The 72,089-nt window shown below is 43.7% G+C and overlaps 1 protein-coding gene across 1 annotated transcript; it reads left to right on the top strand.

Annotated features, from left to right (window-relative positions):
- Positions 1 to 13,571: 13,571 nt before the first annotated feature.
- Positions 13,572 to 55,224, top strand: LOC118593186 (protein transport protein Sec16B-like). The gene is made up of 25 exons (XM_036202496.1): positions 13,572 to 13,879; positions 15,786 to 15,898; positions 16,465 to 16,585; positions 17,325 to 17,424; positions 18,601 to 18,745; positions 19,389 to 19,540; positions 19,871 to 19,932; positions 21,782 to 21,917; positions 22,385 to 22,615; positions 27,186 to 27,283; positions 30,208 to 30,289; positions 35,230 to 35,347; positions 36,902 to 37,013; positions 38,623 to 38,728; positions 44,060 to 44,200; positions 45,366 to 45,479; positions 46,302 to 46,365; positions 47,498 to 47,851; positions 48,694 to 48,761; positions 51,293 to 51,445; positions 51,607 to 51,705; positions 52,222 to 52,330; positions 52,459 to 52,538; positions 53,449 to 53,553; positions 54,117 to 55,224. The coding sequence occupies exons 1-25, from the start codon at positions 13,572 to 13,574 to the stop codon at positions 54,186 to 54,188; spliced, it is 3,243 nt and encodes a 1,080-aa protein (XP_036058389.1). The 3' UTR covers positions 54,189 to 55,224.
- Positions 55,225 to 72,089: the final 16,865 nt, after the last annotated feature.

The raw sequence follows: 72,089 nt of genomic DNA, 5'->3' as shown, positions 1-72,089 counted from the left end.
ATCACAATAAGAAGGCATGGGCAGGCACTTCTGGGGAAGACAGGATATAGTAGCAGTGGGTCATTATGAAGAGAAAAAGGGCAGAGTATTAGAATCAGCAACTCCAGTTAGATTACCAAGGAATAATAAAGTATAACGAAGTGAAAAGTTCACTGTGAATGAAAGATGAAAGCTAATAAAACAACATGCCCTGAACAGTTGAAAAGCAACTCTTGTATTTATTTATTTATTTATTTATTTATTTATTTATTTATTTATTTATTTATTTTGTGTATGTATGTGTGTGTATGTGTGTGTGTGTGTGTGTGTGTGTGTGTGTGTGTGTGTGTGTGTCTGTAAAGTAGTAAGAATTTTGTATTCAGGAAAACCATGAAGATCATTATTTATCCTAAGACATCACTGAGTAAGACTTGAACTTTAAAAGTGCACTCATTTTTTAAAAAATGAGATTTGAGTGTCATACTGCCAGCTCACAGTCATTCCACTGGTGCTGAATGATAAACTAATTTAAAAAATCTTTTATTGAATCTGCTCTTTGACAGTTTCATAGATGTGTGTATACACACACAATTCTAATTCCTGCTACCTCCACTTTTTCTTCTGTCAGTCTCTCTCCCTTCTCCAATGTTCCCTCCCCTCTATAGGTCCCCTCCTACATACTTGTCTTTTTGTTTTGTTTTGTTATCCCGTGAGGTTAGCCAGGGCCCTATGTATGACTACATGTTTGGAATTATTGACTGGAGTCTGATGGGAACATTATTACTAGGTACACAGCTGAAGATAATGACTGCCCTTCCTTCAGAATCCATCAGTGGGCAATTGTTTAGCAGGGAGGCACAGAACCTTAAGGGCCCCTCCCAGATCCAGATCCATGACTGACTGTTGACAGGTCCAGTCTTACGCAGGTCCTTTCCAGGTAGCGGATACGGTGAGATCCAGGTTGCATTGGCTAGGTCATGCCCAGAAGAAAACATTTCTCTGCCCTTCGCCCTATCTTTTGGCTCCTTTGGTTTTTCCGTCCCTCTTCACTGTTCTCTGAGCCTTAGAGGGGGGTGGGGTAAACGTCCTCTTTAGAGCTGAGCACTCAACCAACATGTATTCTCAGCACCTTGAGTGGTGGTGAGTTTCTGTAGTTACCACTCATTGATTGCGAAGAGCAACTTCTCTGATTAAGGCTGAAAATAGCACTTGTCTGTGAGCATGAACATAAATATTTAGAAAGCAGTGAGGCACCATGTCAATTCCGCTGAACAACAGTGGCGAAGTCCCTCTCCCTGGTGTCCAAGACCTCCCCAGCCATGGATTTTTAAACCAGGTTTACAGTACCAGGCATGAATTCCCTCTTCAGAGTGGGCCTCAAAAACAAGTTAAGTGGATGGTTACCCCCACAACAGTTGTGCTCCCCACTGTGCCCGTAGACTCATCTTGCCTGGCCTACTGCTATTGTAGTTCACAGAGTTCTCAGCTGGGTAAGGCCACTGTTTCCTTTTCTTTCCCCAACCCTTGAAGCCTGTATAGTAACTTCCTGTGCGATGGAAACTAGCCAGCATGTGAGGAAGCTTCCAGACTAGTTCTAGCTCAGATTTTTACACAATGCAACCGAGATGTATGGTGTCTTCAGCAGCAGAGTCTTCTCCATTAGTTCTGGTGGGCAACCAAGAGGAATGGCAAGGGCTTGTGTTGTTTTGGGGGATCTCATAAGGAGGTACATCTGGCATTTGGGTTGAATAACTATAGTTATTAGGTGCAGTGTCTAGCTTGCAGGCTAGCCACTTTCCAAGTATGTTTTAAAAGTATATATTAAAATTGGTTTACAAATTATAAACCAGGTGGCTTTTCCATATACTCTTCAATTTGGTTAATCCTCCCTTCCTTCTTCCTCTCCCTTCCTCTTCTTCTGCTCCATCTCTGCTTTAGCAACCCCTCCACTATCCACTCTCTCTGTTTTCCTGTTCCCTATGTTCTGCTGCTCACCATTTCTTGAGGTAAAACCCTTGACTCAATGACTCTTTTCTAGTTTCTTGGCCTCTTTAAGTACTCCAAGTTAAGCACACAGATCCTAAAGATAGGATCCACATATAAGGGAGAACGTGTAGAGTTTTCTGGGTCCTGGGTTACCTTACACAGTATAATTATTTTCCAGTACCATCCATTAACTTGCAATTTCATTTTTTATTTACAGCTAATAAAATTCCACCATGTAAATGTATCACATTTTCATTATTTGTTCATCTGTTGACAGGTATCTAGACTGACTCCATTTCGGGGCTGTTCTGATAAGCAACAACCACGTTTGAATGAGTATTTCTGTAGTAGGATGTAGAGAAGTTTGGGTATATGCCTCTGGTGGTATAGCTGGGTCATGTTGTTCTGTTTCTACCTTTTTGAGGACCCTCCAGACTGATTTGCATAGTTGCTGTGCCAGTGTGAATGACGTTCCTGTTTCTCCACATTCTTTCCAGCGTTTGTTGTCATTTGAGTTCAGGATGACAGCCATTGTGACTGGGATGAGATGGAATCTCCTCATTCTTTGCTTTTCCCCAGTGGCTAATGATGTTGGACACTTACTAAAGTCTTTTTAGCCATCTGTACTTCTTTTTAAAAAATTCTCTGTTTACGACTATGGTCCTTTTTTCAATGATGTTGTTTGTTTTCCTGTTGTTTAGTTTTTTAAGTTCTTCTCTTATTCTGGGCATCAGTCTGCCATTGGATGTATAGCTGGCAAGGATGTTCTCCTATGTTGTGAGGCCGCCTCTTCACTTACTGTTTCTTTTGCTGTACAGAAGTTTTAAGCCTTTAGAAGTTACATTTTTTAGTTTGTGTATGCATGTATACACCACAGTGGTTATATGGAGGTCATGGGACAACTTGTGGGGGTCAGTTCTTTTCTTTCATGTGGGGCTGGGATTGAACTCAGATTATGCTTTACAGTATGTACCCTAACCCACTCAGCCATGTCTTACTGGCTCTGTGCAGAAGCTTTTTAACTTCATGAAATCTCATATGTCAACGGTTGGCTGCTGTGCTTGCTCTTTTAATAGCAACCTTTGTTGAACACTAACAATATATAGGTACTTTTCTAAGTGTGTCTAGCAAGGGATATCTAACTTTTAAACATTGCTACAAAGTGTGACCTCCAAATGTTTTGGCCGACATTAATCACCACTCTTGGGCTCATGTGGCCTGTGGCCAACAGCTTGGCCACATCTGTTAGCTCATGTATTTGTTTATTCTTAAATATTAATTAAACATTGGGTATATTCTACAAATAGTACTTAATCTCACTTATTCTACCAATTGTCTTACAAAGGCATCTATTATCATGCACTTCTTTAACCATGGAGGATACTTGGCCAGAGATGTTAAGTAACTTGTTTATTACACAGCTAATCAATGGAGGTGTTGGAATGCAAATCTAATTTCTAGTGCAAAGGGCTCTCCATTACTGCATCCAATCAATCGGTCAATCATCACCTGCATGTGTAGCTTAGATTGTCATACAGTATGGAAGGAGCCTGGATGAAAGGCAAACCCACCCCCATATTTAACAGGCACTTTCTTTGGTGCTTTTTCCATGTGTTAGTTCATTTCATCCACATCACAGCCCTTTAAAGAAACACTTTTAAGATTTCATTTTAAAGATGAAGAATCTGGAACAGTATAACAATTGAGTGTGTGTGTGTGTTTTTTTTTTTTTTCAATGTATGTGGATGGGAAATAACTGAGTAAAAAATTAAAGCTCAGTTTCAATTTCCATTTAAAAATAAGATTGACTTTATGTGCATGCAAGCATATGCATTTGTCTCTGTGTGTGCATGCATGCATGCACCCATGGGTGCAGGTGCCCGGAGAGTCTGGAAGAGGATATTGGATATCCTGGAGTTGGAGGTGATTGTGACCTGCTCAACGTGGGTGCTGGCAAGTAAATCCCAGTCTTCTGCAAGCAGCAAGTGGCCTGAGCCACTGGGCCATCTCTCTAGTCCCATCAGTCCCCAGTTCTTTGGAACTTTGGTATTCCCCAGAAAGATTAAGATGGAGATTTGATGAATGAGGTTGGGGCTGTGTAACCTGAGAGGAAAAGGCTGCTGAGCTGCATGGTGGGTATTCCCAGTGTTCAAACAATTGAGCTGGGATTCTGAGACACATCTGTGTGTCATCCATCCCATCAGGAAGGGCATCTGAGCTTTAAATATTAGGATGTACTTCTATGAGTACCTCAAGGACCTACTTTCCCCGGGAAAGAAACACCATGTGTCCCAGGAAAACCAAGGCAGTACTCGACTTCTAGGACTCTATAAACAGTGAGTTGGTGCAGTGCAGTACAGTGGTTGAGAGCTCAAGGTCTTATATAATATAGGATTTTACCCATCAATACAGAGCTCAGAGTGCTTTAGGTCTGTAAATGAAAGAACTGCACATCAGCAGGGGCCTTGGCTTGAGCCTGGCTGGCATAGTCATGCCTTCACCTGCAGGGATGGATTTCTTCCAGAGGCTCTTTCCAGCTCATTGGCTCTGTGTGTCTGAATGTCTGATCTTGTTCAGAATATGTCTCTCAAACTTCTCCACTAAGTGGCAAGGAATGACTTCTGGGGGTGTAGGATGTGTGTCTGTTTATCTGTCTCATAGCCAATGTGGAATTTTTTTTGACATTCATGCTTGTCTTAAAAATGAATGCAAATTTAAACTTCCCTCCAGAATGTTTTTATTGATGCTAAATTAAAATTCTATTTAAAATAGCTTACAAAAGCAAGTTCATGCTTCATCCTATGGCATCCTTCCCTGTTTTTGTAGCAATCAACTTCCTGTGCAGGAAGCATTGGGCCACACTTCCTTAAAGTTGCTAATGCTGACATTCTCACCTTAATCCATTCACTTTTCCCCCCTGTGTAGTCAAGTGACACCGTTTCTCTATTTCCTCTAAGTCCTGGATCAATGCAGGCACTGCATTAAGTGTCAAGGAGGATTTGTTGATTTCACAGTAGTAATAGATATTCAGGTCTCTTACTGGTAATGTGCATAGAATACTTTGAAGTGCATTTTCTAGCACATCTAGGGAAGTGGTAATTATTAACACCTTTTGAATGTTTACTATATATAAATTATTTGCAGGTTTTATTCTTATTATAATTCTGCAAGCTAGGGTTCTGTGATCATCTCTGCAGATGAAGAAAAGAAGCTATAGTTATAACTCACAGGTTTACATGGCCAGCAGATGGTAGAACAGGGACTCATGTTAGACATTCTTATTCCAGAGCTGAGTTGTACTCCTCTTTTGAGGACCTCACAGCCCTTGATCCTCAGCAGGGAGAACTCTCTGAGAGTATTACAGACCTTTGTCTCACTTGGCACTTGACACAGGCTTTGAAGTCACAGTAACATCCCTCTACCCAGTACACTGGTACTGACTCAGAGGGTTCCAATAAAATGGGAGGGTGAATGGATGAGAAGTAGGACCCCTCTGCCAGCCCAGGGCTGCCAAGGAAGCTTGGAGTCCTTGGATGATAACGGGCTGTTTCCCCAACTCTCGGTGGCAGAACTGGATGCAGGAAGAACAGGTTTGTGGGAGGCCAGATAAGTGACAAAAAAGGAAATCCATTGTCAAGGTTCATCTATAGGCTTCTTTGGTCTAATGGAAGTATAGATTGTGCCAACCTTTGTTTCTAAGGCTTCAGTAAATCCCAGGACTGGCAATGGTGACTTACAGTGTCTGTGCCCAGCTAATTGACTCTGGCGCAGGCACCATTTTTTCTTGGCACTCTACCTTTCCATAATTGGAATTCTTGACCAGAGCATCCTTCTGTGTCTTTTCTGTCACCAGTTTTACCTAAAGAAAGGATTAAAACTTTGGCCAGTAAGTGGCTAAGGCTACAAGATACTTATTTGTAAGATTGGCTTCAGGGGTGGCCTTGCTGGACTTCAGGAGGCTTCTCCCCATGAATCCTGGACCCTTTGATTCATTCTTGGAGTAAGAGACTGTGAGATGCTTGCTCACTATAAAGAAAGAGCCACAATGCCCCCAGACACTGCTGAAAACGAATGTGTCCAGACACTTATAGAAACTATCCGGTCTTCTGCACCTGGACTCAGTTTTAAAAATTTGTATTGAAATTTAATGATTTTCTTCGCTCTTGTGTTGGAATGTGCCTTTCAATTACAGCTTGTGATCTCAGTTGAATAAGACATACACATAATGTGTGTCTGTCTCTGCTTATTTGTGTCCATAGGATACAATTTATTCGCTCGTTGGCCAAATCCCTTCACTCACAGCCTCAGCCTTCTCCTTTACTTCCTTGGAATCTCTTTTTAAAAGTGTAATTCAGTATTTGTTGTGAAAGCAATTGGATAGAAATCACAATGAAGTTGTTACTGCTCTACATTTGAGACCTTAATAAATAAAACTCAACTGAGCTGTTACCACATACCAGGCACAGGGCATGGGACTAAGCCCTCATGGAGGGTAAAGCCAGACTCTCTGATCAGTATCTGGACATTTCTAGTCCACTTTCTACTTGAGGGCATGACTCCATTTGTAGCTCCCTCCTGTTTTCCACATTGGTCATTTTATACCTTATGGTGTCTCTCAAGTCCCCTTCCAAATGCTCACCCTAGAGGCAGCCAGTAGACCTGGCCAGTCTACCCCAGGGAGTTTTCCTTCTTGGGCTTGGTGTATATAGAGGTCTCCGAGGTCCCTCACATCTAGCATGTCTTAAACTGACTCCATCATCTTTCCTAACCAATGGCATCCTCTCCCAAGATTACTGTATATTAAAAAACATGCATGCTCTCAGCTCTGGAAAGCGTCCTTGACTTCTCTCCCAAACTTTTCTGGTTAGCAGAGCACCAACTAATGTTGACTCTATTCTATAAAACATGTGGTACTTGCCTTCCATTCACATATGTTCTTTCTTCTTGTATAATGCACACACACACACACACACACACACACACACACACACACACACACACACATATATATATATATATATATATATATATATATATATATATATATATATATATATATATATATGAATGTATATGTACTACCAGCTCCTTCTCAAATAGCCTTGAGTAATGTAAACCCCCCCCCACTCCCATTTTGTCCCATACTTTCCTCTGGGTGTCTTTTCCCCAGAAAATCAGTGTTAGAATAATCCTTGTGTACACTATCTCATACTTCACTGAATTCAAAGCATCTTTAGAGTAAGGACCATATGCTGTTTCTCTATGTGCTTCAAATGCACATGATATGGTTGGGTATACCATAGTTATTCCATAATTACTTGATTTATAAATGAATGGTTCAAATCATCCCCACAATAGCAGACTTAACACAGTTAATCAATCTTGGGGTATGATTGCCCTGCTTAGTAACTTGGGTACCCAGTTAGTTACTACTAACACATTTGGATATAATATTGATTAAAAGCAATGTTAGCTATTTTATCATTTTAAATGATATCTATCTATCTATCTATCTATCCATCTATCTATCTATCTATCTATAGATAGAAGAAGAAAATAAAATCATCTACAAGTCTATTACCTGGAAGTAGATAATAAATAGTGATAATGTGTTGACACAGAACTTCTTAATTTGCTCTTTACATTTTTAATTTTGGTGATAAAAGAAGGCCAAGGCTGGGGGACATTCTCATCTGCTGGGCTGTTCTTTGTAACATTAACAGTCCTGAGGTCACAGGACTGAGGGACTCATGGCAAACCTGACTTGGAGCTGGGTGGGTGTCCACATCTGCCAGCTCTATCTGATGGCCAGAGATTCAGTGGCACTGTTAGCCATGATGGCATTTTTGTCAGACACGGTTCACACCAGGACAGTCCTTAATCGGCTTGAGCTGCTGCGACAGAATCCCACAGACTCGATGGCTTCAATGACAGAACTTTATTTCTCACACAGCTAGACCCCAGGAAGTTCAAGATCGATTTGTGGGCAGATCTGCTGTCTGATGAAGACCTGCTTTTGGGTTTGCTGATAACTGTTTTCTGGTCATGTCCTTCCATGATAGAGAGCAGAGAGGAAGAAAGCTCCCTTGGGCCTTTGCATAAGGACATTAACCCCATTCACAAGGGCTCCACTAACACAATTGCTCATCTTCTGAGGTCCTCACTTCCCAACTCTATCACACTGGGATTTAGGATTTCAGCTTGCAAATATTTGTAGAAAATCACATTCAGCCTATATACTGGGTAGCTCTTTGAATGGAGACCCTAGAGAGTAGCCTGGCATTTGGAAAGGAAGCCAGAGACCCTGTGAAATTTATAGAGTAGCAGTCTCCTAAGGTGCCTCTTGCTGAATAACTGGGATGCAGAACAAGAATCAGGTACAAGGGCAGGACACCAGGGTAAGGGTAGTGTAAAGACAGTAGCTGTTTGGGCATGAGGGAATCTGTGGGTTCATACAGGGGCATTGCAACCAGAGACTAGAGTGTCAGGACTAATTTAAATCTCCTCCTACTAGAGACTGAACTCTTAAAGCATTGTCAAGCTGGATAAATTTTGTCTGCAAGCCAGGAAGAATTTAGCTGCCAGGTAGAAAGAAAGACTCAGTAACTGTAGCTATTTGGGGCTGGAGAAATCAGGGATTGAGAAATCCCAAATGCTTTGGAGTGGTGAGATCCCACCACAATCTATTTCCTTCTGTGACCCATTTAACTGTTGTATGCCATATGTCTATACAAAATAATTAAAGCTAATTAAAATTAATTTTGGTTGGTGAGTGTTCAAAGAGTTTCATAATAACCCTTGAGATAATTAGAGATGCGTTGGGATGCCACAAAAGGAGGGTTTAGAGTAACAGGGCTAGATGTTGAAACTAGAAATGTTCAAGAAAGGCTAGCAGCAGCACAGCGGTTCAATAACCCAAGGAACAGGGAATTAAGGACTAGGAGTCTGGGCTTGAACTCAGTATGCTGGTAAACTGGATGACTGAAAAACAAACAAACAAACCAGCCAGCTAACCAACTAACCAACCAATTAACCAACCAACCAACCAACCAATCAACCAACCAACCAACCAACCAACAACCAACCAACCAACCAACAACCAACCAACCAACCAACCAATCAACCAACCAACCAATCAACCAATCAACCAACCAACCAACCAACCAACCAACCAACCAAAACCCAACCAACCAAAAAACCAACCAGCCAACCAACCAACCATCTTTTAGTACAGCATTCACCAGTTCTGTGGTGTGAACAGCCACAGCCTAGTGAATCTTGAATCACCTCTGATTTAATGACCTATTCACACAACTCTTCAATAGTTCATAGTCAGCTCTGGGAAGCCCTGTGTAAGGCAGCCAGCTCCAGTATACCAATGCACTTCTCACTGGTCGTCTATTCAGCTTCTCAAAATCTTGGGTAAATCATGCTTCTGTAGTTTTTAGTTTTATCACTTCTTTTTTTCAAAAAGTGAAGTTGCTCAAATGATCTCTGAGATTCTTTTTGGTGTCAGCACCCCAGGAATGTAGCTGTTGTTATAGGGTGAAATCTCATGCCATCTCACAAGTAAAAAGGATTATGTCAGAGTTTTATGACTGCCATTGATATATAAAAACATAATTTGATACAGAACCTGTTTGATAATTAACAGGGTTCTGATTCCTGCTGTCACTGCATGTGTACTTCTCCAGTGCCTCTTCCCAGAGAGATCAAAAGCATCGATGCAGTCACTGAGGAGCCGGACCTCATGGCTTAGCATGGTAAGGAACCACTGTCTACACTCTGAGGGTTTTGGGCTCTCTTGTTAGATGCTAGGATTCAGGTTAGTGGTAGAAAATAAGTCTTATGGCTTGGGTACATTACCTATCTGACCTGACAATAGTGTTTTTCCCCAGACCAGGAACTACATGAAAAACTAATTTGATCTAAGCAGCTTGAAAACAAGGACAATATCTTTTTATATTTATATATGGCAAATAGTGGCAAATAACAGGAACTCGGTTAAGAGTTTTTTTTTATTTGGGCCTGGTGATGAAGGCCTCTAATCCTAGCTCCTCAGGAAGGTGAGGTAGGGAATAGCAACTTCAAGGTCTACTTTGTTTTTTTTTTTCCCTTTTTTTTTTTTTTGAGCTGAGAATCGAACCCAGGGCCTTGCAAGCGCTCTACCACTGAGCTAAATCCCCAACCCAGTCTACCTTGTTTATGGAGTGAGTTTAAGGGCAGCTTGGGCAACTTAGTGAGACTTCCTTCTCAAAAGGCTGAGGATATATAGTTCAGTGGTAGGGCTCTCTCAGTGTGTGTGAGTGCTTGGTTTAATATGTAACGTGACAAAAAAAAAAAAGAATAAAAAATTGGGCCTATCGATATATAGCAAGATTGAAAATTTAAAATGTACATTCCAAAGGAGATATGGCACACTCCATGCTTACTTTAGTAGCATGAAGAAATACGCTTTTCAAATGTGAGAAATTCCTTTCTTCCATTCAATACTGGGACTTAAATTGTCCCTTCAGCTGGAAAACAGAGTTGACAGCACACCAAACACTCCCTGGGGAAAAGTGTGGGTAAGGGAAATCCAGGCTAGGGGATCCAGGTATTTACTCCCCACCTGTCTCAGTGCGGGCACTCAGCTCCTATCTGGAAAGACTGTGCTAGCTCTTAGTGTGTACTTGCTTGTAGTTCGTGTACTGAACCACACCCCGCCCCTCTTGATGATCCTCATCAGCTAAGTGTTAAAAAAAGAAACTGAGACTCAGAGAGGTAGAGGGACAGAGGAAGCCCCTGGCAGAGCCAGCCACAAGTCCACACCCCGAAGGTGGTGCTCTGCCTCACCGACCAGGCTGCCTCAAGCCATTCTGAGCTTCCTTTCCCTAGCGATCCTCTTCCGGATTTGCTGTGTGTCGGGGGTTTGGATGTATTCTCTTTGGAGTGCAGCTGGTTCAGTCCATGACCAGGCAAACAGAAGCACCAGCCCCCCAGGTTCTGAGCAAATACGCCAAGTCAGGACTGTCCCAGCCTGCGGGAGCGACACTGTACTTTGCCCTAATGAATCAGCTCCGTGGAGGCCGGGCAGTTGAAGAGGTAACTAATTGGCTGTAGATTTGAAAGCCAGGTGAGTCTTGGTAGATGTGGCATCTGGACTTTGTCAGTCTTTAAGAGAGAAGGCACTCCTCAGCAGGTCCCTGGAGCCACTCAGAAGGAAGGTGGGAAGCCCGCAGAGCAGGTGCGTGGGGGCACTGGCACCCTCCTCTCCCGTGAGTTGTGTTTGTTGGGCTGTCTGAGTCAAAAGGGCGCTATTGTCCTTGTTGAGTCAAGGGGTCACATCTGTGGATACAAAGCTGTGATTGTTATTATAGACAGAATTCCTTCATTTTAAGACTCTTAGAGGTTTGAAAGTAAGTGCCCTTAAATATAACCTGAGGTCTAACCTACTGGAGTTGGTGACTCTTGGTGACAGAATGATGTACTATCAAAGAAAAGATTGGGTATTTGTGCCTTTATAGTTGGGGCCAGGATGCTTAGTGTAAAGTATGGAACAAGTGAATCAGTTACTTTTCAAGTTCTTCCTTGTATCCAAGTGCCATTGTGTTTATAGGTTTTCAGCAAAGAATCCTTGTATAGAACCAGGGGTATTGGGCCCTTCCTGGAATTTGCTGGCAAAGTTATCATTGTGACTGAGGTTTTCGAGGAAGCTAGAGGAAGGCCTGAGGCTGACCTGGAAGCAGAAGGGCCCTCTCTGGCCTCCTCTTCCTACACATCCTGCTGTTTCATAGCTCCTGGCTCACTGCCCTGGACCCTGGCTCTGTCATATTCAAACTGGGTCATCTTGGTTTCACCACACGGCCCTTTGACCTTTTCCTCTGATAAACGTTTTCAGATGTATGTAGAAGCTTTCAGACTGAAGGCAACTAACAGGTTTGTTCAGAATCATGTTGCCATCAACATTCCCAAGGGGAAGGGAATGGGGGCTGTCCTTGCCTGTGTATGCTGGTGACCCAGCAGGCTCTGGAACAGGAGCAGGGCCTGGCTGTGCCTTCCCTCAGTCACACACCCCTCTGCTATGCAAGCAGAGGCACCGGGAAGGACACTAGTCCCTGGAGCTAGTTCTTAGCTGGAGGAATGAGTAGTCACAACTAGTCTGTTGTGAGAGAAACTTCGAGGTCTAAATGACTACAGTCAGAAAGAACTGGGAGACCTGGTTCTCCATTTTCCAGTATCAGCAGCCCCAAACTTGTGTCTGTTGGTTCTCTCAGAGGAAGGGTAAGTCTTTCATGGGATCAGTTTAAACAGGTGTGTGTGTGTGTGTGTGTGTGTGTGTGTGTGTGTGTGTGTGTGTGTGTGTGTGTCTGTTTGTGTGTGTGTGCACAAATTAGACAGAGGTCGATATTGAGTGTTTTTCTGTCTTGTACTCCATGTTATTTTTTGAAACAAGGTCTCTTTCTGAATCTGAAGCTCATTGTCTCACAGGATCACCAAGTTTGGCTTTGTGTGTGTGTGTGTGTGTGTGTGTGTGTGTTTCAAACTCAGGTTCTCACATTTATGACACATCTCCCTAGACCTACACAGTCTTTAGTCATACTGCCCTAGCCTTGGTTCCTGAAGACACTTACTATGTATGATGTATTGAACAATTACTATGTGCTAGGCAGTTCTGGGCACTTTCCCTGTGTCATGTTTAACTTTGACACTAACTCTGCAATGCTAGCTTGTAGTGTCTGGCATCTCCATGGGTAAGGAAATTGAAGCTTAAGAAAATTATCCAGCTGATAAGAGATATAGCAAAGATTTGAACCCTGACTAGCTCCCCACAAGACTTACTCTATTTCTGATAGCTCAGGAATCTGTTTCAAGTGTTGTATAAATATTTGCTGTTGGGATAAATGAGGAAACATTAATTGGAATTCCTTGATAGCATTTTGTAGCAGCATCAAGTACTGTTATCTGCCTCCCATGCCACCTACATCTGTTGTTCCGTATGTACTTTCTTAATTTTTTAGTCAGCATCAATTGAATTGTCTAGCCTGTTATTTATTTAATGTATCTGTTTGAGATTTTTTTCGTATTCCTCTATGTTGGTGCTCATAAGGATAGTTTTAGACAATTTTGAGAACCAGAGTTGCTCTTTTCACCGAAACTAATTGACTATGGTGTTTGGATAAAGGTTTAAAATGCTGTGTGCCTATGTGTGCATGTGTGTTTGTGAGTGTGTATGTGTATATATGTGTGTGTGTTTATAGGCCAGAGGTTGACCTTGAGTATCATTCCTCAGGAGCCATGCACCTTATTTTTTGAGACAAGGCCTTTCATTGGGACCTAAGGTTCACTGGTTAAGCTCCATTGGCTGTCCAGTGAGCCCCAGGGATCTTCCTCTTTCTACCTGCCCAGCTCTGGGATTACAAATGTGCACTACCTTGTCTGTCTGGCATTTTATGTAACTGATCAGGATTATATTTACGCATTGGTACTTGAAAGGCAAACATTTTACTGACTGAGCTATGTCTCCAGTTTTCCAGAATGAGGATTTGTTTTCTTTTTGTGTGCAGGAAATTAAAATAACTACATAACATCCTCAAGACCCAAGAACAAAAATCAGAGAGTCAAAGATGGAACCTTGGGTTCCCCAGTGGTCCTCTCAGCCACAAGGGAGGCCCATGGGACCATCAAAGGATGCAAACCAAGGGCTTCGGAGTGGACATTACAGACCCCATCCTCACCCTCAGTACGGTGGAGATAAGTACCACCAATGGCAAGATGCCCACAGGAGTTCAAAGCCGCAGCAGGACCCCAGGGCGCAGGACCCCAGGGCCGCCCACCAACAGTCCCACTATGTACCCAGGCCTGGGGAATGGTCTCAGCCTGTGTCCGGAGTGGACTACTTGGAAGGATCTTATCCTAATCAGTTGTACTCAAGGTATGACTTCGAGGGCTGCAGTGGACCTGTCCCTCCTAAGTCCCCATGAATAGATTATTAATCACTCCTGTTTGTTGCTTACTTCCTCCTGCCTCCCCACCCTGTCTCCGTTCCCTGGGAACAGAAGAGAACAGGCTCACTCAGCCCTCTCAAGTGCACTAACCATTCTGCACTGCTTCTTCCTTTCCCTAATAACTCTTCTCCTTTCTTTGTCCAGCTCCTTCTCTTCCTCCTCTCCCTTCTCCACCTCCTTCTCCTCCTCTTTCCCGACTGCTTTAGTTAAGATTCTATATTGCTGTGATAAAACACCATGGCATGACAAAAACAAAAAACAAAACAGCTGGGGAGAAAAGGGTTTATTTCATCTTATACTTTCACGTTACCGTCCGCCACTGTAGGGCAGGGCGGGAACTCAAGACAGGAGCCTGGAGGCAGAAACGGAAGCAGATCGTGGAGGAATAATGCTTACTTTCTTGTTAGCCCTGAGGTGTCCAGTTTTCTTTCTCATACAGACCAGAACCACCTGCTCGTGTGTGTGTGTGTGTGTGTGTGTGTGTGTGTGTGTGTGTGTGTGTCTGTCTGTCTGTCTGTCTGTCTGCCCCCAGTGGGTTTGGCCTTCCCATGTTAAACATTGGTCAAGAAAATGCCCTACGGATTTGCCAACAGGCCAATCTTATGGAGCCTTTTTTGAATTAAGAGCCCCTCCTTTCCAGATACGTCTAGATTTGTGTCAAGTTCAACAAACACGAGGGTACCCACTCTTCTCTGTCCCTGCCTGATTTGGTGTTCGGTGACTGGTGACAGTGTTTCTCTCTTCTGTATCCCAAGTAGAACTTCATAAAGCTGCCACCATGGTGTGGTTGGGGCTGAGGAGAGGCAGAAGGTAGAAATACAAGAGAGCGGATGGGACCTCCTTGCTTTGGGGTTGTCAAAGGCAGTGTTTGTGGCTGTGGAAAAGCTTTCCTTAGGCCAGTATGAAAGGCTTCACATTATCTTGGATCTGAGCCCTAAACCAACAACCAAAAGCTCCAGTGTCCGAGCTATACCTGGAGGGTGACAGGCAAGCAAAGATCAGTACTCAATACATAAGAACTTTCAGAAAAACTCACCTCAGAGAAGACAAATGCAGTTTTTTTTTCAGGCTGTAAAGTGAGGAGACAGCAACCACAGAGGTAATTCTGTGTTGGAGAACCTGGAGCTTCTGCTCCACCATGCCCGTAGCATTGAACTAAATATTTCACAGAATATTGGAAACCATCATGCTTTCCCCTATCTCTTCTAGTTGGGATTATATCCATCTGCTTTACAGATGAAGGTTGAAGTTATAGAATGTATTGTAAAGGATTTTGCCTCTGTGGTTATTATTAATTGACAGAAACACTAACAGCATAATGCTCCTTTCCCCAATCCTTCTGGGCTGTTAAGTTCTCAAGAGGAATTGAGTATGTCAAGGACAGAGACAGTAACAGCAATCACGCTGGCGATAGTCTCCTTCCTGTCTGTAATATGCATGGGAATTCCAGTGGGACATTGTGTTCTTGTACAGTCTCCTTAAGAAGAGGCTTTTCTCAGATAGTGCCAGGGCTGGGGTTTCCAAGATAACAGCTTCTGTGCTTTTGGATGGGTATATTTGAGGAGTAAGAATATTGCTATAAAATAAAAAAAAGACTTGTAAGTAAATTTCCTTTAGCAAGAACATTTTAAAGTAAAAAAAAAAGAGCTTTATTATAAACACTCCAGCCTTCTTGTGAAGCAAAGGCCCTCCCCTGTTCTGACTCTGGATTTTCTGACCTAATGTGAATCAGGTGGATTCTGGACTGGGCAATTCATTCTGTCTTCTGAAGTTGTTTTGGTCTCTCCCTTTACTGCTGTTAATGGATGACTGGCTGTCCCTGTGATATCTCAGGTCAGGCTATGAGGATCTCTATCACAGACACCACACTCCAACACCAAGGGAAGAGTATGCTTATGGGAATTATTACTACCGTGGACATCCACAGCTGTTGCAAGAAGAAAGAGGTATGACGTAATCTCCAGAGCCTTTGGGGACTAGAGATGCATGGGTGGCCTACGGCCAGGGCCAGAGACCACTCGTGCCATGTTTGGAGACCCTACCCTTTAATAATACTGAGACTACACTTAGGTTACTAGTTCTATGGATAGTGTGTACTTTGTCCACATTATTCTCTTATTCCTTCTTGTAGCAAAGGTTATATTTACTGATGAATTAACACTAAAATCAGCTCTGAAGCCCTTCTGGTAGGCTGAGCTGAAATATGAGTGCAACAGTCACTTTGTCCTGGGGACAGCAGATGCACATCAATGGGAGTTTCATACCTTATACCCCCCCACAATAGGGTGTTGTACTGTGTGCACCTACATAAAGCCATGCAAACATTTCGGAACATCTTAGGGGCTGTCATTATGAGCTCTCACTCATCAGTTGACTCAATTTGGTAAATATGTTTTAATATTTGCTGTATGTATCACAATATCTCAGCTTCATGGCTCCCCAGTATTTTTCTCAAAGGACTTTCAGAAGCAGCAAGTGATCTGTCTTTGTTTTGCTTTCTCTGAGGGTGCAGTGGCAAGGCAAGGGAGCCCTTATATCTGGAATGAAGATTATGGAGATCAAAAGTACTTCAACGAGCATCATCGTGAAAAGCACAATAGTCCATTTGGAACAAGTAGTGAGACCCAATTCCAGTAAGTGAAGGGACAAGCCACACTGACAAGATTTATTACACTCTGTTAGGACAATCTTAGGGTATCTGGCAGTGGTCCCTGACCCATGGAAGACAGTCTGCTTTTGTTCCAGCCACAGGGACATGAGGATAATAATCCAAGATGGCCCAGGCCAACTATTGGCATACTCCCGAGTAAAGAAATTTTTATCTCCAAGAGCTGTTGCCCATTCAGGACTAGTCTACATCTTGTAAGATTACTTGTGGCCCCTCTAAAGACCAAATCCTATACTGGCCTCAGAAACAATGTGGTCTTGCAATACTTGTTATGGCTGAGGCCTTACTGGGCCTGGGGTGCTTCTCTGTTCCCTCTTCCTGGTCCTAGGCATGGAACATCCTCCTGGCATACGGCCTAGCAGGGAAGATACGTTACTGAAGCATTTGTCCTGGTGCTTTTAGCCTTGGAATTCACCGATCCCAATCCAAGGGCTCTGACTTAAGCTCTTCCTGGAGGGCAGGCTGCAGCCACCAGCCATTCTCTGTAAGGTCTGGGCCACTTCTAATCACTGTATGTGGAACCCAAACATTCCATCTTTCTGATACATTGAAGTGGGGAAAGACAGGAAATGCTTTTCACTGTAGCACAGATACTGGCCTGACACCTGCCCACACTCAGTACCAGACCAGCCTCCAGCAGAGAGTATGCCAGCCTTGTTGGCTTGCCCGGGACCTGTCCCAACACTGCCGTCATTCTGCTGCAGATGTACCAGCAAGAACCCGTATGAAGACAGCCTTGCTTCTATCTCTGGACAGGAGCAACCTGGGGAGCTCTTTCCAGAGAGGGAGGCCCAGAAACAGAAGGTAATGTAAGGTGACAGGGCTGGAGGCCTGTGGCCATGCATGAAGCCACCTGGTTGGCAATGGCAGGTGGGGATGGGGTCTGCGGCTGCCAGGAGAACCCCCACTCACACTACATTTCCCCGCCTTCCCATTTCAGTCCTTTCAGTCCAAGGCTCTGATCTGACCTAGTCCTGTTTTGTCAAGTGGGGAGCACTTAATTCGCCATGAGGTGCTTGGAAAGAGAGAGAGAGAGAGAGAGAGAGAGAGAGAGAGAGAGAGAGAGAGAGAGAGAGAGAGAGAGAGAGAGAGAGAGAGAGAACCTCTGCAAGTTGGGTGTTTGGCACCCCAGGGTACTAGAGGTTTAGGAAGTGAAAAATTGTTAGACTCTTTTAGTATAGGTTTGAAAAGCAACCTTGAAATCTTTCCTGACTCGTTAATGTCTTTTCTCTAAAATCTTAATACATGTGCCATCTAGGTCACAAAATAGAGCTCTTAATAGCATTGAGATAAATATTTTATTATAGGATAATTTTAGATTTATAGACAAATTACAAAACTATTGTAGAGACAAGCACTTAATTTTTGGCAAGCTCTGGTTAGTTTTTTTTCCCTTCCCTGATTAGATTTGTGTGTGTGTGTGTGTGTGTGTGTGTGTGTGTGTGTGTGTGTGTGTGTGTTTTGTAGACAATTTTTCTTTTTGGTACCTAGTGCTTACTAGGATAGGGCATAGGTGACTGATACTAAAACCCCAATATGTGAACAACACTTTACAGTGTACAAAGAACCTTTGAATCCACTGTTTTATTAATCTCTCCTGGAGTGTAAATTCCTGTATACTTGTCTGCAGGAAATGTATATTATCCACACAAATGACTGGTGTATTAGTAAGTAATGTGTATAGGAAGATTTCCTAAATTTATATTGAAGATGAAGGTATTGGTTTGGGAAAGTCCAGGTCACCTGTTTAAGGTCGTAGCAACATGGTGACAGAAACTGGATTTGAATGCTAAGTCACTTGACCCCACTGGGCCATACTCAATGGGATAATACCGTCTTCTTTCCATGAATCCCCATTCACTGTGTTTAGTGGAAAGTTTGAGTTTTGTTTCCTTGAAGGAAGAAATGTGAGAAGTGGAAGGACAAGGTCTCTGGAACTCCTTTCTAGAAAATTCCATCATTTTTCTTTTCTCCCCCCAGCCATCACTGGTTGGCAGGTCCAACCTTCTCCAACAGCATGAGTCTGGCCTCAGCTCCAGCAGCTATGAACTCAGTCAGTACATGACAGATGTCCCCGAGCAGTATGAACCTATGGTATCAGCAGCTTGGAGACCTGTTCAGGCTGGTGGGTACCAAGTGGCCATGGAGCTGGTTGATTCCCATAAGACAAGGTTGGGTCATGTGGAAAGTTCCCCTGTGTACTTCTCGGAATGGGTCTTTGTTCACCTTACTGGATTATGCAAGTCTCCTAGGCAGAGAAGCTAACTTAGGACCCCTTTTCCTCATCTTCTCTAGTAATGGAACTTGCGTCACAGATAGCTCTTAGAAGAGAACACTGCTCCTAGTCATCATTCTGTTGGGCCAGGGGGCACTCTGGGATGCTTTTAAGCAACAAGTGAGGAAAATAAAGACCAGAGAGGACTGAGTGAAATGAAATGAGGCTGCAAAGTATAAATGCTAGTCTGGAGGCTTGCCACATGTGTAGAATAGAAACACTGGCAGTAGAGGCCGCTTGTCCTCTGCATCATCAAGAAGCCTAGATGAGGGTATTCTCATTTGGACCAAATGATAAAAATCCTTGCATTTTAATCTAACATAGTCTTAGGAGTTTAAACCAGACTAGAGCGTGACCTTTTCTAACTAAGAGCCCACCCAGCGTCTCAGCTTGGCTCAGGTGGAATTTGAACAGAAATGTATCTGTGATGTCTTTCTTCACTAGAGAGCAGGGCAAGTAAACCTAACAATGTCCGCATGTGTCTGTTGGCCAGATGATGCCTCTGCGACTGTTCCCAAGGCACCCACGAAGTTTTATGTTCCCCACGTGTCTGTGAGTTTTGGGCCAGGAGGCCAGCTAGTATGTGTATCCCCCAACTCTCCTGCTGACGGACAAACGGCCCTTGTTGAAGTGCACAGCATGGAGGTAATCAAGATCTTGGGCTTTGGGGGTGCAAGTACTCAACTCAATTGTTCTCCTCAGGTCTCCACTTTGCTGGAGGCTGGGCATCTCCAGGAGGGGGAATTGAGCCACACTTGCCCTTGACTGTGGCAGGAATGGGCAGGCTTTTCTTAGAAAAGTGATACTAAACTTACATTTCCCCTGAGATGCTAGTGGCACATCTTCAGCAAGATAACTGTCTCCGCAAGGCACTGAGCCACACCATAGGACCATAGTCCTGGATCCGATACTGGACTTGACTGCTGGGTACTGGGTGCAAGGGTCTTTGGGAGCCTAATTTTTTTTCTGTTCCAGGTTATACTTAATGATTCTGAGGATCAAGAGGAGATGAGAGGTTTCCCAGGACCCCTCATCAGGTAAAGTACTGTAGGAGCTGCTAAGGGGGGTGAGGGTGGGTGAGAGAGAGAGAGAGAGAGAGAGAGAGAGAGAGAGAGAGAGAGAGAGAGAGGTGTATGCACACATGTGAAGGTGCATGTATATAGAGAGGTGTATGCACACATGTGAAGGTGCATGTATATAGAGAGGCATATGTACACATAAGAAGGTGCATGTATATAGGGAGGCATATGCACACATGTGAAGGTGCATGCACACACATAGAAGTCAGAGGAAGATGTCTGTTCTTTTCCTCTTTTCCTCTCTCATCTTCTTCTTTCTCTCTTTTGACATAGGGTCGGTCTCTCACTGAACCTGAAGGTTGTCATTTTGGCTAGGCTGTCTGGCCAGTGAGCTCCCAGGAAATGCCTGACTCTATCCCCCATACTTTGGTGTTACAGGCACATACCTGGCTTTTATGTGGGTGCTTGGGATTTGAACTCATGTCCTCTTGCTGTCACAGCTACTGCTCTTACCGACTAAGCTATATTCCCCAACTCTTAAATAAGGGCTTTTGAAAGCTGCAGCATCTTCCTGCCTGGGGCTTGGTTTCCGTGCAAGAAACCATCTACTTATTTGGGACAGATTTCTCTATGCCAGTAGAGAGAAAAGGAGGTGGCTAAGCAATTTTGATAAGCTGCTTCGTACTTGGAGGGCAGAAAGAAAAGATAGCTCAGCAAGTTGAACACCTAAAACAGTTTCATTTTCTAGAGGTCACTTGGTGGGGAAAGCTTTAGTGTCCTATGTCCTTGACTGAAACTGCCCTGTTTGAGCTGTAACCCCACTTTCCAGTTCCCTGACATTGTGAACGTCTGCCCTCTGCAGGAATGAACTGGAACTGCTTCAGCATTGCCAGCCACTTTTCTGATACTCATCTGCCTTTAGTTGTGCTGAGTCCTGGGTGGGTGTCAGAGGGCCGGCATCGCAGGTATCCTACTGACGGGTGGTTCGTCAGCTCTCTCTAAGTTTTTCCCTTGAGAAGTTATATAGCACTCACTCTGCCTGCTCCAAAGGTGGTGGCCGTGAGACTCTATTCCTATGGAAGCCCATTAAATGTCACCACTGCTATATACACACAACCTATCCTGAAGCTTGGCCCCAAGGAAGTCCCATATTACAACTCAAGGCTCCTTCAAGTAAAAATGAGTGTTGTGGCGTGTGTGTGTGTGTGTGTGTGTGTGTGTGTGTGTGTGTGCATTTATGTGTGCACAAATGTAGAGGCCAGAGGACAACCTCAAGGGTCATTCCTTACGTGTTAAATGTCACCCTCCACATACTTTGTCTCCATGTCTTAATCACGGGAATGCGGAGAATTGAGTTGTGTATTAAATAGTATGCTGCTGGCCCCACTTGGCACTGATTTGTTGAATGTTCTGAAGCATATAATAATGTCCACTTAATGAGCATTTGTGTGATGGATGCCACACAGTTTGCTTATTCCTTTTTGTAGGAAGGCAGTTTCTTTTATTAGTCCTGTCTTAGGGAGGGGAAGACACTGAGGCTCGGAGATATTTGCATAAACTGAGAGGGAGTAGGCCAGACATGGACCCAGTCTTGCCTGACTTTAAACAGAGCTCTCATGCGTCATTCTGAGAAGTCACTGAAGGTCTCCAGGTTTCATGGTCCTCATCTGAATGATGGAGGATGCACAAAGAGAATCTCTGAAATTCCTTCCTGTTCTGCAGGGGAAAACCAATGTTGTGGTTCCAGACTTCCAGTCCTGCGCTGGCAGGCTTCTACTTCATGAACTAGCTTACCGTACAGGGAGCCTGGGGCCCTGGACAGGGAGAGCCAGTCTGCTCAGGCCTTGCTTCTTGAATTGTCCCACAGGGAGGACATACACAAGGTGGACATCATGACATTCTGCCAGCAGAAAGCAGCTCAGTGTCTCAAGTCTGAGGCACCAGGGAGCAGGGACTCAGCCCTACTCTGGCAACTACTGGTTCTCCTGTGTCGACAGAATGGGGTAAGTCACTGCCTTGGTTGATAGAACGGGCAGCGGGAGCCTGGGCTGAGGTGTCAGTCTTCATGGGAGTTCGTGGATGGCACAATTATAAAAGGCAGTCTCTGAGCAGCACCATTGCCCAGAGGGGAAGCACTGCTGGGATGCCAGCGCCAGTGTGCCAAAGCTGACTTTTCCTGGAGAGCACCTCCCCGCTGCCTGGGGTTTGTTGTACAGATCCTGGATTATTGCACCAGCCAGATAATACACCTGTGGAATTGTGAGTAGTTTCAATGGGTTTTGTGGCTGCCGACAGGCAGAGAGTAAGTAACCACGGTAGTGAAGCTGATGTTTGAAATTCATTCACAAATGGTCTACAGTATATTTGAATGGCTGCCTCAGGAAGAAGGCAGGAGGCCTTCTTCAGCCTGGGCGCCCAGCCTGGGGACCAGTTGGGATCATCCCGCAGAACAACTCTCTTTACCTTGCAGTCCATGGTGGGGTCTGACATTGCTGAGCTGCTGATGCAGGACTGCAGGAAGCTGGAGAAGTACAAGAGACAGCCCCCAGTGGCCAACCTCATCAACCTGACTGATGAGGACTGGCCAGTGCTGAACTCCGGGACTCGCAACCTGCTAACCGGGGAGATTCCCCCCAGCGTGGAGACGCCAGCGCAGATCGTGGAGAAATTCACCAAGCTGCTCTACTATGGAAGGAAGAAGGTGAGAAAGCCTTTCCCTCAGATTTCCTTCAGACGAGCCACCACCACCCCTGGCCCCATCTCTCCCTCCTCTAACGACAGGGCTAGAACACACTTCTTTTAGAACACGTCCAGAAAGATGTCCAGAAAGTTACAGTGAGAAAAAAATAAAAATACGTAGGCACTTGCCATTCACACCTGCAGTGTTCATGTTTTCCTACAGTTAAAAGACAACATCTGTTCACATTTTATGTATTTACTCCTCCTAGCCTTTCCCTGTTAAAAATCAATTTAAGTCACATAGATGAGCCAGGCATGGTGGTGCACTCATTTGGCTAAGAGGCCAGCCTGAACTATAAAGGGAGACCCTGTCTCAAAACAAATCAGCAACCCCCAATAATCCATATATAATTGTTTATTTCTTTTTACATTTAATATCACACAGTAAAATACCCAAATAACATTAAATATGTCCGAATAGTACAATTTTAATATTTTTGTAATGCTAAGAATTCAACTCCGTGCTTTGCACATTCTTAACAAGTACTTTACAAAGAAACATTCTAGGGGCCGGAGAGATGGCTCGTGCTCACTGTTCCTCTAGAGGACCTGGATTCAGTTCCTAGTACCCATGTTGGGCTGCTGACAATAGTCCATAACTCCAGTTCTATGGGGATCCAATACCTCCATTCTAAGTGGGCACCTAAACTCATGTGAATGTCCTCCCTCCCATACACATAATTTAAAAATAATGAAATTAAATTCACTATTTTGAACACTAAGACAATTTACAATTTTGTTATTGCAAATTATGTAATTGTACATTTTACTAGAAATTAGTAGATTAAAGACTATGCATTTCTAAAAGTTTATTCACATATACAACAACTTTGTTTATGGAGAGATTGTTTATGAATAACATCCCTGCCACTGGATCTCAGGCATTCCTACCAGCTCTGAATGCTTTCATGTAATGGGTGGAGAGGGTTGCCTTATTTAATTTGGAAGTTGTTCTCATGTTTTATAAAAATCATAAAGTAAATCTGAATATTTAAAAATATGATTAAAATCAAATCAGCTTAGTTAAACAATTAAAACAGGAGGTGATAGGAATACAATACAAGAAGATTCCCATCCCCAGACATTTGATTTATCTTTTTATACTATCTAGAGGGGCTGGAGAGATGGCTCAGTGGTTAAGAATGTGTATTGTTCTTCCAAAGGACCTGGGTTCCATTCCCAGCACACATGTTAGGCAGCTCATAAGTGCTGTAAGCCAAGGTCTGGGGGATTAGATGCCTCTGGCTTCCATAGGGCATGTACACATACAGATACGCACACATGTGGTTAAAAATAAAATCTTTAAAAAATGTCTGGAGATACTTTTTGGATGTATAATTATTTTCTCATGGCACCATTCTATATATCCTTATTGGACTTCACATTTTTAATTTAACAAGCTATCCTAGATGATAAACTTTGGAGTTGACAAGCTTTTCCCTAAAAGGGTAGGAGTGACTGTTTTAGGCTTTGCCAACTTTGCCCTTGAGGTAGAGGGCAGTCACAGGAAATGCAGGATGAAGGAGTATGGCTGTGTTGCAGACTTTTCTTATGGACAAGGTATATGGATTAAAACTATATATGTAATGAAATATTATTTTTATTTTGTTTTTTTTCTAATCATTAAGAAGGTACAAAGTGTTCTGAACTTGTGGACTGTACTCAATCTGGCAGCATTCTGGATTTGGCCTTAGGAATATTTTGCTGTACCTGCTCTTTATAGTATTTGCTATATTACAACGTATACAATGCCTTCCATCTTGTGAAATTAGAGTCCGTATAATCCATTTACCTCCCAATAGCTGGAGACCAAGCCTTCAACACATGGGCTTTTTGTGGGGAACACTTCACACCCATGCTAGGACATCACTGTAATTTTGTCCACTATGAGAGAATATATGTAAGATAGATTGCTAGCAGCAGAAGTGTTGGGTCAAAGGGTATGCAGTTTATAATTTTGATAGATGTTAAAACATTGCCTCTTAGGATGTATCAATTAGCTCCATGAGCAAAGGGTGAAACCATTAGTTTTCATCCTCATGAAAGTGCCCTCACACTTGTGATCTGTGCCGACTCGAGAGGTGAAAGAATACAATTCAGTGTATACATTGGCACTTCTGTTATTGTGAATGAAATTAGCTTTTCACCTGTGATGATTCTTGTCCCAGGCTTGTCCCAGGCTCTTTTTCCTGTAGAGCCCTTTATCTGTGTGGGCTGAATTGCTTGTGTTCTTTAGCTCTTTAAGATGTTTGGTTCTAAACCACAAATCTTTTTTTTTTGGGGGTGTGTCATATTTAGTTGGCTTTCCTCCATTTTCAAATTAATTTATAAAAATGAAATTGAGTTACTTTTGTGACTTTGACATTAAAAATTGTTTATTTTTATTGTATGTGTATGTGTGAGTGCCTGTATGTATGTATGTGCACCACAGGCATGCCTGTGGAAGGCCATGTGCCTAGGAAGGCCAGAAGAAGGAGGGTGTCAGATCCCTAGAACTGGAGTTACAGGTGGTTGTGAGCCACTGAGTGAGTGCTGGGAATTGAACTTGGGTCCTCTGTAAGAGCAATAAGTGCTCTTAACTGCTGAGCCATCTCCCCAGCCCCAACTTTGAAATTTTAATACTTTGCCTCTTGAGTTTTTTAAAGATGATGCTTTCTTTTATGTGAGCACTTAACATGATAACTTATAAAAACAAGTGGTATCAAATTACAGTCATTTCTATACATTCATTATATGCCAGGGAATTGTGGTTTTCCCAGTGATCCATTTATTCCATTAAAACAAAGCAAAACGAACAAACAAACAAAATCTATCTGCAGTACTACTTCTCACCCAGTGAGGCATACAGAGATAAATCAGTCTTGAACTTTTCCTTCAAGAAAGATGAATGATATCTATAATAACAACAATAACAAAGCAGAGATTAAAATAATGATTTTTTACTTGTCAGGCACTAGCTCAATATCTTCTATGCCTTATCTGATTTATCTCCATAGAAACCTGTGTGTTAGGTTCTATTTTTGTTTTACAGATTTACAGGCTGGGCAGTTAGATTTAGGTGTGGGGCTTGGATCTAGGTAGCGCGAGCCTGAACTCAGGCTTCTGGGTACCTCACCACACAGAGCAATAGATGTGGGTGAGCAGTGGAGGGAGACTGGAGCATCACTGCAGGATGATGAAAGAGGATTGGTTAGCAAGATCCCTTTATTCATATTTGACTCAGGTATTATTTCTGGTATTTAATAATCTTGACAACCTTGAATAAGTTCTCAAGTTCTTTACTTATTCATAAATTATAATTTTGGGATGGGCAGAATTTTGAGTCAACCAGTAATTCCCAACCAATCAATTGGTCACTTCTTTAAAAAACAAATAAAAAAGAATTATGAAATATTTAAAGCATGCTAAAAAAATTGTCTTAATGTCATTTTTTTCCCCACTTGCTCTGCTGGACCTGAGGGCTGAAGTTCTTAATTGTGACTATTAAATTTTCCCCTTCTATCTAATACGATTACATGGAGATATGTTGGGATAATAATGATACTTGTTATATGGAGGTAGAATTATCTCTTTAGTGACTTCCTGCCAGAAATCATGTTTTTTTTTTTTTCTACCAAGGAACCTATTAATACTAGTTCAAAACCTCAACTATAAGTTGAATCAAAACAGCAAGTGTGTGTGTATGTGTGTGTGTGTGTGTGTGTGTGGTTTTAAAATTTGCGGCGTTAGTCCATCTTACTCAATGGCGCTACCATTCCAATAAATCCTGACAAAGCATCTGAGAGTTAACAGGCAGTTAGTCTTTGCAGGCTAGCTCCCATGAACACAGGTTTAAGCACAGTAGCCATTTATAACTTCTCATCAGAGTACCAGTAGGCTAACCCTCTTCCATGGTGTCAGACTCAGGATGCTGCGGCCCTCACCACCATCAGCTCAGAATTCCCAAGGTTCCCTAGGAGTCCTTTTCATTCAGCTACCTGATGGGATAAGGCATATTAGGAATGAATGCGGATGATTTTATGGGCCAAACCCAGAAGTGAAACTGTCAGTCCCATGCCATGCTCAGCCACACTCAGGAGGCTGTGAGGTGGGGGAATGTCCACCTGTGTGCCTAGGAAGGAAGATGTCACCTTTGCCACAGTGCTAAAAATGGCAGCAGGGCCATAGAAATACATTTTTGCTACTCATATTTTGAGACTCAGTCTTTGGAGTGAACTCTTTCCCTTATTTTTGGTAGTTAGGCCCTTAGAAGTATTTTGTAGCTTATACTAAAGAGATGAGACTACTTGGTGACCATGTTTGAGAAGATGCTAATGCTATATCCTAGTGGGTGATGGCTGGGGGAGTGGACAAGTTAGAGACTAGTACCATGCTGTGTGACACCCATACTCCTGCTCTCCCTTCTTCCTTCTCTAAGTTTCCCTGGGATTTTCTGCTGCTTGGAGTACAGAAATGCTTATGTATGGAAATTTGTTGTTTTTATTGGAGGAAGACGGGCAAGGTACTATTTTGTGTCATGCTTTGCTTTTCAGGAGGCTTTGGAATGGGCTATGAAGAACCACTTGTGGGGCCATGCCTTGTTCCTAGCCAGTAAGATGGACCCAAGGACCTACAATTGGGTCATGAGTGGGTAAGTCTAGCTTACAAAGACCAGAAGAGCAGATATTCCAAAGGTGATGTGTGTGTGTGTGTGTGTGTGTGTGTGTGTGTGTGTGTGTGTGTGTATGTGTAGGAGAGAAGTAAAAAAAATGCATTGAGAAGTTCCACACACAGCTGTCCAAGTTCTCTTTGCTAAAATGGGTATAGCATTTTTCATTTCCTGATTCCTCTCCTCTCCTCTCCTCTCCTGTTCTTCCCTCCCTTCTCCTTCTCTCCCCTCCCTTCCTCTCCCCTCTCTTCTTCCTTCTCATTCTCTTTGTCCTCAACCTCCCGAGTAGTGGGATTATAAGCATACCACTTTCATGCTCAGTTCTCAAGATTCTTCATTTTTGAACATTTATTTATTTATTATGTATGTCTCTCGGCATGTGTGTGCACATGTGCCATGGAGTGTGTGTGGAAGTCAGAGAACAATTCATGGGAGTCAGTTCTCTTTTTCTATCATGTAGATCCAGGGCATCTAAACTTAGGTCATCAAGCTTGGCAGTGAGTAGCTTTACCAGCTAAGCAGTCTCACTGGCCCTAGAGTCTTATAACTTAGGCAAAGAAGCATTCTTTAAACTTATTGAAATGGAATGAAACATATTGGCAAAACTCCCCAGGGGCCAGAGTTTCTGAGAGTTCAGAATAGTCTACGCTGTAGTTGTCCTCTTTGGGAGGGGCTGGTTTAGACAGTTCATTAGGGAAGGAAGAGTGGAGGGGTCACTAAAGTGTAGCTGGTGGAGCCTGGAGGCTAAGTGGTTTTGATTTAAGAAAGTGTCCAGAGTCTGGTGTTGCCCCGAGGCTGTGGCTTCTGAAGGGCTGGTAGGGATATGAGCTGGTTAGAACCATGAACCATGGTAGACTAGCATTAACATGGCATTAATTGGACTAGGAATGTGGAGAGACGAGGCATACTTAGGAATCACAGCTGACAGTGAACCAAGGGCCATGATGGAGCAGGGAAAATGACCAAGCCAACACAAGGTAGGGACAGGAGCAAAATGTAGATATAACCATCTTGTTAAACAAGAAACATAGAGCCAGTTGCTGAGTTAAAAACCACGAGGTCAGAGCAAGAGCAGAAACCTTACCCTTCACTGCTTCTGCTTAAATTTTCTCAGTTATGACAAAAGATAAGTTGGATATAAAACCTTGGACTCACAAATATAAGATAGATAGGATATCTTCTTTAACATTGTAACTGTAATTCTTGCTTGATAATTGTTTTGTTATATGTAATTTTACTATGCAAAAGTTAAAACCTTGCTTTAAAAAAAAAAAAGAAAAGGGGAAATGCTGTGGATATCGCTCTGTATAAATAAAATGCTGTTTGGCCAGTGGCCAGGCAGGAAATATAGGCAGGACAAGAGAGAAGAGAATTCTGGGAAGTAAAGGCTGGAGTGGGAGACACTGCCAGCTGTTGCCATGAGAAGCAACATGTAAAGACACGGGTAAGCCACAAACCATGTGGCAAAGTATAGACTAACAGAAATGGGTTAATTTAAGATAGAAGAAGTAGATAACAAGAAGCCTGCTATGGCCATACAGTTTGTAAGCAATATAAGTTTTTGTGTGATTACTTGGTTGGTTCCGAGCATCTATGGGCCTGGCGGGTGAGAGATTTGTTCTAACTGTGGGCCAGGCAGGAAAACTCTAACTACAGCAAAGCACACTGGAGTAAGTGGGATGAAATATAGCAATGGGGACTCAGTGTGAAGAGGAGGTGTTGGGTCTAGGTGGACATCATGGAAGAGTTTCCCTATGCATCCTCCACACTTCTGTGCACATCATAGGTGGCTGGAGTTGGGGGGGGGGCTTCTGTAGGAGCAGGTTTGGGTCAGAGTGTGAGAAAGATGTCTTTGAGGGCTGACTGAGGTTGTGGAGTCAGCCCTCTTAGCTTAGTGTAGGTTGGATTGGCCATAAATCCTGTTGGACAGAGAGTTGGATGAGGGGACATACACTCAGCTTTAAGTTCTGGGTTCCTATTGGCTGCCACACTGCCTGGTGGTTTGTTCTTCATGATGGTCTCAGTGAGACTCTTTATTACTTTAACTCCATCTTCCCAGGCATAAGCAATGCCACCCTCTCCCCATTATGGCCCCAGGCTGGAGTGGTGGGTACTTTTCTGTCTGTAACGCTGAGTGTGCTGAGCTCCTGTGGCAAGGGTGCTATTAAGCAAAAGATGGTGATCTGAGGGATGATTTTCCCTTTGGGTTTTGGAAATGAACATCCCACATCCCCATGTTGTAGCATACATCTCTGCTACAGAGTTTTGCCTTGGGCCATTGATTTTTGATGGGGCCCAGTGAATTGTGAAAAATATCTCTTACTGAGTGTGCTTAAATCTCAGATCAGCTGTAGAGCTTATTATATCCTTGTTAAGCATATCCTACAGTTTGTCATCAGCAGGATCATTTCTGGTCCCTCTTCCATGCCTCTTTGGTTATTGAAAACGGCTACTTAGTGCTTATGAGTCAAAGCTCTACAGACCCAAGCTTGAGATGAGCCGGAAAAATGATGCTTAGTGGGATGGGTTTGGTGAGGAGGAACTGAGGGTGGCTGGGGAGGAGGGGCCCATGGAGAAGAGATTTCAGGTTTACTGCTGGGCTACCCAGATGACCTGGGGATGTGGGAGGCCAGCTCACCAATAGAAGGCATTTAGAAGCGACTACTCAAGAATTAGGATGTTAGGGCGAAAATGCAAAAAATATCCTTGAACAATGAGTCTTCTTGGGGGAGTATGATGTGGTGAAGATGCGGATGATTTTCCTTAAAAGGCCACAAAGGCACAGCCAGAGCAGAGAGAAGCGTTCCAAAACAGAAGCTCCTCTCAAGTGGAATGTTCAGGCCTGCGTGCTGCTGAGGGGTCCCCTCTGGGCTTGATTCCCCACTGACTGTCCTTTCCTCTCACAGCTTCACCAGTACGCTGGCACTCAACGACCCTCTGCAGACCCTCTTCCAGCTCATGTCGGGAAGGATTCCACAAGCAGCCACGGTACTCTCTGTGACAGTCTTCCTTCTATACCCCAGAGTCCTAAGGGCTAGGAGTTGGCTGTTGGGGACTCCTTGGGAATGTAGCAATACCTTTCAAGATGAGGCATGAATAAGAGTTTATTGATGATCTACAACGTGCTTGGCCCGTATATGATTTGATACATAGTAGCTGATTTCATGCATGGAGATAGGAGTTATTTATCTCCATTTTTGTGGACACAGAAACAGAGGTGTAAAATGGCTTATGGGGGTAGTAAAGAGTGGGGTCATGACTGGCTCAGGTTTGTCTGGTTCTAAAGACCTTCCTTCCTCCTATTGTACAAGAGATATTGCTTTGCACATCAATCCTCCAGAGCTGGGCATGTTGGGCTTTGTGTTTTGGAACTGAACATGGCTGAGGATAAGGTGGAGGCCTGCTCAAGAATGTCTCCACTACAGTAGATTTGATCTTTTTGAGCCAATGTATTCTTTTCTTATCCAATAGCTTTACCAGCACATATCTTGGCATTGACTGTCTGGGTCTGTTTTTTTTTTTTCTTCTGGCAATACTGCATAGCCTGCCCTTTGAATGTACACATTCATATCTTAGAATTCAGAAACATTTTCTTGGATTATATCTTTCAATACTTATTTTGGTTTTATTTCCAGGCATTCCATGTCTATTTCACCTGTATAAACTATATGCAAACATGTGAATTATAGAAATATATTTATCTCCCTTTTGAGACCCATGCTGGCTTCAAGCTCAGTATGTACCTAAGGTTGATCTTGAACTCCTGGTTTTCCTGTCACCATCTCCCAAGTATTAGGATTCCAAACATGTGCCACCTACCCGACTTTTACTTTTTTCCTTAAATTAAGAATATTTTTTCTTTCCCTCCCCCATCTTTCCTTTGTCTACTCCCATCTTTCCTTCTTCTCTTTTCTCACCTCTGCCCTCGGTCCTTCACTGCTTTCCTCAGTGTCTCTTGCTCATTTGTTCTAACTTTTTTGTCTTTGTTTCTTTAACATTTCCTCCATTCCTTGCCTGAGCTCTACCCGTGAGGTACCAGCTCCTTCCTGAACTCCCTTATGTTTGCTTTATGTTCTTGCTGCATAGAAGCATTATTTCATCACCTCTGTTCCTGCCCAATGCATTGCCATTCAGTCTCCATTACTTATGGCAGCCATATCTTATATTTGAAGCCTGAGTTTTTGCTAGCAATGGGTTTTAATGAAAATGAATTTCACCCCCTCTCTCTTTCTTCCTCTTTTTTTGACATTCTTCTTGCTGTGGATAATTCTAAGCAAAGCAAAGCAAAAAGAAATGATGCTTCCTGTTCCCCACCATTAAACCAATGGGCTATTTTGGAATATGGGGTATGCTTCACAATTCAGCTGAATGGAAGCTTTAACACTGCAATAAAATTGTACCATGTCACACGAAGCACCTAATGGAGAAAGTGATATAATTAACCTGTGGTCCATTGGGCCTCAGTGACGAAGAAGCATTAGCTCATTTCCCTGCTCTTAGATAAGGGAGTCAAGGCTCCACAGGTGATGTGCCATTGCAGTATTTGATCTTAGAGTGTGAGAACTTCCTAGCCCTCACATCAAATACAAGGCTACCTTTCTGCTACATCGATGGTGTCATGGAGGAGGCATGTCTACTGGACACACAGATGTGGAGTTCATCCCAGGTTTAAGCTTGACTTTGCTCATTACTGGTAGGCAGACTCGGCTACTATTTAATGTCACTGTTTTCCTCTTAGTGGAGATTTTGATGGTCAGCCACCAGAATTATTGTGAAGTTAAAGGAACAAGAATGTCTGAACCTGTTAGCCATCATGCTTACATGTCTATCCCATTAAGAAATGTTAATCAATTCTCATTCTGTCTGTCTGTCTGTCTGTCTCTGTGTCTGTCTGTCTCTGTCTCTCTGTCTCTCTCTGTGTATCTCTGTCTCTCTATGTCTCTGTCTCTGTCTCTCTCTGCTTTATCCTATCCTCCCTTGCCCCAAACCAGGGAGGGGGCAAAGGATGGCTTCCAAGATTATTTTCTTTTTGTAGAAGGAGTTTCTCTTCCTTCTTATAAGAAGAGCCTGGCTTATATGTTTAAGTGAGAGTAGCAATGTCCCTGGGGCATGCGATTGTTGGCAGGAGAAATGTTTAGCCCAGGGTGTGGTTCATGGTCTAAGTCATTGTTGTAAATTAAAACTGCTATTACTATGATGACTTCTTATGATCACCATTATGATATGCATTTGTGCTGTGCTGTTGAAATAGACAGGGAATAGGTATCACACGGAGTTGGATGGAGCATCCTCCATTCCTTGTGATGATTATAAACACGAAATAATTACACATAGTTTTGAACTGTAAGTGTTAGCAATTATTGTCAATTCTCCTCTCTCTCTAACTAAGGAGCAGGATTGATTTAGACTGCTTTGTAAATTACCTCTTTCCTCTACTGTGTGTGTGTGTGTGTGTGTGTGTGTGTGTGTGTGTGTGGTGTAAGTGTACATATGCACATGTGTGCTCATGCCTATTGTGAAATTTATAAAGTGCAAACCCAGTGTGAAGCACTGTGTCCTGTGCTTTTTATAACTGTCTTACTCTCATTGTCACCAGGAATACTGCTAGGTAGAAATGATGTTCCCCATTCTAGAGATGAGGAAAACAAAGGTTCAGAGAAAATTAAAGACTGGCTCACGTTTGCACCGTTTGTGTGAATCAGGACTTGGGTTGAATCCAGGGCCTGTGTAGAGTTTATCACATTATGTTGATTCTTCATTGATTCTTTCTCCCCTGAAGTCCTTTTCCAAGGAGGGTGGCCTAGGGTGAGGTCCAGTGTATGCAAGTCAATTAATGCAATAAACTGCATAAATCTGCTTAAAGACAAAAATCACAGGGTCATCTCAATAGATGCAGAAAAAGCTTTTGACAAACTCCAGTATGCCTTCATGATAAAAGTCCCAGAGAGTGGGACTAGAGAGAACATATCTCAACATAATTAAAAATACATGTGAGAAACCCACAGCCAACATTGTTCTATGTGGAGAGAACCTATCCATATTTGCAGATGACATGATATTATACATAAGAGATCCCAAAGATTCTACCAGAAAGCTTTTAGAAATGTCAAGTTCAGCAATGTGGAAGGATACAGGATCAACTTTTATGAATCAATAGCTTTTCCACACACCACCAACAAGCATTCAAGGGAAGAGATCATGGACATACTTCCATTCATGATAGCCTCAAAGAAAATAAAATATCCAGGAATAAGTCTGATAGAGGAGGTGAAGGATCTGTGTAATGAAAACTTTAAACCTCCAAAGAAAGAGATAGAAAAAGACATTAAAAACAAGAATACATTCCATGTTCGTGGATTAACAGAATATTGTGAAATGACCAATTTACCAAAAGCTATTTACATATTCAATTCAATCCCCATCAAAACCCCATCTCATTCTTTGCAAAAATAGAAAACACTATCCTAAGATTCATGTGGAACCGCAGAAGACCCTGGATAGCCAAAACGGTCTGAGCAAAAAGAACAAGGTTGGAGGGATTATCATTCCAGATCTTAAGATATTTTACAGAGCCACAGTAATAAAAAGAAAATGACAGTGGTACTAAAACAGACCTGTAGACCAACGGAGCAAAGTCCAAGGCCCAAACATGAGTACCTGTAACTGTAGTCACTTAATATTCTGCACAAATGCCAAAAACATAAGCTGGAAGAAAGCAAACATCTTCAACAAATGGTGCCAGGAAAACTGATTTATCCACATACAGAAGAATGAAATTAGACCAGTGTCTATCACCTTACATAAAAACAAACTCCAAATAGACCAAAGACATAACTGCAAAATCTGAACACAAGGAAAGCACCATGTATGGTGGGGCTTCTTGAGAGTTCTATGGGTCTGCTGGCTTTCTCCTGCCCCCTAGTGGAGTCCATAGCCACCGCATTATCACCAGGGAATGGGTGGAGAGGAAATAGATGGACATTGAAAGCCTGCTTGATTCCCTCGTCCTTGAGTGGTAATAGGAAGTACATTTCACAGCAGTGTTGTAAAAGCTGCCATGTGTGAGGGTCTTGTAAGACCAAGCAATTCTAGCCACTTAAGACAGTGAGCAACCCGGAGTCCAGGACTTATGTGCCAGGTTAGCTTTCTCTACTCATGAGACAAGGGCAATCAATCTTTCACTTTTCCTTTTCTCACTGAAACACTAGAGAAAATTTTTTCTGGGGTGTGGGAGAAGTTTGTTTCTAGATATTTGAAGTGAAGGCACAGGGAAAAAAACTTGAAAGTTAGTAAGTTAATATGTCATTTTATTTATCACCCAAGAGCCTTATAAATTACACACACACACACACACACACACACACACACACACGCGCACACACACACACACACATACACAGAGAGGCATAAATATACAAACACAGACTCACCCACAGACACAGAGACACACACACACATACACAAACACACACAAACAATACACACTCACACAGACACACATATTCACACACAGAGACACAAACACACAGAGACAGATATATACACATACTCATAGACACACATACACAAAAACACACAGACACATATACTCACAGACACATGTACACAGAAAGAGAAAGATACAGACATATATATGATTTTTCCTTTTTAAATTTTTATTTGGAGACAGGGTCTCACACTGTGGTCCAGGCACATCTCAAAGTCACATGTCCTCTCAGTCTCCTGAATGCTGGGTTATAGGTGTGTGCCACCAACTTGCTCTGTGTTACACACCTGCCATTTCACACAGAGTGAACTCTTCATCAATGAGTAACAGCATCACAGACAGTGTAACAGACACTCTCTGAACTCCATATATATAAACATCAGTCTTCTTTACCTATATCCTGGGCTGTGCTAAATGACTGTAAATCACTATTATTTTTCAGTGTTGTGGAGACAAGCTGTGGGGAGACTGGCGGCCCCACTTGGCTGTGATCCTGTCAAATCAGGCTGGGGACACAGAGCTGTACCAGCGAGCGATTGTCAGCATGGGGGATACCCTGGGTAAGCAGAAGCCAGCATTACCCCTACTCTAGGGCACCTCCAGGCCAGCTTCCAATGGCTGACACTAGAGTCTTAGACTATAGGAAGCCGGAGTCCATGGCTCGGCCTTCTCAGGTTATGGAGGCTCTGTTCTCCTGGTTAAGAAACTCCAGGTTAAAAAACATCTATGTGTAATTCTGTTTTCCAGAATTCCCTTTGCCAGCTTGGTTTGTTTTTCCCAGAATTCCCACTGGCAGCTGTTTTGCCACTGCTGTGCAGCCCCCTCTGCATGTTCTAGTCACAGGCGAGACTCCTTTACCTGGAACTAACACAGGGGCATGCCACTTCCCGATGCCTCAAGACCGTCAGGGGCCATTGGGTGGGAAATGTCTAAACTACCTTGGTGACTCTGCCTTTATTTCTATGATCTGTCTGTGTACATGGCCTTACAAGCTCTTAATGGCTGTAGTACATTCCAGATCACTACTTCGAAAATTTGGTCTGGGCAGAACTTTAGAAATCATGGTGTTCTTTGGGGAACGTGGTGAACAATTGCTTTGCTGAATTGGAAGCAGCCACATCTAAGGCTGTGACAAGTGATGGCTGTCACCCCGCTGCCTGACTAAAGGCAGTCCATGTCTCCTGGGTATCTGACTCTGAGTTTGGTACTCTACCCACTGCATTAGTTACTTTATCACTGCTGAGACAAAACAGCCCACCAAACCTTTAGCAAAGACGGGATTACTGTGGCTCACAGTCATAGGGATCACAGTCTGTCATGGCCAGAGTGTGCTGTGGTTAGAGGCCCAGTAGCATTCACTGTCAGGAAGTAGAGATGAGTGATGGGGTTCAGCCTGCTTCCTCCTTCCTCTCTTCTTATTCAGCCCTAGATCCTAGCTCAGAGCATGGCTCCTCCCATACACCCAATGAGCCTTCCCTACTCAGTTAAACCTCTCAGGGAACACCCACAAGGGCACACCCAGAGGGCGTATCTCCTAAGTTATTCAAGTTCTGTTCAAGTTGACAACGAAGATTAACAGTCACACCCACTTAATTCAACCTTAAGGCAGTGGAAAATGTACAAAGAACGTTAAAAACAATCAGGAACAGTTTGGTAATTGATGGGATTTTTATGAGCACAGGAAAAGCCTTGACTGTCTGACTTCGGCAGTAGAAGAAGTCACGCCCCAGGAGGATGTATTAAATCCATTTCTGATGTTCCACTTTACTTAGGTATAGGCATCTCTTCTCACTTCTCAGCCTCAGGAAGGACCATGACTCTTAGAAAATTCCTAAAGGAAAAAACAAAAAACAAACAAACAAAAAACAAAAACAAACCCATCAGGGGAATGTGAAGTAGCACCCGGTGAGACTTGAAATCTTTGGTCAAGAAAAGCTGACGTGGGAGGGAGGGAGATGGAAGTGTCTGTGACTTACACTGTGAGAACCCCCCTGGTTTATCCTCCTGAGGTCTCTGCACTGACCCTGGAGTTCACGCTATCGCTCTCTGTTCTGCTCAGATGGGGGGCCCCACGGGGTGCGTTTCATGATGGGGCTCTTGTTCTCTTCCTGCAGCTGGAAAAGGGCTTGTGGAGGCGGCTCACTTCTGCTATCTCATGGCTCACGTGCCCTTTGGCCACTACACCGTGAAGACAGACCATCTGGCCTTGCTGGGCAGTAACCACAGGTGTGTGACTTTTGCAGGGAAAGGAAATGGCAAAGATGTTTTCCATGGATTGTTTTAGCCCTTGCTGGCTTTCATAGCTCCACTATTCATTTTCTTGTGTAAATTTCAGCTGCTGCTGGCTCCTCCTCTATATCTTCTGCACGGGTCTAGACAAGATGACCAGAGGGTGCCACAGCACACCACCAGAGGGCCTGAACTGGTGCCTCTGGTGTGTATTGTGCCCTGCTGGCCACTGGGTGGCAGCCTAGCTCCACAACCAGAGATTGTACAGGAAGAAAAAATGAAGTTTACAAGCAGTCTCTTTTGGGCAGCCCTGGGCCTGTTTTGAGAGCCTATTCTTTGGGTCCTCCATACTACTTCAATACATTAATGTGGGGGCACAAGCTCCTTGGAGCCTGTCCCATTGGTCACTTGTTTTATGGGAGCCATACCTCAGGATTTTATGCTGAGAGAATCCCAGAGCCCTAGAGGAGTGAGCTGACACAGACACACTTGCCCTGGGTGGCCCTAGCGGTTCTGGATCTTTCTACCCCCTTCTCCTCAATAGTTAGGATTTCTGAGCAGTCATGGTATTATGCTCCTGGAATTCCAGTAGTCGAGAGCTATAGATAGGAGGATTGTAGCAAGATCAGTGCTAGCCTGAGCTAACAGTGAGTTCTAGGCTAGGCAGCCAGCCAGGGTTATCGACTTGTCTCAACAGAGAAAAAGAAAACACGTCTGAGATGTGGCACCATTAGTTCCTTTGCATGGTTTCCTTTGTTACAGATTTGCCTTATATAAAAGAAAGGTAAATGCAGCAGGGAACGCAAGGGGCAGAGAAATTGAAAGCATTGTCTAAGGTAGCATTGCTGGTGCATCAGGAGGTTGAACTTGACCGGCTACAGGAGCCAAACTTGTGATTGATGTCCCCATCCCTCTACCACTGTAGCTATGTGCCCACCTCATAGACCCTTCTTGAGAGCCTAGGCTCAGAAAGCACAGTCAGCTTCTCAAGGAAGCCTGTCTGGGCTACATACCATAAAGGTACCTGAGTTAATATGACTCCTCGTCTATGTCTATGAATTCCGAGGAAGCTTCTGGACATATGTTAGCTTCTGAAAAATATTTCTGGTGACTGAGGTGTCAGGCACCTAGTAAGCTGTGGAGGGGAGTCTGGGATCACATTCACCCTGGTTCTCACCCTCACTGGCCGACATGAACTTCCTGTGCAAGACCTGTCACTTTTTTTCTGGCTCAGTGGTCCTCCCCATTCTCTGCCAGACCATCTGTGGTGCTCCTGGACCCTGCGGCTTTCTCTTTTGCATTGGTGCGCTCGGGCTGATTTGCTTTTCTCCGGGTGTGGCAGGCTTAGGGCTGAAGGCTAGCTTTTAGGATGTTGAAGTGGGAGACTCACAGTGTCCTGCCTTCCGTTAAGGTAGGCGCAGAACCTCCTTCCCACAGGCAGGCTCCTCTCCAACAGCTGGCACGACGCTCATTCCCTTTGTCCCCCAAACCCAAGAGGAAGTGGGGCGAGGAGGAAGTGTATCCACCCCCACTTCCTCTCTTGGAGCTGCTTGCGAGCAGAGTAGCGTTCGCATCTCACCTCTGTTATTGTTATTCCCGGTTTTAGTCAGGAGTTTTTGAAGTTTGCTACAATCGAGGCGATCCAGAGGACAGAAATCTTCGAGTACTGCCAGATGCTGGGCCGCCCCAAAACCTTCATCCCTTCTTTCCAGGTAACTGAACCCGGAGGGACCGTCAGCTTAGTTGTGGGCAGCCAGGTTTTCAGCTTTGCCGTTTGGTACCTGGTACCTCGGGCCAAGTTATCTCCTACGTTTTTCCGCATTAGTGTGGGAAGGCTTAGGATTTTGTTCCGAGTCCCTGGAAGGTCGGGGTTTTACAATATGAAAGCAAAACCCTTCTGAGCTCTCTGCTGGGGGCTCTGGCCTCACTCCGGGCACACGGAAATCTTGCTACACTTCTGCCTCTGCCTTCCGGTTACTTCTGCTGCCTTGGACTCTTTTCTCCCACAGTTCCCTTCAACTTCTCCTCGGCTCTCACAGCCATCCTGTGCAACCGGCAGCTCAGCCTCTTTTCCTGGAGCCTCCCTCCTGCTCTGTCCTAGGCCTGTCCACTCTCCCTTCCCTTGCAGGACTTCGGTGGGGCAAGAGGCAGCACACTGTGAGGCTCTGCTCTCTCCTCTTAGCCTCTGTCGGCAGCTCATTCTTCTTTATGTCTGTAGTGACTGATGCAGGCATTGCATCCACACCCTGGCCAGTCCCCCATGGTTTGAGACCCGGCACCTAGTAGCTTTTTCTCATCTCTCTTGCTGGTGTGGAGTGTGACCTTCGGCGGAGCCTGTGCTGTAAATCGGCCTAAAACTGAGGTAGTTCGTCTTGGTGCTTGGAACCGGACTCTTCCGGGCACAGCACTGGCTCCAAGGCCCCCAGCTCACATTTACTTGACACTACTCTGTATTTTCTTTCCTTTTTATGGGCAGATCCCTTTCTTCTCTGCCTTGAGTATCCCCTTCAGCCCAGGGTAATGACTCTTCCTCTGCCCCATCAGCCAGCTCCCACATAATGACACGGAGACTTCCTACTATTTCTGAAAGCTTGGCCTATAGCTTAGGCTGGTTCCCAACTAGCTCTTCTATCTTAAATTAATGCATATTTTAAAATCTACTTTCTACCACATGGCTTTTTACCTTTCTTTCCAACTTGTTCTGCATCTCCTGGAATCTCCTCTGTGTGCCGAAATTCATTCCCAGTTCCTCTCTTTGCCCTGAAGTCCCATCTAGTCTCCCTGCCTGGCTATTGACCATTCAGCTTTTCATTAAACCAATCACAGTGACACATCTTTACACAGTGTAATCAAATATCTAGCAACATTTCCCCCATTTTGTCTAAATAAAAAGAAAAGATTTTAACACCAACACAGTAAAACTATATGCAATAAGAACAATTATTAGGTAAGAATTATATTTACAATGTCCAGGCCATCTGTATTTGGCAATTTCAGAGAAAATACTCTATCATCTATCCTATCTTGATGAGTCCAAAGTTTTGTATCTAAACCACTTTTAATCATAACTTGTATCACCAGCCCAAAACTATCTTTTTAGATCTCAAAACACTTTCTTAGATAAATAATTTAAGCTTTTATGTTTCTCCACCTTATAAATTTTACATCTCTTATGTAAGTTTTTTTCTGAGTTTTGGTAACAGGGAAAACTAGCTCATCTTCAGCTCCATCAGAGACCCAAGAAGGTTATAATATTACCTGAGTAAACAGGAAATTCAGAGAAAGAAACGTACAAAACTATAGAGATGAAAGAAACATCTGGCTACCTGGGCAGTCACCCATGATTCCTCTGCAATGTTGAGGCATCCATCTTTGGCCTACAGGCCTAGAATATCTGACAGACTTTTCAGTGAAGCAGGAATTTTGAAGGACTATCTTACCTTGTCTTGGCAAAGTTTGGCAGTCTTTTTCCTTTGTGTCTTGCTTATTCAGTATACTGTCAGTAGTTGAGGCAAGGGCAGTTTCTTGCCCAAATGGCTAGTTTTGCCACACACGATGAAAGCAAACTCCATATGGAGGTTCTTTTATGCCCATCATCCTTTTTTTTTTTTTTTTTTGAAGTAAATTGGTGCTGCCAGGAGCAGACATATCTCACTGTCATGAAAAGCCTTATGTTATTAAAACATTTTAAAGGCCGTATTCTGTAGGCCTTTGAAGTATTTGAAGACCATCTATCTATTTAAAATATATCTGTTTGACCCTGAAAGCATACCTAACATAAGTATAAGTCTGATTGTTGTAGATGACTAACTACTAATCTGTCTTTCTTTATTATCCTAAATAGCTTTCAAGGACTAAAATTTTATATTACATTTTTAAATGAGCTTCATAGGTACAGCACCTTAAACAAGAATAGAAACATATATAGTATAACAAAAATAACCTTAAATTTGTATCAGTATACAAAAATCCATAACTATAAAATATTTGAGACTAATGGTTATTCAAAAGTATACTCAACAATCCACCCTTTTATCCCATCATTTCTATACTGTATTCCCCCTTTTTCCCTTCAGAAACAGATCCCTGAATCTAATCTTCTTTGCTCAACTTTTCTCTTGACCATGACCAATAACAACTTGTAACCAATCCCCTTAAACAATGACAAACATCCATAACCCACCAAATGACCTAAAACAACTCACCCCACCTCTTGGGAATGTGGACATTGTATCTTCTAGACTGTCTCCTGTTTTCTGGGGCCAGCAGAATCCCCAGGGGACCCTGAGAAAATTAAGATAATGGCCAAGTCCTAAGAGAAGCAGTTATAACATTTGTTGTTTAGTCTCTGTGCAATGGGAAAGTGCAAGGCTTTATCTGAAGTCCTGGTTAGAATAGTCTGTGAGGCTGGACTATCTCAGGTAGCAGCAGCCTTAAAGTTGTTCTAAATGCAGAACTCTGAGGAAACTGCAACAGAGGCATTCTGAAAGGCTGGATCACCTGGACCACCCATTTTCATTGGTGTCTGGTCCCCTTGTTCTGAAAACACACAAACTTTCAAAGGTGACATACTTATTTACATTAACATAAATATGGACTGTGTATTGTATACAAGTCAGCCAAAGATGATTTGTTTTTTGTTTTATGTTTGAGGAGTTAAAAGACATTCTTCAACTTTATAAGTTTGTTTGGACTGTATAACCAAACCTCTATCCATGCCATATGAAAGGATGACATATAATAATAAGTCATGAGGACTAAATAGCCAACAAGATTTATCGTTTCCTCCAGTCTCAGAGCTGTTCCCATAGAAGAGGGATTAGCATATATATCACCTGTCCTATAATTTTTCTTGGTTTCTTTTTTATGTCTGTAGTCTAGATTTTCAGGAGGTTTCCCGAAATCAAATCTGATCTTCATTAATTTTGAAGCAAACCATTAATTTTTTTTTTTTTTTTTTTTTTTTTTTTTACTGTGGAAACAAAAGCAAAATTTCCTCCCCAGTGCAACATAGTTTTTGACTTCCATTTTGAAGTTAAGACATTCTTAAAATACATAGGCTGGTTTAATGTAACAGTTTCTTTAACCCATGTCTCTTAGCAGCTACTGTTTTTTGTTCATTAGCATTGAAAAATTCAGAGTTAACAAAGCACCATACAGGATCCAGACACCTGTATATTTCCCATCTTTACATGGCTTGTTTTTTTATATTACTGTATTTTTCTTTAAAGACTTCTTTATTTTATTATTTTTAAATTGTTTATTTTTAGTGACTGTCTATACTCATTTTCAGTTCTTTCTTTACCATCTAAGCACATGTTTAAACATACTATAACTTTTTGAAGGTCTTCTGTGTCTGAACCTGGCTTTACTAAGTGCCTGCAGTATTCTCTGACCATGTGAGACAAATCTTAAACTGCCATGTCAGTTGCTGCATGGGCTCAGCTAGCACTTGGCACTGGCAACTGGCTCCAGCCTGCAGGCAGCAGCTGGAAGCCGCATCTCTGCTTGTCACGGTCTGCCTGAGAGACTGTGGGACTAGGAAGCTGAGTCTGATTCTGTGTTTGTGTGTTTGGAACTTTTCTTTTTAAACTTTCTCAAGTGGAAATACATACCCCATGTTGGGCACCATAAGTAATGAGTCTTTCTTTGTCCTGTCAGCCAGCTCCCAAATAATGACATGGAGACATCTTATTAATTCTGAAAGTTCAGCCTGTAGCTTAGACTTGTTCCCAGCTAGGTTGTGTATCTTAAGTTAACCCATATTTTAAAATCTATATTCTACCACATAGATTTTTGCCCTTCTTTCATTCAATACCTCTGACTTGTTCTGTGTCTCCTGGCATCTCCTCTGTGTGCCTAGATTCATCCCCAGTTCCTTTCTTTGCCCAGAAGTCCCACTTATTCTCCCTGCCTGGCTATTGGCCATTTAGCTCTTTATTAAACCAATCACAGTGATACATCCTTACACATTGTAATCAAATATCCTGCAACACTAGGGATTTTTTCTAATGTCTGGATGTCCTTCGGTGCCTGATGTTGAGAATGTACTCAGGTATAATAGCAACACACATGCAACACAGAACACATGCAACCTTGGGAATGAATCACTCTATTATAAATAAATAACCCATTTAATCTCTCTTCTTTGAGAGTTTTCCCTTACCTAACTGCTCTATTCTCCATAGCTCCTGCATAGGCACTTTGGTTTCTTTTCTTTTCCTTCTTTATTTAACCCACCCACATGCTATTTTGGCACTGTTCTGGGCTGATAGTCATAGCATAGCTATTTTTATTGACTGTTTCACATACTCAGCATGTACTACTATGCTTCTTGAATATTACTTCTAATTCTATGGGGTTTCCCCTTTTGCAAAAAAAGGTAACTGAGGCTCAGAGGATTTGGTTATATGTTACCAGCTCATTTGTGCCCACCATTTATTTTAAGTGCTTTGTGTGAATCATCTCCTTTTATCTTTATAGCTTCCAATGGAATAGGTGGTATTTATCCATGTTATAATGGGGAAACTGAGGCACAGAGAGGCAAAGGAACTAGATTAAATGTCCCACACCTAGTGTGAGCTTGAATTGGATTGGTTTTGTTTGACACCAGAGCCATCACACTTGATCTCTTCTTCTATGAAAGCCCCTTCCCACTCCTGCATTTGTCTGTACTTTCCACTGGACTTCAAAAGGTCTAGTTTATATCTTCATGTGGGCCCTTGTGCCTGGGGTTGTACTTTGAGTGCCCAGGCTGATATGGTCTGTTGGATAAAAGGGCTGCCTTTCCAATGGAGCCTGGGAAGATGAGTTGATGTGATCCCCCACACCCATCCATTTTTCCATAATGCAGGAACTGTATGTAGGCTGGATTTGGAGTTGTGCCCACACACAGATAAATTGCCCCAAATGGCTCAGGGCCCTTGCTATTTGGATGCCAGAGTGAGGGGAAGCTGGCAGTCAGCTGACTTCCAAGAAGTCTTATCTACATTCCCTCTCTCCTGCCTGGATGGACTCATCACTGGCCCGGTTCCTCTTCACAGGTGTATAAGCTCCTTTATGCTTCCCGGCTGGCAGATTATGGCCTGGCATCCCAGGCCTTGCATTACTGTGAAGCCATTGGTGAGGCTGTCCTGAGCCAGGGAGGGGGCAGTCATCCTGTGCTATTAGCGGAGCTCATCAAGGTGAGTGTCTCAAAGGGGTCTCTGTAGGAGTTTTATCTTCAGTGTTCAGAGAAGCCATTGTAGAGAGGCTTAGACACCATGTTTCATCTTCTTTGAAGACGCTGAAAAATTGGAGTCCACAGCTGTCTTTGACCATGTATGCATGCCCCGATGTGATAAGCAGAGGCCTGCCTACACAAGAACAACTGGATGGCAGGGGGCAGTGGGCTTGGGGGGCTGGAAAACCAGCGTTGTTTTGCTTGAGAAGTTCCACGTGTCTGCTTTCCTGGTACAGTTAAACAGCAAGCTGTGGCGAGCTGTTCTAATTACAAAATCGGGCCTTTGAAAATAGATTTTCGTGATTAAAACAGGAAATGATCCTTATTAAAATACTTTTAAATGCATAGAATATTTTATCACGTGTGGGACACATTTAAAAAAGAAAACAAAAACATACCAACCCTTAGTTCCATGGGGAAAAACAGCAACAGCAATCAAGCAAATAGTTGTTTCAATTAACTCAAGGAAAAAACTCCATTAGCTGGAGAGTAAAAGACAGTGTGAGCTTCAATTTGTGTGTCGCTTTACCAGAGGCCCAAGTGTTTGGATTCCATAACCAATAAAATCTGTGCTGCAGAGCACAACCCCGCCCCCCACCCCCACCCCGCCCATACTCTGACATTTCTGTTGGAGGGTTGATGGTCCAGGATGGGTGATTCGAAGTTTCCAGATACAGAACATAATGACACCTTGAATCGGAAGCAGCATCAGGTTGTTAGCCATGTAGATCCGAGCCCCCACCCAGACGGGAAGCAGAATTAGCATGAACAAGGTCCTGGTGTTGTGTGCCCACCCCCCCATGCCTATTCTAGAAGCTTCCTGCAGAGAAGAAGACAGCTTTGCAGAGCCACAAAAGCTGAGGAGCTATTTTTTCCTCCCTCATATTTTGGGGAAAATAATGCCCAAATGGGTTGCTTATTTATTTATGCTGCAATTTTGGGAGGAGATGGGGCTGAATTTGTTATTTCTCGATTTTTCTTTTGAATGTGATGTGCGAGTGAATTACGACTCCGTCTCCCTCCGTCTTACCGCCTCTTTTCCCTGCTGTCTTTCCACGTGCCCCATTTCTCTCCCTTCTTGTCCTCGCCCCCTGTCTACCTCCGACCGGCCTGGAAACTCGGCTCAGCTTGCAGAGAAACTGAAGCTGTCAGATCCTCTGGTTTTAGAAAGACGCCATGGGGACAGGGACCTGGAACCAGATTGGCTTGTGCAGCTTCGGAGGCAGCACAAGGCACTGGAGGTGAGTAGGGTGGTACCAGGGTCACTGCTACCCCATGTTTCTCAGACGTAGAGTGGATGTAGACGTGCCCAGCCCCCCGCCCTGGGCGTCTCCCATCACTTCTGAGGCATGGTCAGCGTCCCCAATGTTGGCATTCAGAGCATTCTGCTCAGTTTTTTGTTTTTTGTTTTTTTTTCTGTGCCACGTGCAAACATTTTCCTGTGCCTGCCTAGGGCCACAGGGGGGCGCTCTTCCCAACCACTCTGGCCACCCTTTCTCTGAGGTCCCAGAGAATGTTTCGCCACCATCAAAGCTTCCCCATCTCTGTTAGGAACAATGGATCACAGTGGACCCGTGTCACTTTCATGTAATGTAGGGCAATTGCTTAAAAGACTTCCGGGCCTTTCCTTTTTGTTCTGACAATTGCAAAAGCTGCTGGCCATAATCAGAAGAGTAATTGGAGCAGGGCCTTCCCCGTTTTATTTCTTCCACTCTGCTCTGAAGACAGGACAAAGTGGGTTTTTAAATGTACGCTGCCTTTTCACCTTCCCTGGGTAGCAAACTCTGAAGCCCGCCCACAGTTTAGTTCTTTCCTCTGGCCCCTTGCTCTGGGCGGGATGGGGACACTGGCTGTAGCCCTCCTGGCCTGCGCTGAGCAGAGCAGGGAGACCTGAGAAACATCGTCCCATCTGCATGGCTCTGGGCACCAGGCAGTTCAGTGGAGTTCCCTTGTCTGGTCATTGCCTCGGGACATTTCTTATTGACTAAACTTCCCCGCTACCTTATCTTCAGTCCTTATTTTCCTTTATACTGTTTAAAAGGCTTTTACTTCATTTTAAACAGCAAAATAAAACAGGAGACCCTGGAGATCCCGATGCAGAAATTTATGGAACCAGAGGAACAACAGGTACTCAAGGCAAAGACTTGACTACTGTCATGTGACTAAAAACACTTTCGGCCACACCCACACTTCCCCTTCCAGCGTCTTTGTCTGGAAATTGCACCCATTGATCCAGACTGGCTTTTTTGATTGGCCCTTGCTGGCCTTACAGACCTGGACACGTCTGAATTCCTGTATGCAGCATGAGGATTTCTGCTTTGCAGGCTAGGTTTTCAAATACTCGACTATTTCATGTTTTTTATTGCTAGCTAATTGTTTCACCTGTGTGAGTATCTTGTTCCCTGCTAGATACATTTCTTGAGGCCAGAGAGGGTACATTATTAGTATTTTATATTAGTGTTCGAGACATTGGAAGTGTGATGATTTTGAGCTATCATTTGGCCATCTACGTTTCAAAGTGTTTTCTCAGTCTCTTTAATCCTCCCTCAGAATGCCTCAAAGTGTCTGGTCAGCAGGAGTTATATTCCAAATTAACTCCATACATTTCCCCCGAAGTCATCCCCCTTGTGGCCAAGTTCAGACAAGGGCCTTCCAGCCTTTTGTACTTCTTCCTGGATGGGCAGAATGTAGGGAGGCTTTGGCTTCTGTTTCTTGGCTTTGTGAGAACCTGGCTGAGTGTCTCTACATGATGATGTTCTTGCAGCCCTGGAACATGAAGGCTGGTAGTTCACAGCATCCCTGTGCTCTTGGACCAAGCGCTTCTCACTGCCACACCTTAGTCAGTCATATCAGCAAGGCCTCCCTTCCAGGGCAAACAGACTCTGAATCTTTATAAGTAAAGCCATTATTTCTAGAGCATCATTTGATTTTTTTAAAAAAAACTGTTAGCCTTTAAAGTCTCATGAAGAGGCCCCCTTTAAGGAGAGGATGTAAACATCCAAATATGAAAAGGTGTAGTGTTCAATTGAGTGTCATTTCTGGCTCTCAACCCATAGGAGAAAGGCTCAGATATGGTCCAAGAACTGAGGGCATCATTCTGAAGACAGCAGGGAGAGGTGTTACTGTCCATCAGTGCCTTGCTGGCTGTCGTTAGGAAGCCACACGGAGCAGCCTAGTCCGTGTGATTGCTTTCTGGAGAAGACAAGAGCAGGAATGCTTAAGGATGATTTGTCTGTAACTGCTACATCTTCTTCCTTAGACACTCCCTACCAGGATCTTTCAGGATATCAAAGCTACTCAGGAGACCCTGGGTATCGCTCAACTCTGTGGCCAACACCTGAGCAGACAGGCCTGACCCAGCCCATCCCACAGCAGCCTTTCCCTCTGCAGCGAGATACCTACTCAGAGAGAGACGGTTCAAGGCACATGGGGACCTCAGTGCCTCTTTACTTGGTTCCTGCAACCCACTTGCCAGTGACCAGTGGTGGTGGTGGTGGTGGTGGTGGCGGCGGCGGCGGCGGCAGCAGCAGCAGCAGCAGCAGCAGTATGGCAGTAACAGGGCCTCCTGGAGGAAGAGTTGGGGAGGAAATGATGCAGATACATCCTTCCCTTGGTAAGACCTGCCAGCCAGGCTGGGTACCTTGAAGGGTGGAGTCTTGGTGGTAAAGAGGCAAGTGAGGGAGGCATAGGGACCTCCTGGGGCAAGTGGGCTTGGAACTGATAAAGGCACATGGGGATGCACTCTTGGTCTGCTCTTGTTAGCCCCAAGGAGCGTGTTCTCTTCTAGTCCATATTCCTCTCTATTGGGACAAGCTGAGTGGAACAGGACAGACATCACTATTCTATATTTTCCTTGGAGTATGTAGTTGGAAATGCAGAGGCTGCAGAGCAGAGTGACAAAATGCCACCTGTGCCCCATGCTCAGTGGTCAAGGGGCTTCTTTCTGATGTCACCCTCTACCCAAGAGCTTATTAACAGGACCTGTGGCCCGGGCCGTATTTCTAGTCTGGTTCCACATTTCTTCAGGCCTACCTGACCTTGGGGAGAAGAAGGCTACATGTGGGGGGAATGGCTTTGAGTGATGTGAGGAAGGTTCTGGGGATCACAGAGGAGGATCAGGTCTCAGCTCTTCAACATAAAGCCTTGGCCAAGATAGAGACGCACATGGAAGGGAGGTAGGGGATAGTCCCTGAGATCTAGCTCCACGCTGCTGTGATTCCTTACGCACTGAAGGAACAACCTTGGTGTTCAGCAGGTGGAGTTGGGTTGACCAGTGTGTCATGAAGTGTCTTGAATCGAGCGGCACTGAACAAGTAGATTTTACCATTTGTGGTGACCGGCTTGGGGCATAAACTCTTGGCACTTAGGCCACTGGGCCTTCATTTCTTTTCTTCAGGATGGGCAGGGAGAGCACAAATTTGAGGTTCTCGTCTTCATTTTTCTTTGATACTCCAGGAGAGACCACAGTGCCTCAAGAACCCCTGCAAGTTCCTGATGATCTAGAAGTGGTTTCCAGTCCTCAGGTGAGCAGACAGGCAGCAGAGCTGCTGCTGACTACTCCGATGCATCTGCCTTTTGCTGTTGACCCCTGGTTCCTCAGCCGCACACAGACTCATCTCTGGCATTGGGAACTCTTTCTTCTACCCTGTGCAGATCATTCCTTCTTTCTTTCCATCTGACACCCTGAGAGGTGAAAAGGTGGCTGGATTCTTGTGTAATGCTTAGTTCCTCCTGTCCCCCAACCAGGGTCACTGGGGGACAGACCAACAGAGATGGCCGATGAATGGATCTCTGTTTTTTTGCACCCTCTTCTTCCATGTTGAGGAACACTATTGGAGTTTATTTTAACATGCACCTTGGTTTATGTCCAATTTCTATGATGTAGTGAGAGTACTTGCTTATCTCTTTTCTCCTAGCTGCCCAGTCCTTCTACCTAGTTGCTGACAGATGGCACAGTACTCAACATGGATGCCAAATGAGATGTTTTGCAGCTTTGCATTAGTTAAATGATGACATCATGTAGTTTTCTTAAGTAGTATTGGGCTATGGATCTTTTGTTATTTAAATTTAGATGTATTTATTTTTATGTGTGTGTGTGTTTTGCCTGCATGTATGTCCGTGTACTATGTGTGTGCCCTGCCCTCAGAAGCCAGAAGAAAGAGCCAGATATCCTGGAACTGGAGTTATGGATGATTGCGAGCCACCATGTAGTTACTGGGAATTGAACCCAGGACTTTTGGAAGACCAGCCAGTGCTCTTAAACACTGAGCAATCTCTCTAGCCCCAGGGCTATGAATCTTAAAAAAATTATACCTTACTTTTCTTTGCAGAAAAATAGTACACTATTGTTATAGAAAAATTAAAATGAAGAAACAAATAAATACTACTCAGAATTCCACAGTAAATGTTTAGGTTCTTCTATTAGTTTTTTCCATGTATACGTATGCATATGCATATATGTATATTAATAAATATATATACACACATGCTTTTCAATAGTTAAAACAGGTGTATTTTTTCCTACTTTTTCTTAACATTGTATAAGATTTTTTTATCATTCATAGGTATAGCCTCAGAAATGGTATGGCAAGATCCATTGTGTGAAAGTATTCCATTCCTTTGCAAATGTCTGCCAGACTCTTAAGTATGCCAGGCACTGTGGTGGGGCTGGGCATGCATCAGTGACCAGATGCAGCCAGCCTGATGCTCTGCCGTCTGGTGGGGGTAACTAGAGATGAACACCACTATGCAATGGGTAGAGTAGATGGCTCAGGGCCGTGTCTCTGAGGAAATCTTTGAGCAGAGATCAGAGTGCAACATGGAAATGAGCCAGGTACTAGGGCACAAGTGTCACTGTAGAGGAAGCCCTGCATGGACACACTTGGATTTGCATAAGGGAGGGGATTTAAAGAGAGCCCCTTTCTTCTCTGTCTTCCCCTTCCCTACCTCCTCCTTTTCTCCTGTACTTTTTCTATCCCCTGCCTCCTTTATTTCACTTTTATATAACACAGATCGTGGCCACCCTAGAATACAGGCTCTTGCCTGTGTTTTTACTTCCTGAATCAGAAGAGATTCTTAGGAGGAAAAACAGGTTAGAGTTCCTTCCCTGCATTTTACTAGCTGTGTGTCTTCGGGCCTTGCTACACATTGGTTTTCTCATGTTCGAAACTAGATGATCACAATAGTGCGTTTTTCACTGTACTGTTGAGAGGATTCGGTGGGTCATGATATGGAAAGCACTTAGAACAGCATCTGGTATACTGAAGACTTTATACCCCCCCCAAAAAAAAATTAAAAAAATGAAGCCTTTCCTCTATTTTGCTGTAGTATTTTGTAAAGTTTTCCTGTTGTTAATTATGCTCTATTGAGAATACAAAATGAAAATACAGTATCAAGAGCAATTATGTTGCATTATTACACTCATGTGAGGTACCTAGTGTAGGCAAACTCAATGAGACAGAAGGGAACGGGGCAAAGGTGACCAGGATATGGGAACGGGGAGTAGGGAGGTAGTGTTTCTGGTGGGACGATGAGAAATGCTGGGGATGGACAACACTGTGGATATATGTAATGCCACCGTGTTAGAAGTGGTTAGAGTGAGCTTTATTGGCTATGCATGTTTTACACAATAAGGCAAAGTTAGTAGGAAGGGGGTGTGGGTGCATTTGGCTCCCTTCTGGTGTATATGTTCAGCTGTTCTTGGGAGAGCCTGTTAGGAAATGAGCTTCAAGGTCAGATGCACTGGCTGCTAAGTTCTCTGACTTTGGAGTTTGAGCGTCTCTCAGAGGTGTTGCTAGACACTTTTCATCTGCAGCAGTAGCCTCCAGTTCTGGAGACTATGACCCCCAATGTTAGGGAGGAGATGAAGACTAGGTGGGTCCTGGCTTGTCCTCTCACCTATGATGAGGCATATTCATGGGTAAGCCTGCCTCTCTCTCCAGCAGGAAGGGATCTCCCAAGCCTAGCCCTATGTTCGGAGTGAGAAGTCAAAAGGAAATGTGCTCTGCAACCTGTTAAGCCCCATGTGCATCTCTGTTGTTTTATTTTATCTCAGGCACCACTGGTTCCCAGGGCTCGAAGGTTTTCTGAAGATTCCACCGTTTCAGCCAAGGAAGATGAGGGTGGGTCTTCAGATGGGACGGACGAATCATCTCACCAAGATGCTTTGCAGAGAGGAAAGCCAGCGGATGGGAAAGAGAATACAAAGGTGGAGGACTTGTTCTTTTCTGTATTTCCCCCTTCATCCCTGTTTCAAACAGTGGATCAGAGCCCGGGGCCCCTCACACTCATCTCATGCCCGGCTGGCAGCTCTCACAGTTGGTGAGAGAAACAAGTCCACTGGCCTTACCAATTCCCCTTGCCCTTCAGAGCTCTGGATTCGGCTGGTTCAGCTGGTTTCGATCAAAGCCTGCCAACAGTGAGTCCCCCTCTGGAGACGAAGACTCCTCAGACAGCTCAGACTCAGAGGTAACCTCCACAGATGGGCTGGCAGCCCCTCCCTGTGGACCCCAGAGGAAAGCCAAACACATCACAGCCCTGGCATCACACTCTACCTTGGGCTGAAAGAAAGGAGACCACAGGAAACAAATCCGTGTTTAAAAGCAAAAGGCAGAGTGAGACAGGCCTTGGAAGTCAGACATGGTGTCTCATGCCTGTAATCCCAGCATTTGGGATGCAAGGCAGGAGGACTGCTGTGAGTTGAGAGAGAGAGAGAGAGAGAGAGAGAGAGAGAGAGAGAGAGAGAGAGAGAGACAGAAGGACGTGGGCAGGAACATTAGAAAATTAAGATGGAGAATTTTTACTTCAGAGCCCTGGCAACAGGAAGCTGACCCACATACTTAGCGGAGGCATCACAGAAGGAAATGGTGTTTGTGGGGAGTTGGCTACATGGAGATCATCCCCATGGATGCTAGAACACATGTATGTTGGCATGGATTTACTGAGCAGTGATGCCATCTTTCTCGCCTCTTTTCTACCAAGCAGGACTCTCCTAGCACATCACCTTCTCACAATACCGGCTTGGGCCTCTCACCAACACCTCCACTCACATCTCCATCTGTATTGGATGCCAGCACCTCCTCCAGAGGCATAGGTACTGCCAGTCCCATCTTTTGGGTCATCTCTAGTGCTGTTGGTGCTCCTAGATTGGGGGTACTCTCTTGGGTGTGGGGACCCCTTGGTTCTGAGGATGTGAAACAGCTTTGATTCCTTGCTTCCTAGGTGGGAGCAATCTACTTGGGTCCTCAAACAGCAGTGGAACAGCTGAAGGCACTGAGATTGGAGGCTTCTCTGAGCCACAGGTGAGCAGGTTATGGGTAGGGTCCCAGGACTCCGGATGACACCTGTGTATGGGTGAGGACTGAATGTCTTCAGCAGCCTGGAGGAGCACCTCTGTAAAGGATGACTTCACAGGATATGGAGACAACATCTGTCTGACTTTGCTCCAGCTGCCTACATAGTACCACAGACTGGAGGGTCTAGACAACGGCAGGATAGTTTCTCACAAATCGGGGGCACAGAAGTGCATGGCCAAGGCGCTGCTGGCTTCTCTGATGTCTTCTGAGGGCTTTCTCTTTGTCTTGAAGCCAACTGATTTCCACCTGTGTCTTCATTGGGCCTTTCCTCTATATTTCTTGTGTTAATTCTCCTCCTTTTGTAAGGACACTGCACATGTTGGGTGGGTGGGTGGGTAACCTACGCAGCTTCTTTAAGGATTCTATTTCATGTGGAGACACTGGGGCTTTATTGTACATGGTTTTGGAGGGTTACACTTCAGCCTGTGTAGCTCAGACAGAGTCCAGGGACCGGCCTCTTCTCCTGTCTTCCTGAGAGGTGAAGTTCACTCATGTGCACTTGGCTAAAGCTATCATAAATTCTTCACAAGTTGTCTATATAGCTAGGGATTTCATCACTATTGCTAGAAAAATGTTTCTATTTCTTGAAGCCTGGTTGGAGTACTCTTGTGGTATCTGAGGCCTTCTGAAGAGTTTGATAGTGATTTTAATGATCCGATATAATTTATTGTGACTTTTTCTTCCTACTTTCTTTGGGTCTAAGAGTGCCTGTCTCTGTATGGTCCTCCCGGGTCCTGGCATTGGTTGTAACCACTTGAGTTTTGTAGAAAACCCTTCTGTTGGTCAATACTGGTTCCTATGGAAGGGTTTAATGTCCCAGGAAACAGCCACAGACCAGCTTCTCTGTTGTCTGCAGCCACAGGGTGTTTCTTCTGAGTTCTACTCCCAGCCAGGTGCTCTGCCTCCTCCACCCACCTTGCAAGGCGCTGTTCCTCTCTACAACCCATCTCAGGTCCCTCAGGTAAGGACCATCCTTATGGGGAGGAGTCAGGAGGCCAGGTTATAGAGTAAGGAGGGTGGGACACATTTCCAGTTTCCCACCCACTGAATATGAGTTCCTGGGCAATTATTGAGACTCTCCTAAGTCTCTGTTTCTACATCAGTAAAATGGAGCTAGCAGTAGTTATCTCAGATATAATATGTGTGTAATATGGTACCTAGAAAAGCTCAAGAAATGTCACGCCTTTGAACGTCATCCTTGACCTGTCATTGGTCTTGAGATATGAGAGACACAGTGCTGATGCTCTGGTGTGTGTACCTTCTCCTGGCTTGAGGTGAGGGGATTCCTGCAAACTTTGAGAGGAGCCATACTCTCTGCTCCTCAGTGACCCAAGATGACTCTGCAGATCCAATCTTTGGCCTTTGCTCTTTATGAAATCAGACTTCCTGTCACCATTGTTCAGAGGTGAAGGCTGGCCATTAGGATACTGTGCTGGGAAGCCACCTACAGCTGAAGTGGGTGCCCTTGCTCAACATACTAGTTGCCTGGTGGAGCCATGCTTGGAAGTGTCTCTTCTTTTCCAGCTTTCCACAGCTACTAGCCTGAACCGGGCAAACCGCCTAGCCCAGCGCCGCTACCCAACCCAGCCATGCTGAGAGTGACCATCTGTCCCAGGCTCAGGAGAGTGACCACCTACTCATCCAGGGCTCATGAGAATGACCGTCTGTCCAAGTCTCATGAGAGAGACCATCTACCTATCCCAGGCTCATGGGAATGACCACCTGCCCATCCCGGGCTCATCTCCGGGAGCCCAGCTTTTCTGCTGCTTTCCACTTCTTAGTACCCCACTCACCTCATCATATTTAGACACTGCACAAGGGGTAGCTGGAGGTAAAGGGCAGGATCTCCCTAGACACAGCTTAGTCTAGTCTTCAGCTTAGCCTTAGAGTGACAGGAATTATCTCATCAGATGGAGGAGCAGGGGATAGTGTCCTCAGTAGAGGGTCATGGCAGCAGCACTTGAGGTGGAAGCCGGAGAACCTCAGGAAAATGAGGGCTCTGAGAATCCCATGGTGAGAACCTAAAGGACACCACTGGGCTGTGCAGCAGGGACTTGGAGCAACATCCCAGAGTAGCTTCGACTTAGACTTGCTTAAAGACCGGTTTATGGCTCTTGTTAGCAAAGTTTTTCATTGAGTTTGATTATTGCTGCCCTTCAGTGATTCCTTTTTCAATGACATTTCAGCAATTTCCCTCCTGGTCCTGGTTTTGAGCACATTTTCTGTGTGGTTCAGACTAATTATATTTCTCTCACTTTCTTAGCTGGTCCTATTTTTTCACATTCTGACATCTGGCTATCAAGTTAGATTGCTGTAGGCATCATATTGTCATGGTAACTACTGAACCTAATGATGCAGATGGATGGAACATCAGTATAATAAATAATGGAAAACGTTTCCTAAAAACGTCATCCTTTCCATAAGAGGGGAGGAATGAGTGTCTCATATTGCTAATACCTGCCTTCCTACCTCAGGCCTTTGCAAATTGATGTTCTGAGGGTCACTGGGGCCCAACGGAGGAGGGAGAAATCTTGGAAATTTCCATTTTTTTCCTTTCAAACCTCAAATAGGAATGATTCTTGCTGTTTGTCAGATTTGCTTAAAATTGCTCTTCACAAAGAACATTTTTTTATATGTGTAATTGTACATAAAAGTTTTGTACTTTAATGTGCCATGGTTCTGATGTTGATAGCGATTAAATCCAGATAATTTTATAGCAAATGCTTGCTTCTGGCTGGTTTCTGCAGAGGGAGAAAATACACTGATGGTCTCCTCCCTGAAGTCTTTCTAATAATGGTTCCATTGTGTGATCAGGTGTGAATAGCTAGAAAGAACCCTTTGTTAATGGAGAATCAAAGACTGGTCCTCTTAACTTTCAGGTCTACTCTAATGCTATCTTTTTTTTTTTTTTTTCCAATTTAAGAAACACAGACAAAAGATCCCCTAACCAACTAGTCACTTTGCTAGATGAATGTGGCATATTCTGTTTCCTATTCTTTTCATCTTAGATGAAATTAGAAACTATGTACATAACCATTTTGTACCCCCAAAACCCTGACTATGTGCTGTTTTCCTAGGTTTGGTATGTTGACACCTAGCTGCAGTACCCTAGAAATCATGTGTGAATATCCCAGGCACCAAGCTGTCTAGACTGGAACCCTGCCCATGCACAGTTTGCCTTGTAACCATGGACAAGGTTGCTTCTTTGTCCTGTGTTCCAGTTTTCTCATTTATAAAATGATGGTGATGATAATAATACATGCCTTACAGAGAAAGTGCTAGAATTAAATGAATGAAACTCCTAGAAATCTGCACGGTTCATGCTAAGAACTTGGTGTTTCAAATTATTAGTGTATAGCTCATAAGCAAAATATCGGACTTCAACTTTTGCCTGCCAGATTTCTTGTGTCGTTTTTTGATGTATGTGTCTGGTGGGAATGATAATTTTCAAATATCTTTCAAGATGTGTTTTAATTGCAAAGCCAGTTTCCCCGGTATCCAATCTGCCACCTTGCTTGGCCAAAGGCGTAGTTCCCCTGGGAGCAATAACCCAGGGAATGTCCTATCCAACAAAAGAGAGCACATCAATGGAGGACCCTGAAGATCCAAGAAGAAGGCAGGGACCTCCATGCTCAAGTCCTCCCCCTCTGTTCAGGCATTCATTCACAGGAAACAAATGACTACAGTGCTCAACAAGGCCAGCGTGTGCTGAGCTTCCTTAAGTCCGCGGCAGAACACACAGCTCTGAACACATCTTCCCATGAGGGACTGACAGGATGCTTTATGCACCAGAGAAGGAGGAAGTTCATGATGCTTATGCTAATTCATGATGGAAAGTTTTCACTGTGGCAAAGCCAGAATGTGTCCATCAGTCTGTATATGCTTGATTAAAACAAGCCCATTGCTCATTGATCAGGAGAGTTGGGTTCAGGAAGGGTCTGACGAACGGGGGTCACTTAAAGTTTTTCATTGTTCATCAGCTTTGGCTGTGTAGCAGTGGCTCTGTTGCTGAAGCTCACAGTCATTTAACAGCTTCAGCTGGTAGAAACCAGTTGTGGTGAGACAAAAGAGTACAGCTGTGACAGGAAATTATTTTCTCCCAGGAGGAAAAGGTGGGAAGGGGGAAGCAATGGTATTGGAGACCCTTTCCTCTTCCGCAACCAGGAGGGTATGCAAAACTGGCTTGGTACTGTGGCCAATGTGTTAGGGCCATAGTGGCTTGATTCTGGGGATGGCCAGGTCTGTAATGAGAGGTAGAGCTCTCTCTAGAAGGGAATAATCTAAAAGGAAATAATCACAGTTTCCTGAAAGGCCAGAGGGGACCTGTGGTGTTCAGAAGACCATAGGTCTAGACAGGAACAGAGAAAAACACAGAGAAGATGTATGGGTCAGAGACCCTCTTTCCTATCACCACATGCCATTTGCGGAGAGGAACTACAAGTGGAATTCTATCTTTAAACAGAATAAATGGCCAAAAGACACAATTTAAAAAGCAGAGCTTGAGACAGTATTAATTGGCAAGTTTGTTTTTTCCCTGTTCCTCAGTAGAGCGAGCACAAGCTTGGAGGGAGGATAAATCAGTGCAGGAAAATAAAGCCCCATTTTCCTTGTGAAACTGAGTGGTAAGTGCAGCTTTGCGATTCAGCTATATACATGTAATTTAATATTTATATGAAAACATTTCAACTTAATGCTTAGTAATTTGAAAGAGAACAAACCGTTAAATTCATTTAAGTGTCTTTATCACGGAGTACCATTTCACCTCTCTGTCTAAGTCCTCTTTCGTGGCTCTGAAACTGTGACTGAGCTTGACGCCTCTGTCACCTGCAGACACCCCTCTTCCAACTCCACGCAGGCTTCAGACTGGCCAGGATCAAGGCCTCTGTTAGAGTTTTAGTTCTCCAAGATGCTTCATTTTGGAGGGAGAGGTCTTCTTCTCTGAGCAACCCAAAAAGAGGAGCGAAGGACATTACCAAAAATCAGAGTGTTTTCTACCCAGCGGGAGTATGCAAACACCTTTTTGCTTGACAAGGAGTAAGAGAGATGTGGTTTGGTTCTTGCTGTTCTTAGAACTTTCACTAACCCTTCCACCCTGAGAGAGTTGTGGAAGTCATTTTCTACGTCATCTGCCTTTCGTCTTCAGCTGGAAACTGCCCAAGCAGCAGCATGATTCTGGAAGTCATAGCAATAGGATGTAGGTGCTTGGCTGAGCTCATGCCCTCAATGCGCGCCCATGCTCACGATTTACTTATACCTGGCCATCACCCATTCAGGTCTGTCAGAAATGGCTTCTTAATGAGACTGAAAGTTATTTTGAATGAAGATTAATAGCATGTTAAAGTGTTTTCATCACGATCTTACTAAGTGGCAGAATTTGCTTCCTACACTCTCTTCCTTTCTATACATTCCCATCTCTAGGTAATAGCAGTTCTTTGGATCAAGACAATAGCAGTCTAAGTCCACTTCATTGACCTGTGAAAACAGCTTGTTACTTTAACATGAGGTGCTTCCTGGCCTTTGCCCATTGTAGAGAGTGCCTATTCAATTTAAAAAGAATCTTAGGAGGAATTCCATAGCTTCCATTGTGCTAAAGTGAATATGAAATGTCTCCCATAGGTTCACGTGCTTGAACATTTGGCCCATAGCTGATGGTGCTGTTTTGCAAGGTTGCAGGACTTTTAACAGGTGGATCCTTGCTGGAAGAAGTGGACCACTGCAGGGAGAGCCTTGAAGTTTTATAGCCTGGCCCCATGTCCTGTCTACTCTCTGCTTCCTGACTGCAGACATGATGTGACCAGCCGCTTTATGCTCCCGCTGATATGCCTTCCTCCCCATGACTGACTGTATCCTTTCTTATAATTCAAAGCCCAAATAAGTCCTTCTTCCCTTAGGTTGATCCTTGTTAGAACTTTGGTTATAATGAGAGAAGTAATTAATACATCCCCAAGTGAAGACAGGAAACAGATGCTCACCTGTGCTGGAACTAAGTCATACACAGCCAGAGATTGCATTTCTACTTGTGAAAGGAAGTCTTACAAAATGGGATTTTCTTCACCAGCAGTGAGGATTAAACTACATTCTTGGAGTCTTTTGGTGGAGTCTATAGTGACCAGATACTTTAAATTTTAATAATAAATACAATAACATTTATTGAGGATATCATACAAGATATGAAGAATCAAAAGCTGAGGTAGAGATTAAGCCTTATGTCCAAGTTGATGCAGCTGGTTAGGATGGAGCTAGAATTAGAATCCAGGTTGATGGGGAATCTGGGCTTTTAGTCATGCTATCTCTGAAGTATGTGAGATACTTTCCACATATTCATGTGGTTCAATGATGTTGTCGAGGTTAGGTCAATGGCAGGTCAAGCATTCCACTTTTTTCTTCAACAGAGATATCTTTGACATCCTGATGTGAGCTTGCTGAATTGCCATCATAGACATTATTCTTTCTTCCCTCTGTCTTACACAGAATTTAAGGGCTGGGAAAGGCCATGAGTTCTGCTATAGAGTTCCTCTGTCAGGATGAAGCCAAGCAGTGACTTTCGGGTCTATGCAGATTTGTGGACACCATCCCATGAGGCAACTCTCAGGATGCATCTCTTTTTATTTAGCCTCCACCCCAGCCTCTTTTATTTCCCCTCATCATAATTAAGTTTCATTTTTAAGAGACATTCATCCAGAAAACAGCCTCTCCTTGGAGCATCTTCCAGGTGTATGCTATCATGAAGATGCCTGTGTTTGTTTGTTTTCTGTTGCTATAGTAAATTAACAGAAGATGGACAATACACAAAGAAAAGAAAAGAAAAGGGTCAGGGTCTGGTGAGGGCCTTGTCTGGGACTCTGTGTGGCTGATGGCTTTGGGCTAAAGTGTATGCAACATGAGAGATTGCACGGTGAAAATTGCATGGCAGCTGGAGGAGGAGCCAGCATTCCTCCTTCATAAGAATTCTTAGTAAAACTTATTTAACATTATCTACTTATTTATGCTTGAGACAGAATCTAATTATTTAGCTCAGTTGTTCTTGAACTTGCTATATTGTCCAGGCTCAATTCAAATTCAGTATCTTCCTGCCTCCACACCTGGCTCTGTTTTCTATGTATGTATGTATGTATGTATGTATGTATGTATGTATGTATGTATCCATCATCTATCTATCTGTCTATCTATCTATCTATCTATCTATCTATCTATCTATCTATCTATCATCTGTCAACTATCTATTCCTCCATCATGTATGTATGTATGTATCATCTATGTATCTATTATCTATCTATGTATGTATCTATGTATGTATTTATCATCTATCTATCTATCTATCTAACTAACTATCTATCTATCTATCTATCTATCTATCTATCTATCTATCAATCAAATAACAACTCTTATTTCTGTGGGAACTAACCACTAGTCTCATGAGAACTACCCTAATGCCTTCTGAAGGCAGCACCCACAATGATGTAATTAACCCCCAACAGGTTCTTCTTTACAGTAACTCCATCACTTCCTGTCTCACTATACTGAGGACTAAGCTTCTAATGTATGAACCCTTGGAGGACATCCCAAGCCACATCTATTCCATAGCAACATCCAGAGAGTCTCACCAAAATAAGCTAGAATAGATCCTGTGTCAAGGATTCTAATTCTAGCCAACACATCTTAGCTAATTTTTTTTTTCATGTTTCTGAAACTGGTTTCTTGGATAGCAAGGGCTTTGTCTTTTAAAACCCATCTGAGTTTTAGGAACCCTTTTTGAATTTGTATTCTACAGTCATGACTTGGGACCACAAGGTAACCTCACTGTACTTGAGTGGAAATAATTTGAGTTTTGTGCCTCAGGATTCCATTCCTACCTTTTTAGGTATTTGAATAAATGCCCATGAATTGAAAACAATTGGGGCCTTATGGTCCTAATCTCTTTCTGTAATTTTTTACTCTCTTTTTTGAACAAGAACAAAAACCCCACCCCATAAGTCTCCATTATGGCATTAATCATCATTATAATATACAGAAATGCAGAACCCGATTTTGGACCCAGATACGTTTCCTTGTGTCATTCAAATCAAAATAATTTTCAAATGCACTGCAACAGCTTGCAACTTGAAGGTCATTGACATTAAATCCCTAAATAAAGAAGCTCATTCTTCCCAGAAGCCGACTCTGTAGTCCTAAGGCAGACATAGTAAGAATGAGATGACTTCCAAATTCAGGGAGTTAACTGAATCTCAGGGAAACACTTGGACTTTACTTATTCAACAGGCTTTTACATGGGACACCTTAGTGGACACATAGGTGAGAACAAAGCTTAGTTTTCACAGAACTCACAATCGAACTGGAGACTCACTGATCAAACTCAAATCAAGGTGTGTTGCTCCAGGAACCATGTGTCATGGTCACTCATGACTCTACCTGCCAGAGATGGAGTTTATCAGGAAGGTTCTGTAGGATGTAACTTTATTGATGAAAAGCCCCATGGCCTGGAGAGGTTAATCAATTTTCCTAAATCTTCTTAATTAAAGTTTTTGATTTCCTAACTGATGACTTTTTCCTTTGAATGTGAGAACATCAATTGAAATGCAGATTGTTCTATTAGACCCCCGGGGGTATGTTTGTGATAATAAAATATCAATAATCATAACTAAGATATTATACCAGATATTACTGGAGGAGCTTACATGTGTCTTATTCATTAAATTCTCTTAAGGATGTAATGAGGTGAGCATTTTGAAGAAGCTAGGGCATATAGTTCAGATAACTTGCCCAGCATTTCACAGCTAGCAACGGAGTTGGGCAGGCACATGTTTGGGGCTCTGCAGACACTTGTCCTCGGTCCTTAAGACAATTCAGTGTTGGAGCCTCAGTTTGCAGACTAGGCGAGTCTAGGTGCTAGAACACGGAAAGCTTCAGTCCTTCTCCAAGATCACAGAGTAAGTAGAGGACTTGGGAGTCAGCCTGTGCAGCCCACCCTCCCACTCCATACTTACCCTCTTGTTTTGAGGTAGGTGTATCTGTCCTGCACATCTGAGCAAGACCTTTGACCTCTGTCCTTTGCACTGTCTCAGGCAGAGTGATTCTCTGCTTCCCTCTTTCTCTTTGGCTGATGAGAGACATTGCTCATTATCTCAAGTATTTATGTGGATATATGTATTTATATATATATATATATATATATATATATATATATATATATATGTATTTCCATTATTCTTGGGACACTCAGAGGTAGGGACAATATGACAAATGCAGCACCTTGCACACTAGCCATGTCTGATACCAGCTCAGTATTCAAAACAGTCAGGAATGAATGGTTTCCCCAAGCTAGAACCTTATGAAGATTTGTAAGAAAATAACTACAACTTATATCCAGTCTAGAGACGATCTTGTGGGAACCTTCTGTTCCTACATTTCTCACTCTTCTCTGAAGCTTTGGAAGATGACATAAGTCTCTCACAAAATACATGAGTGAATGAATGGTTTTATAAGGGAGAGCAGGACCACAGACCAAACGATTGTTGCAGCTTCCAAGGAACATGAGATGAGAGCCGCCTTGGGATGCAAGAGCTCTGTGCTGGCTTTGAAGTCCCCAGCTGACAGCTCCCATGGCAGGTGATGGAAGCGCCCTGTTTAAGGTCAAGGCAAGTAATGTCCTGCGTTTATAGCTCCTCATTTGACCCTCTAGGGCACTTATTTCTGGCAGAGGCATTTCTTGGTTTTAAAAGGTACTTTACCCCTTTACAACCTATGTAATCACTATTGGAATGCTTGGCCCATCGTGTCTTAATTAGGTCAAATTTTATACCCAGGGCTCTAACTTGATGCTATATTGGCAGTTCTAAGACCCCATACCCTGGTGCTGCCAGGAAACTGCTACATTTCAGGAGGTGAGGACACAGACCTAGGGCTTGCTTGGCCATTCTTCTAGGAGATGGGGTGAGGTCAGAATCGGGAAATTAGGCCCAAGGAGAAGTATCTACCAGGAGAACTACCTAAATGTGCCTACAAGGAAAATCTTGTCTTTAAGTCGCCCATTCACATCATTGTTTGGATAATTGTAGGCTCCAAGGTTCTTCACATTTAGTTAAATTATACAGTTTTGGTTTATATTTGTTAAAAAAAAAATCCCCTCTTTTCTGCCCTACCTGTCTCTAATTTAGCAGAACGTGCCCCTGGAGTTACACCTTCTTCTCTTCCCATGCAACCCCAATAATAAGCCATCTGCCAAGAAAACAAACATAATATAAAAAATTACACAAATACATAATCCCCAACCCAGAAGGAAGGGAGCAGCTGCCACCTGGTGCCAAACAGAAAACAGTTTAATATTTATCTAGCAGAGAAGGTTCCCCAACGGGCTATAATTCCTCAGGGGGAGGGGGTCAAGAGGAGGTCAGTAATGAAAATCGCCTCTAAAGGCCTGGCCTGAACAGGGACCCAGTGGAAATCAATTCTGTGAGTTCAATGTTGCTGTCCCCTGTCGTGGATTGCACTCAGGAGGTACCTGAGGAGGCCATCAATCTGTCATCAGAAGGAGGGAGACTGGGGAGCAGGGAGGTAATTGGAATTGAGCTTCTGTGGGATTCTTCTTCATGTAGCTGGAAAAATACAGAGCAGAGCCATCCCCAAGTAAGGGATACTGGGACTTTGGCTTCTGTTGCTGAGGACTTGTGCCCACCAGGTTTGAATACCTGCCCTGGCTGCAGCGTTTTCGTCCAAACCTCTTTTGTAACTCCAGGTCTGGTCTTGGATTGGGATAAGATTTAACTTCCCTTGTGCAAAAAATGTCCTTTCCCATTGCTTCAGTCAACCTGCTGTGGTTTATACACAACTCATAGCTAATTTCTTAATGAAATATCCTCTGAACTCATTAGGGCTTGTAGGATGGGTGGAAGATTGTCTAGTCTTTTGTTTCATAAAGAGATTGGAATGTTAGAATAATTGTGCCAGTCGGCATGACAGTTCTAAGAAAGAGGCAGTTTACAGAACTGTGTAAATCAGAAGTGTCCTTAAACTGTGCTTGGGGAGACATGATATGGCAAAATGTCTACCAATAAACTGGAGCATTACAGCAAATTACCCCGTTTATACATGCAGGCAAAGCTTCGCCTCTTATGCCATGTTGGAGAGCCAATAAAGCTTGCAAATGTGATGGGAGTCACTATTTCTGCCTCTGTGCAGCTGTTTATCAGCAGCTTTTTAACACATTTTCCCATATTAATGAGGTGGCATCACAGTTCCAGAATTAGAACAGTGGGATGTATCATTGTCTGCCTTATCCCAAGATATGCCGGCTGTCAGCATTGCTACCAGGGGATGTGCAATGAAAGATGAGTGTTTTGGTGGGTGCAGCCTGTGCATACTGTTCCATCCTTCCTGTACCCCCAGCACCCCCTTATGCTCATTCCCTGTCTACTGCTGTCACTATAATACACATGTCTTCCTGCAACTTGGGTCTTTGTTTAATACTTTGTATGTCAGTAGGACTTGCTTGTAAATGCCTTGTTGCTTTTCCATTTTCTAATAGAGTCTATGGTATTTACTAGGTATTTCTCAAATATTAAATAAATGAATGACTGAATGAATGAGTAAAGAGGGAGATAGATGAAATGTTCCTCAGAAATAGCCAGTGTGGCCTCAAGGAGCAGAGCAGGTGTGTTGCATGGCTGTCCCTGCATCTGCGTATATAGATGGAGGGTGAGATCTGGTACACAAATTGCTGGTAGAGACAATAAGAATCCTGTGGCCCAGAGATCACAAGTGTAGGCATGCAGTTGGTGCCAGAATGTAGTGAAGTTTTCACCCTCTGCAATAACAGAAAAGTAAGGACAACATATGACTTTTTTGCAGGGCTGAGAATTCTGAGATTGGGTCTCTTTATTTGAATGCCCTCCTTTTAAAGAACTGGTCCCAGGAGGCAAGTGGCTTTTCAGTGGTCTCTGGAATCCCAAAGTCTGGACCACTGAATTAACTTGTGTCCATCTTTCTGAACAATCTGAAAATATCACTGAAATCACAGGTTGGCCCAAATTGAGTCACTGGTCTGCTTACATGGTTTTAGTAAATATGATACTTCAACGCTAACAAGTGCTTGTCTGTGTTGTTTATGGGCAGCAGGCATCTAGGCTGGGTCATAGGTTTGTAGTAATGCCTAGAACATCCTTAAATTTGGGTCAGTCACAGTACCAGAGGAGCCCAGAGACCCAATTTACCACTCTGTAATGTGTTCTGCTCTGCTAAGCATGTAGTTGCTGTCTGTCTTTAGGTAGAGCATGTATGTGCTCTGACTGTGTACCCCAGAGTGCTTCTCTGATCTATGAAAACCCAAGTTGGTGTGAAATAGGGAAGAAACAACCCTACCCCACCTGCAAATCCCCATAAGACTCTATATAGACATGTCTCCCTTATCCCTGCAGGACTGGCTGTCCCAGTGGCACAGCCTAGCATCCAGCTCTTACATTGTCTTCTGTGCCCTGTTTATCAGTCATGGTCATATGTCCCATAAAGAATAGGGCACACTCCATGTGAATCCTGTCATTAGTTAATAAACTCCGCTTTTCTTTTTGCACAGGACAATGGTCTATTCTGGTTCTACATATGTTGGAAGGAACTAAGATTCTGCTTGTCCACTGGGTTTTCAGCTTTGGCTCTGTAACTGATGGTTGACATGTTTATGAGTGACTGCTGCATCCTGCAGCACCTGGATCCCTGTTGCTAGGAGAGAATGACAGTATTGACCTGCATCGGTGAGAGAGTGTCACATGCATTAGCTGTCTAATGATACTAACACTCTTTGAGAATATAAATGTGAAACATTATCATTATGGTTAATACCGGTCTTTGCTTTAACGTTATTTTTCTTCCTCCAAGAAGAGAGGCAGAAAGATTATTTAAAGAAGTCGTGAATAGAGGGCTACAGTTTATTCCTAATTCATGACTGGCTTTGATCAGACCAGCGTAAGCAGCAGGGATGCAGTATTAAAGTCCTGAAGGTAATTATTTTGACTCGATGGCATGAGGTTTTCTCTTTCTCCTCCTCCCATTGGACAATAAAAAGGAAAGTTAATGCTCTTAGAAAAATAAGATGATTTTCATATGTCAGATATGAAAATAGTATTTCCTAAAGCAGCTGTTACAAAAGACGACACATGGAGTAGAGTGGTTCAGCCTGGCCTCGTCACTTTGTGCTGTGGGGACTGCAAAAGTTTCTAGTCAGGGTGGGGACTGCAGTGATTTTTTTTTTTTTTTTTTTTTTTTTGGTTTTTCGAGACAGGGTTTCTCTGTAGCTTTGGAGCCTGTCCTGGACTAGCTCTGTAGACCAGGCTGGCCTCGGTCTACAAAAGCCACTGATGGTAGATGAGGCAGGGAACACATTCTCTTTTGGGACCTCTAACAAGACGCTCCCAATAGATACCTTGATTTCAGCTCCCCAAGACGAGCTTCAGACAGCTAGCCTTCAGAACTTTAAGACAGCAAATGTGTGCTTTGAAGTTACAAAGTTCATGGGTGTTTGTTTCGGCAGCAACCAGAAACTAACACAGCTCCAGAGCCAGGGATCCTCCTACTCTTAAGATTCCAACACGCAAATATGGGCTTTGTTTTTTAAAAATCAATACATGCGTGTATGAAATTATCAAATAATTCTTTTTTTAAAAAATCACTGTAGCCAGGCGGTGGTGGCGCATGCCTTTAATCCCAGCACTTGGGAGGCAGAGGCAGGTGGATCTTTGTGAGTTTCAGGCCAACCTGGGCTACCGAGTGAGTTCCAGGAAAGCCGCAAAGCTACACAGAGAAACCCTGTCTCGAAAAACAAAACAAAACAAAACAAAAATAAAAAAAAAAAAAAAAACCTATGAATTCCTGTTTGCCATATAAGATCACATTTGTAGGTGCCAGCAGTTAAAGAGTAGCACTTCCTGGTATTTAAAAAAAAGATTTATAATTTATTTTATTTTTTGAGACAGGATCTCACTATGTAGCCCTGGCTGGCCTGAAATTGGTTATATTGACCAGACTGGCCTTAAACTCACAGAGATCCATCTGCTTCTGCCTCCTGAATTAAAGGCACGTGCCACCATGCCCAGTTCGTTACTTTTGATTATTTGTTTATATACACGTCTGTCCACAGAGGCAGGAGACATCAGATCTCTGTGCAGTTGGAGCTATAGGAGATGGTGAACCATATGACATGGACATTTGGAGCTGGATTCTGGTCTTCTGGAAGAATAGTACATACTTTCAACCCAGGGCCATTTATTTAGCCCTGCCTTTCAGGACTTGAACTCAGCTGCTCATAATAGGCAACAGCACCCCTCCCCCCTTTCACAAAAAACAAAAAACAAAAGAAACCCAAACCAAACCAAAACAAAAACCCAATTCTGATTCTGTTTAGACACCCAAGGCTCTGGTTCTAGTTCTCCTGCCAGGCACTGGCTAGCCATGAGCATGGGATCCAGCTCTGCTGATGCTACATAAGGAGAAATTGGCTCTGTGATCTCTGTGAACCTGTCTTTATGTGTGAACTGGAAAGATGGAAAAGAAACTTGGCCCTTGAAGTCATTGCTGGGTTACTGAACTAAACATCCTTAGAGCTTTTGTGTCTGTGATTCTTACAAAGATGAGGAGCCCCATTAAAGTTCTGGTTCCTTTAAGTTGGGGCTTCTGTGATTTGAAGCTATGGGACATGACCTGTCACTCCTCACTTATGCATCTTGTAACACAATGGTGTGTTTGTCCAGCATCTGACCTGGCTCTGGACTCTATCAGTGGTGTCTTGGACCATTCTAAACACCCTGTTGGTGGTCTTTGGGAGGATTACCGACTCAAGAAGCTCACCTTCTTGAGCTAGACATTAAAAAAAAAAGCACAGCATGTACTTCATACTTGTTACGTCTCTAGCCATTAGGAGCCATCTGTGAATAAAACAGTATGTCTTCACTCTCAGGGAACGCACAGTCTGGTGGAAGGAAGTTGATACGGAAGCAAGCAAAGGGATAAAGCATAATAAGTCAGAAAGATAAAACAAGAAGCATGGGGTTGCTGTTCTTTAGAACTCTCCCTCCTCCTCCTCTTCTAACATAAGGAGGCCAGGCATAGAGCTGGTGACCAGGAGGTGAGTGAGTAGATATAGTGACATGGGTAAGCAAGCCATGCAGGCATGGGGAGAGAAACAAACCAGGCCAAGAAAACTGCAGGTGTAAAGTATCTGGAGTTAGAACGTGCTTGGTGTGATAGTGACGGCAAAGAGGGCGGCATGCTGGTGTTGATGTGGGGTGGGGGGGTGGGGAGCAGGTGCCAGAGGAGATCTCAGAGCTCAGGTCAAGGGAAGAAATCTGGCCTTTATTTCCAGAGAATGGCAAACTATTTTGAGGCTTTGAGCAGAGGAGTGGCTGAGTGTTTTAGCTTCCTGTTTTCAAGGTCACTCTGACTCCTGGGTGGACTCTACGTGGAGATAAGGTCCTCTCAATAATCCAGCATATAAAAGATCATGGAGGTAGCCATGGAAATCGTAGTACCAAGTGGTTGGATTCTGGATGTATTTTTATATTACAGCTATTAGAATTTGCTTACGGTTGTGAGATGTGAGCTCGAAAGAAGTCAAACCTGACTGACAGGTTATGGACTTAAGCAGCAAAAGGTGGGAGGGCGGGTGTGGTAAGAAAAATCAAGACACACCAGGTTTGATTTGGACGTATCTGGCAAATCCATACAGTTGGGTTTCCTAGGCCAGAGTTCAAGGGAGAGATAAGGAAGAGCCTTTAGCAGGAAATACTTGTAACCTGAGTGCCCACTTACCTGTTAAGAGACAAGCGTAAGCCATTTGATACTTGAAACGGTTTCTTTTTTTTTAATTTATTATATTTGTATTTTAATTTTACATGTCAGCCATGGATTCCTCTGTCCTCCCCGCTCCTGCCCCTGCCCCCCCCTTCACCCCAGCCCCCCCCCCTCCATTCCCATCTCCTCCAGGGCCAAGACTCCCCTGGGGATTCATTTCAACTGCTTTCAGCCTGGCTCACTAGTCCTCTCCCATACCCTTTAGTCACTCATCATTTTCCTGTCTCTGCTTGTGTTGTCCTTTGACCTGGGATGTGTTTCCTTCGTGTGCTGTCAGAGTTCTGCTCCTTCTCCAAGGCTTGCCAAACCTTTTCTGATTAAGAAAATTATATGAAGTAACAGGCTTCATTCATTTATACATATGCATATATATAAATATAATACTTTGCTTTTATTAGTTTCCCTCTCTCCATCTTTGCTGATTTCTTTTAGCTGAAAGCTATCATGAGCTCCTCTGTGTCTTCAGAGCACACAGTCTGCCTTCTCTCTGACTACTGTGCATGTCTATTTCTCTGAGATTGCAGATTATTTGAAGCAAAGATAGGACCATAGTTCATTGATCCTCATATCCCTAAGATGGATATAGATAAGACCAGGATGCTTCATACTAGACCCCCTAATCAGTCACAGTTTATGCTCCTTGTTTGGAAGCAGAAATATACAAGAGCAAGACCATCCAAGAGCACACTTTTTCTTATGACAGGAAGCTGGATACTCCTTCTCCATGTATCCTATAGTCCAAGTTAGTTGGCATCACCATGCATGAGCCACAGTATCCTCATGTCCCAAGTTGCTCCAAGACTAGACTAAAATCTGGCTTCTTTGGTCCTTTTCTCTGAGGTCTACATCTAGCCACTGGTTTCTCTGATGGTGAGAAGTTTGAGGAAAACTGAATCAAACAGTAAGTCCATTGAAGGGAACATTGGAGAGTAGATGGCTCATGTCTTACTTCTTAGACTTTGAATACAGGGCTTAGCAGGAAGCTACAGGCTTAATTTCCTGTGCTAACCAGCTATAAGGGACATAATGTGGAAACGAAATCAGGCAAGCAAGAAGAAAGGCACTCAAGTGGGCATGGATATTCAGCTTCTTTTCCATTGCACTGAACACCCTCCTTAGCCCTGTTGCCCAGCAGTTAGTTTCTCAACCCATGTTCCATGTGAGGTATCTCATCCTTAGAGTGAAATGTACTGACTCCCTCCTCCAGATGGCACCTGCTCCCATACACAGTCCTAATTTTCACCTAGCAGGTGCCGGGTCACCTTTCATTTGGTTGTGTGAATTGTACAAATGCTTAGAAATCCACATATTTCTCCACTGTGAAGATAGAGGGGTTGTTCTGCATCAGTGGCAACAATATATAGAAGACACAAAACAAAACAAAACAAAACAAAACAAAACAAAACAAAAACAGGGGTTGTGTATAAACTTCATGGCTCTAGAGCCATGTGATCTTGGCTCAGTTAACCTCCTAGGGCCTCAGTTTCTTCATCCATAGTCCAGAATTGATAGTATTTCTTACTTTACATAATTTTCTTTTTGTCTTGATTAAATGAGTTAGTTCTTGCAAATGCCCCAAATAGTGCTGGGTGACTAGAGATTGTTGGATCAATTCTAGTTATTTTGCAAAAGCAAGAGAGCTATGGAGTGGCAGAGAGGAGGAAACCTGGGTCAGAGGAAACCTCTAGGACTCTGTAGCCAAGAAAATTTGAAACTCCCAAGGAAGAAATATATAGCTTTAATAATATTCATAGCTTCTTGTGCCTGAATATTTCTTTCTGCTTTGCGGTCTGCTTCCTGGCAGTGTAGATGACCCTTGGCATTGAGAGGGGAAGTCTTACTGGAGCTGGCTATGGGGCTTGATATTTAGGCAGCTGCTTTTTGGCGTGATTCCCAAGAGAAATATTGGAGCTGGCTTCATGTGTCAGGCTCAGAAGTCACCTGGCTAGTGTGAAGTTCCACGGTTCTGGGATGCGCAGCTGGAATTTCTGGCTGCTGTCATGCTAAGCAGGTGGCTTGGGAACCAAAGGGCACAGCAATTGGCAACAATGGTTGTTGGAAGGTTACCAGGACCCAAGAACATTCTCATCAGTTACAAGTGTGTGGTCTTTCCAGGTGAGTACAGAAGATCTTCCCAGACGCCTTGGGGGCAGGATTTTCCTCCTGACTCACCTGGCTCTCCTTGCTCAGACCTTCCGTTTTGAGTTGGCAGCCAAGCGTCATTTCAATGTCACCTCTTGCCTTTTTTCTCCACCATTTTCATCCAGGCCAGCTGCCATTCTGGTCTGAAAGTCCTGGGTATCTTTCTGACGGTGTCTTGTTAACTTTTCAAAATGGAGGTTTTTAACCATTTCCCTCCTCCCACACTCCTGTGAGAAAGGAAGGCACTTCATTGCGACCGACAGCTGGCACGGGCTGAGGGCCTCTTCAGTAAACAAAGGCTTTTGGTTTAACACCTGATTAATTCAATGTCTTATTCTTCCATATTCCAATGTCAACAACCGCTACCACAATCTGAATTCCAAGAAGGAGATTTGCTCTTGGAATTAGAAGAAATATCTATGCTGGAAGCCTCCTCTCCTTTGAACCCTATTTGGTTGGATCAGCTATAATCTTCTATTTCCCATGATGGATTTTGCATAAGAATATTCACTCAACAAATGTTTACTAAGTGTGTACTCTGGGCAAGGCTCAGTGCTAGATACTGGAGGAGAAGTCGTTAATATGTCTCTAAGCTGTGTGAGTTCATAAAATACCATAACAAAGAGACCTGATTTCTGAAAGAGAACCCAACGACAGCTAGCACACAGACCCTCTGGTGCCACAGAACTGATGAAGCCTGAAGCCTTTGAGAGGTAGGAGAGCTCATGGAATCGAGTAAGGGGCGAGAGTTGAGAGCTTCCTGGAAGAGGTGGCATTTTTCACTGATGCTTGTGGGGTAAGCCTTCTTGTACCTTCTGAAGTATGCTATTTTTCTGGAGACTTCTAACAAGCTGCTTTGGGTATTGTCTACTTCAGATGACTGGATGTGGGATTCGAGAGTGGAATATAGTGCACTGGTGTTTGTTTGCATGATTCCTGAAGGTTACCTGTAGCACTTGGTGAGCTGGACACCCGGCTTGGACTTCATCTTAATCAGCACTTTTTTTTTTTTTTTTTTCCTGAGATGTACCAGGGTTGAATTGGACCAACATTCTGGAAAGGGTATTGGGATGCTTGACCTCTTGTTCCTTTGTCACTAATGAGGTCATGTATGACCTTGGTCAAGTAACCTCCTTCTGCATGTCAGTTTCCTCTTTGTAAAATGGGGGAGTTTGTTAGAAGAGACCAAAGACACCCTTCCCCTGGAGTTGTTTGACACAGCATGGACTTGGCCTATTTCTTGGGAAGGGCACACTGGACCAGCCTTCCTGGGGGTTTTGTGCTGCACCACATGCGTTGCAGACACCTATGTGGAAGTGAGGGTTCTGTGGGATTTGAATGGGCTCTGGTCCAGCTCCAGCTGGATCCTTCCCCCTGGCAGATCCAGTCTCTTCTATTTGTCCCCCTCCACCCCAGCTTCTGGAGGCTCTCCACTTCACTATGCCTCTCCTCTTCAATTTCAGGAGGGAAAATATATGTTGGGTGCTGTGGTCTGGGGGCCTGTTTCCAGAGCCTATTGAATGG

The sequence above is a fragment of the Onychomys torridus genome, chromosome 11 (genome assembly GCF_903995425.1).
Source record: "Onychomys torridus chromosome 11, mOncTor1.1, whole genome shotgun sequence".
NCBI lineage: Eukaryota > Metazoa > Chordata > Mammalia > Rodentia > Cricetidae > Onychomys > Onychomys torridus.
The sequence above is the reverse complement of the archived record's forward strand: the minus strand, read 5'-3'. Positions and strand labels throughout refer to the sequence as shown.

Coding starts and splice junctions, on each gene's coding strand:
- LOC118593186 (XM_036202496.1), top strand. CDS start 13,572: ATGGAACCTTGGGTTCCCCAGTGGTCCTCTCAGCCACAAGGGAGGCCC. Junction 45,480..46,301: donor GGCAGCACAAGGCACTGGAG/GTGAGTAGGGTG, acceptor CATTTTAAACAG/CAAAATAAAACAGGAGACCC. Junction 52,539..53,448: donor GAGGCTTCTCTGAGCCACAG/GTGAGCAGGTTA, acceptor TGTTGTCTGCAG/CCACAGGGTGTTTCTTCTGA.